This window comes from Numenius arquata, chromosome 12 (genome assembly GCF_964106895.1).
Source record: "Numenius arquata chromosome 12, bNumArq3.hap1.1, whole genome shotgun sequence".
Taxonomy (NCBI): Eukaryota; Metazoa; Chordata; class Aves; order Charadriiformes; family Scolopacidae; genus Numenius; species Numenius arquata.
The window spans coordinates 9,064,719-9,134,356 of NC_133587.1; the positions used below are offsets into that span (position 1 = coordinate 9,064,719).

General features: G+C 51.7%; 3 protein-coding genes across 3 annotated transcripts; 1 reads left to right on the forward strand and 2 right to left on the reverse strand.

Moving 5' to 3' along the window:
- Nucleotides 1–37,320: 37,320 nt before the first annotated feature.
- Nucleotides 37,321–41,015, reverse strand: SNAI1 (snail family transcriptional repressor 1). The gene is made up of 3 exons (XM_074157407.1): nt 40,913–41,015; nt 39,808–40,311; nt 37,321–38,587 (listed from the first exon to the last, which is right to left on the reverse strand). Exons 1-3 carry the CDS (start codon nt 40,989–40,991, stop codon nt 38,406–38,408), a joined length of 765 nt encoding a protein of 254 aa, XP_074013508.1. The 5' UTR covers nt 40,992–41,015; the 3' UTR covers nt 37,321–38,405.
- A 4,412-nt stretch (nt 41,016–45,427) lies between these two features.
- RNF114 (ring finger protein 114) lies at nt 45,428–52,088 on the reverse strand. Its single transcript, XM_074157251.1, has 6 exons — nt 51,938–52,088; nt 51,172–51,322; nt 49,952–50,058; nt 48,585–48,699; nt 47,614–47,721; nt 45,428–47,397 (listed from the first exon to the last, which is right to left on the reverse strand). Exons 1-6 carry the CDS (start codon nt 52,063–52,065, stop codon nt 47,332–47,334), a joined length of 675 nt encoding a protein of 224 aa, XP_074013352.1. The 5' UTR covers nt 52,066–52,088; the 3' UTR covers nt 45,428–47,331.
- Nucleotides 52,089–55,681: 3,593 nt separating this feature from the next.
- On the forward strand, nt 55,682–59,042 carry SPATA2 (spermatogenesis associated 2). The gene is made up of 2 exons (XM_074157619.1): nt 55,682–55,999; nt 57,789–59,042. The coding sequence occupies exons 1-2, from the start codon at nt 55,682–55,684 to the stop codon at nt 59,040–59,042; spliced, it is 1,572 nt and encodes a 523-aa protein (XP_074013720.1).
- Nucleotides 59,043–69,638: the final 10,596 nt, after the last annotated feature.

Genomic DNA, 69,638 nt, shown 5'->3' on the forward strand with positions numbered 1-69,638 from the left:
CTGGGCTGCAGCAAGCGCTGACGGTGGTTGGGCAGCCATGGCTGGGGTGATCCGATAGCGCTGCACCAACGCCGGTGCTGCCGAGCCATGCTCCTGCCGGCATTCCGCTCGCTCCTTGGGGCTTGGGTGCGAGAGGGACAGGGTGCGTGGGAGCCACGGCTGTGCCCTTGTGCAGAGGGAAAGCTGGGGTCTGGGCTCTTTGGCTTTTCAGCCCTGGGTGCTGAGCATCTGTCCTGGAGCGCTTCCATGTTCTGTGGCTGGAGGGAATGGAACTGGCCTGGATCTGAGCGGTCCTGGTGGACTGTGTTGGGAAAGCACCAGATCCAGCAGCCCCAGCTGGACCCTGGCCACCCAGGGAGCCCCCGGGGGTGCTGGGCTCCCTCTTGGCCCTGGAAATGTGGGTGCAGGCAGCATGCCACCGCCCTGCCTGTTTGGCACTAAATTTCCTTGGGAGTTAATGAAAAAGATAAAAAAACCACATCTCGCTGTGCTGTAAAACTCAGAAGAATAAAGAGGGGTGGGATGAAAGAGGCTGCTGGTGTGCAATTGATCTGCTGACTCAGCCGTCCCTCCAGAGGCTGGAGGAAAATCCTCTGGCTATGGAGCTGCGGAGCACTTGGGAGCCTGGTGGTGGCCCTGCTGGCAGCAAGCGGGAGGACCAGCCCGGCTGTGGCGCATGCCCGCCTCAGTGTGCTGAGGCAGATGCTTCTCTCACACGTGTAGTGAAGGTGTGGGGCCTCATCTCGCAGCCCAGCGGCTGCACCCGTCCCTGCTCCAGCAAAACTTAATTGTTTTCTGCAAAGAAAAAAAATAATCATTTGGGGAATAGATGGAAAAAGGAGATAGCGTCAGGCAGTCATGGCCTGTTCTCCACCTGTTGTTATTTTGGTCTGGCCCAATCAACCTGCTAGCCAGGCTGGAGCCAGAGACCATCTGGAAAAACTGCCGTGTTTATAAAACTGACATGGAGCAGCACCCCAGGGCCCTGACCTCCCACACAAATCTGGAAATGATTAAAATGGCCCTGGCTGCCTTCGCGGCGGAGAGCTGCCTGCGGAGAGCAGCCCACCGACCGCATTTGGAGTTCTCATCAGCGGGGCTGGGAACGTGCGCCCTCCTCCCGGCACCCTGCCCGCCCTGCTGCCGCCCAGCCTGGAGCCCCTCGCAGGCAGGTGGCTCCGGGGGATGCTCTGGAGACCAGGAGTGATGCCACAGCAAAACGTGCTGATCCAGCTCTTCCTACAGGGCCTGGAGCCCACATACCAGTCTGGGCGATGGGCACCCACCTGGTCCCTCCCTGGGGCAGCCCACCGGTCCTTCCCTGCCCTGGCTCCGGCAGCTGTAAGCATCAGTCCCTCTGTCTGCAGCAGTCCTCTATTTTTATAGCTAGCTGGAATTAAAAAGTGAAATAGTATCGGTGAGCCTGATTTCAGCGGGAATTAGAAAGTGAGCCTCAGCGCCAAAGGCAGCCAGTGCGAACCCCGACAAGCTGGCTGCGAGCTCCGGTGAGCTCCTTCTGTGGGTGTATAGTTAGATGAATGCACTGCACAGCTCCAAGTCGCTGCAGGACTGGAGTCATGTCCAGCCCTTCCCCGGGAGCAGAAAGGCTCTGGAGGGGCCCCACATTTGGAAAAACCCTCCCCAAAGAGCTGCCCTCCCCTCTCAAACCTCCCACCTCCAGGACATCGTTTATCAAAGCAGCTCTGTGTCCTCCTTGTAGCAAAGGGTAAGTGACACCATGGTCAAAATTCAAGCCATATTGGACCTTGCTGACCTGCACTGGCCAGGGGACATTTGGCTGGTCTCAGCCTTGCCTCGCCTGCTGGGCAGTGGTTTAATTAGAGAGGTGTGAATAATGAATTATCCGTGACTCCAAGCCATCCATGGAAAATTCAAATCAACCTGCTTTTAGTTTACAAGACGTCAGCGAACTATCTGCCAAGAGAAAGCAGGGGGAGAAAGAAAAGCTAGACTGCGTCTTGGTGGGGGCTGTTGAAGGTGGGGTGGAGGAGATGCTGCGTGCTGCAGCCCTGAGCCCGGCTGGGGTTGGCTTGCTGGTGTGGGGGGAAAAGGGGTGCTTGGCCCTGTGTCGTGTGAGCCGGGCTGGTGTGATGGGTGCTGCCACTGCCTCCTCACTCCTCGTCAGTGGGTGAGTGGCTGGGTGGGCAGGGGCGGTGAGTCCAGCCATGGCCAGCAGCTGGTGGGGACGGCGGGTCCTTCCACGCCAGGTCCCACTCCCCAGGTTGCCTACAGCTCCCATGGGAGCAAGTGAAGCACTGGCACAGGGGCAAAGCCGGCTCTCATCCCCACCATGGTCCTGCTGGTGCTGGTGGCATCCCCATACAGACAGAGAGCAAGGGCAGGGAGAGGCCCCATCTGCAGCCCCACAGCACACATAAGGTGGACCCAAACCTTTCTTGCAAATGGGGCTGCTGGGATTTATAGCAACAGCTTTGATAAGCGCTTGCTTCACCTCGGCATAAGGGGACTTAATCCCTGGAAGGGCCCTGGCCTTGGGCCTAGGAGGAGCCCTTTTTGCTGTGTTTGTCTGTCCCTCCTCTGGTTTACCTGCTTGGCCGCACTAAGCTCTGGCCCTGTTTGCTGCCGCCACTATTGTTCCCTGCCTTATCAGGAGAGGATGACGGGGACAGGGACGGGAGCAGGAGGGGCTGGCTGGGCTGCAGAGAGCCTGGCTGGGGACAGCCAGGAGCTTGAACTTGGCACCACCACCACTGGGCACAGCTGGGCAGGATGCTTCAGGCAGGACTTCCCAGCATGGCACTTCTCCTTCCCTCCTCCCCTAACCTGCCCCGCAGTGATGCTCGTCCTGCTCCCATACACCTGGGCAGGGATGCTGGGAAAAGCACAGCTCCTGTGTCCCACTCCCTCTGTGGGCAGGATTTTTGATGCGAAAATTTTCAGCCTGAATTTCAGATGCTTTAATTAGCTGCTGATAACAAAGGGGAGTCCCGCACTGCTGCTGGGGCCAAAGGCTTTGAAACTGGCAGAAAATGGACCTGTCATGTCTTTTGTCCTGGGCCACCTCTGCTCATTGATCTCTCTATCAGATGAGTAAACCGATACATATTAACCCGGAGCCAAAGCAAGTATATTCTGAGTGTTGAAGAAGTTCAGATAAGTTGCTTTCTCCCTCCGGGAAGCTGGAGCTGAAGCCCTGGGTGGAGGGGGCTGAGTGGGCCCAGACCCCTTTCTGGCGCTGCTCACCTGGGCATGTGGCTGTGTGTGCCTCAGTTTCTCCTGCCCTGGGGAGGGGATGGGACCCTCGGCTGTGGGTTCATCCCAGGGGGTCCAGCCCCAACCCTGGAGCCTCTCGGCTGCCATTGCTTCTCTGCACCAGGGGACGTGTGAACAGCAGCACGCCAGCCCTCCTGTCATCAGCCCCCCCGACTTGTCAAGATTATTAAATTAACCCCCCCAGTTTGTAAAAGGAAGGGCCGCTGGCTGATAAACCCATGTGAAAGGACGGATGATAACAGCAGGTAGTGCCGCAGATAAACCCTTCCCTGCCCCTCGGCAGCCCCGCACGCACTCCCCTGCCGCTGCCAGCTCCCTCTGCGCACTGCAGGTACCGCGAGGGATTATTAGCCCCCTGCTAGACTATAACCTCTTACGAAATTATGATTAAAACCTATTAAGCAAATAGATTATGGAAGTAAATTGTGCTTCAGGGAAGTTAAATACTTGAAAATGCAGAAAATACCTGTGGCTGATTCAATTACTGGCCATGGGTAATAAGCAGCGTGGCCACAGCAGTGGGACTGACCTGGGTTTATTCTCCCTTGGTCTAGGTGAGCATCACCCAGGTTTCAGGAGCATTTCCCAGCCCCAGGGGTGGTGGGACCCATCTACCTGGGCAGTGAGCAGCAAAACGCCTCACCAGGACATGAGCATTTCGGAGCTTTTTCCCTGGGAGAGGTGAAATGACTCATGCTGATGGGGGTTTTTGGTATGATGATGCCTATGCCTGATTTTTTAAATAAGTTTCAAAGTTTCATTTCCACATAATTGTCTTGGTTAATCTTGCTTCAATTTTTATATTAAGCACTGTGCTAGATACTTTTTCTTCAAATTTTCTATTAAATAGTGTGCTAAATACAGTGTGAATGCAATATAATACATGGACATGGTCATTTGGACGGTAGAAAATCCAATTTTATATAAACTGCAGTTCAGGAATGAGAATGCATCTGTGAAGTGCCATATGGAGACCTCATCCTCTCTGCCATCCCCTTCACCATCCCCTCCACTGTTCCCATTGCCTAAGCCCTGCTTCCCTCAACCTGCAGGCAAGAGCAGTGCTGCATCAAGGACATAGCCTGGAGGAGAAGGGAAGTGACTCGTCTCTGTCACCACTGGGCTGTGTGTCACCGGGAAAGCCGGGAAGCCATTCGCCTCTGGCCCAGCGAGTGGCCAGCACTGCCGCACTTGCCCTTTCCAGCCGCACCCGTCCCAGCACTGCATTTCTGCCAAGCAAAATAAAACCAAGACACCCACGAGCTAAATAAATAGATGCCACTTTGGTACGGGTGAGTGGGAAGCTCTCCGGTGAGGGGAGCCGGTGAGCGGGACCACTGTTGATGCCAAGTTTTGCTTTGCACCTTGCAAAGGCTGGGCAGGAACTGAAGGAAACCGTGGTGGCCGACAGCGTCCCTGGGAGCGGGGAGAGGAAGCTGGGGCAGCCCCAGTGCTGTGACCTTTCCTCCCTCCGGGAATGTGCTGCATCAGCAGGAAACGCTCTCCCAGCCGATGGGCTGCTGCTCCCTGCAATGGCTGGGGGGCTGCAGGAGCCCAGGGGGGTCCAGGGAAGAGGTCTGGAGATGCCCTGGCCAAGGACATCCTTTGCAGGGGCTTGGGAGGGGACGGATGACTTTGCTTCACAGTGGCTTGCTCACAGCGGCTGCAGCAACCACACACTGAGTCATTTGATTTCTCACGTGGGCAAAAGAAAAGGGATCTGGAGCAAGTCTCTGTGCAGAACAACCCACCATATGGGTCAGGCCAGCTCTCACAGCCCACAGCAGGGTTTTTTGGCTTCCGAGTCTTGGTAACTAACATTTAGCCTTTTTCAAGTGGTAAGGAAGCTATCTGGGAAATTGGGGCAAAGGATGGGAAAAGCTGACATCAAATCCTGGTTTCTGTTCTCCATCCACACTGTGATGCGTTTCTGGGGAAAAGCAGCATCCAACTCAGGGTGCGGAGATGCTGGCCCCGCTGCAGGCACCTGGGCAACTCTGCATCCCCCAGTCCCTGCCCACTCCTGAGTTAGCAGTAGGAATGAAATACAGGATTGCCAGAAGGACAGACAGCCCGGCTCGGCTGGCAGAACCCAGTGCAGGCAGGGGGACATCCTGGGCTTGAACGCTGCTGAGCGAAGCTCAGCCCCGGCTGTGGAGGGTGGGGTGCTGCAGGGATGGGAACCATGCTGTAAAACCCGTGTGCTCCCCTCCAACCACAAAATAAAATGCTTGCTCAAGGAGCAGCCTGCGCTCACTCGAAACTCAGCCCAGGTGAGTCCCTAATGGGATGCAGGTTTCCTCTGAGCCTGGCTGGAGGTTGCCAGGAGTTCGAGCTGGGCTGGGGTTCAGGTTTGTGACAAAACCTGTGGGTCTGGGGGCTGCTCACACAGACTGAGTGTAGGGACTCCACCGCTGCTGCCTCCACTTGCCTTCAGCTAAGGATAGACTTGGAAAGGGTTTTGGTTAGTGTGGCACTGCTGCCGTTGACGGCAAAGGGAAGGGGAGGAGGTTCGTTGGTAGCAGGATCAGCCCCTGTAGGTGAAACACCATGAGGAGCACCGGCGCACACACAGCAGAAGACACCCTGCATAGGAAACAGGAGCCCATTCCGGTGAGGAAATGGTGCGAATGCTATTTATTTGCAGAGTTTTGTTTTCATTAACTCCAGCGTGAGTCAAACCCTTCCTGCCAGCGTTTTGCCCGGTGCGGTGTCTCCGGCTGGCACAGCCGCTTTGCAAACGCTTCTCTTCTCGGCGGGTGGAAGCGGCGCAGTGGGGTGGGCTCAGGAAGGCAGAACAATGCGGCTGGTGGCCCCGGCTCAGGTGCTGGCCGGCCCGGCATGCCGCTGGCGACTGTGCCGCCCGCACAGATGTGTCCATGAGCTGCAGCTCCTCGGGGGCTTTCCAGGGAGGCCCTGACGAGCTGCATGCATGAATCACGGGCTGGCTGGGAACAAGAGAGAACTGCAGCGATGCCGGCCAGGGGGGGATCTGGGAGGTCAGGGGGGGTGCAGCAGCCCCCTGAAGGGAACCGGGGCCGTGCCTGCCCTGGGAATGGCTGCCTGTGGGATGGTTATGGCTAATTTTAGGGGTGGGATCAGGAAGACACCCCAGGGCCAAGCTCTTCACGCCTTTGCTGCCACGGGTAGCATGGTGTGCCGAGTGGGAGCCACCCAGGCCGTATCCTGTCTCCCGCAGCCAGCCAGGAGGGAGGTGAGGGGCAAGGGTAAGAATAGCACAGCCGTCCTTGCCCGTGGCCAGGGATTTCCTGAGCAGGGCGGTGTCCCCATGGCCGGCCGTGGATGCGGCGCCACAGCCGTGCCTGGCCACACACCAGCCGGCTCCTGACGCCTGTGCCATCCCCTGCAGCTCTGCTCCAGAGAATTGCTTCTCCTGCTGTCCCACCCAAAAGCAAGGGCTGGTGGTGACCAGCTGCAGGTGTTTCAGGTGACAACGCCAGCAATTCACGGGGTAACCAGGGAACACGATAGGGAAGAGAAGCCAGCCCAAGCTACCGTAGGACAATTCCAGCTCCAAGCTGTTTCAGTTCAGAGAAGGGTCCTTTAGAGGTGAAGAAATGGGGACATTTAAAACCAGGCTGGTGACAGCCATCAGAAATACCCTGGCAGGAACATGTGCTGGTTTCCAAACGGGTTTGCTTCCCTCCAGAGACCCTCCAGCATAGGTGAAAGGAAACTGAAGACAAATTTTAAATGGCTTTTACTTCTCCAGCTGAGAGATGCAATCCCCTGCACCCGCGCTCACATCCCGCCCTTCCCCTACAAACACTGGGACACCACACCAGGTATTACATCCATAGCCAGCTGCTCATGAAATCACATCAGGGAGAAACAAGGGCCGCTGCAAACCGCACGGCCCTGCAGACCAAAGGTCTCTGTGTGACAAGCAGCCGGTTCCCTGCCGCTTCCTTTGCCCTGCTGCCTGTGACCCACCGCGTCCTCCGGGCCCGGAGCTGGCCCAGGCAGGAAACAGGTGGGATAAATATTTGTGCAAACCGGAGTGAAATTTCCCTTGAAGGCTGTGCAATGTGTTTCCCTCGCGGTGGTTATGAATGGGAAGGTAACGGCCGGCGCAGCAGCAGGTGCTGCCAGGGTGGTGTGGGACCGGTGCTGCCGCCTTCCCGGGGAAAGTGAGCCTATTACTCTTACTTCACCAAGGATGCAGGCTCAGAAAGCTGCTGGGGGCTGCAGGAAAAACGATCCTAGAAAAAACTAGGCATTTAATTACTGTGGCTCGAACCCAAGGCCCATGGGAGCCCTGCAGGGGCCAGCATGCCCCACCCCAGGGCAGCAGGGGGCTGTGGGACCAGTACACTAGACTCCATGCTGCTGGGACAGAGTAAAAGCTGTTACAGTCCCAGCACGATGTTGCTTTGCAGGGCTGCTTAAGAAAAAGCACCGAGGGCCACATCCCCCTGCAGCGTGAACGGGTGGACACAGTGGCAGCACACTGCATGCACAGAAGCAGGTGCCGGTGATTTGGGGCCAGATGTTACCTATTTCCTGGTGTGGCTGTTCCCAAGGATGTACCCCTACTCACTGGGAGAGGACCAGGGTCTGGTGTCCTCCACAACCAAGGCATCACTGTAAAGGATGTGCTGGGGATTGGGGCAAATCCAGAAGCTCTTGCTGTCCCCTTGGACAACAGTGGTGAGTATTTGACCCTCTGAGCCTACCAGCGTCAATGAAAGGAGGGGGGGGGGGGGAATCAAAATCACACTGCAGTGATGCTGCTCCTTCTTCCTGAAAATAGGCTACAGTAGGAGCCTGCAGCTGTGGCACCCGTTTCTGGCAGTGCGTGGGTAAATTCAGAGGGCTATCTTCAACTAGAATTAAAATTGAACAAGTTTGAGATCTCAAACAGCTTCATCTAGCTCATTTCACAGCCAGGCAGTGAGAATTTTCTACCTAAATAAGTGGGCAAGGGGAGCCCGGGCAGCACAGGATACAGGCGCCTGAGCTAACACGCACTCATTACAACCCCAACATCTGCTCTCTGACCTCTTGAGCTCCGGTTGCCAACAAACCTGCCGCGGCTGCCTCCCCCCTCTTGGATTTCCTCCTCCTGCCTGGCCTGTGGCAACCACGATCTCGCCGGCCGAGGGGCAGGTGGGAGCCATGGGCGCCTGCTTCCCCCCTGCAGTGCTCCAGTAGCTGAGCCCTGTGATCTGGGGGCCCGAGGGTGGGGATGGACTCTGCAAACCAACACAGGTTTCACAATAGTTTGCTTAAGGGCTTGTGACTTACAGGCTCATGCTCAGGTGCTCCAGGCAGGGAGCAGCCCCATCCTGGCCACCCACAGGAGCCTGGCTCATGCTGCCTGGGGGAGTTTGGAGCCCTGCATCCCCCCCGGGGCACAGCTGCACCAGAGATGCTGCAGGAGGGCTCGGGAAGCCACCACTGTCCCCCTTGGCACCCGCTGCTTGTGCACACCAGACCTGCTAGATCCAACCACAGCAAAGTTCTGCTCAGCATCCATGGGGCAGCTCCTTACAGCTCTGGGGAGTTGCGATCCACCCAGCATAGCCGATGAGACCCTTTCCCCTCCTGTAGGTCTCCCTCTTTTTTCCTCCCTCTCCTTTCCCCCTTCCCCCAAAAGCTCTTTGTCTCCGGGCTCTGCGGAGGAAGCAGACCTTCTGAAAATAAACTCTTTCTGCTTTGATCTGGTTTATGGGCACGCACTGTTTATAGCTCCGTGCGTACGACTTGACACCTTCCCACCTGCGGCCCCAGCAACTGCTTCTTATCACAGCCACTTTGGATATTAACAGGCCAGCAGGGAAGGTGATCTGGAGGTCCCCAAGGCCCCCAGCACTCCTCATACCCCACCGTCCTCTCCAGCCGCCACCGCTCCCCATCCCCAGGCAGGAGGGAGACAGGCTGATGTTCCCCGGCATGTGCTAATTGCATCAGCCCATGTTTATTGGGATGTTTATCTAGACTAGCGATGATGGGAGGGTCCTCATAGGTCGAATCCATCCCTTCCCCACAGGAATTAGCTCATTTTGACCTGTGCTTTCAGCACAGCCCGGAACAGCATTGGGTTCTCATGCCTTCCTGCTGACCTGGCGGATATACGCATTTGGGAAGGGGAGGGCAGGAAAGGCCTGAAAAGCCCCAAATTTGCTTTATTTTGACTTGTTGAAATGTATATTGAAGCAGGTGTCACCCACCTGGTCTGCGAACTGCAGCCCATGCAGCCTGGCTGGGACCGGCACCAGAGCACCCAGCTTCCCAATGGGGCTGTGGAGGGGTGCTGGGGGGACAAGCTCCAGGGTAACAGGGGGCTTCGCTTCAGCTCACTGCAAATCTGAAGTGGTGGAAAGCGGCTTTGCCATGCAGTCTCGGTCCCACTCTTACCCTGTGGCATGTCAGTGACACCGGGAACAGCCATGTCAGCCCTGTCCCCGAGAGTTCCACAGCACATCTCACTGCAGAAGAGCTGCTGAGCAGCACTCCCTCGCCAGCGCTGGAGGGAGAGCAGGTACCGCTGCTCTCTCTGGAGCCTGTTTCATGGGGCTTTCTGCCGTACTACAGCAGCCTGGAAAGGGCCCGAGATGTTGCAATAAAATGAGTCTGTTAATAAACAACATCAAGTCTGAGCTGTGCTTACAATCATCTTTTATCCAGACTTGCCTTCAAAACATCCACCAATAGGGCATCTCTGCTGGTGACACATACTCAACAGTAGAGCCAGGCAAGTCCCCTGCCAGGCCTGGCCCAGGGCCGGCTCACCTGCAGGGACTGGGGCACTGGGGGTTTGCACTGCCTGAGCATCCCACCTGTCCCACAGCACCCCAACATCCCCCTGCCTCCCACCTACAACTCCTCCACAGACCCCAGGCAGCCACTGCCCCAACCACAGGGCTGCAGAGGTGGCCTCAAGTGCCACATCCCACCACCACCACATCCCATGGATCTCTGGCTGCATCTCCTCTGCACAACCCGGCACCTCCAGAGCAGAAGAGGTGACAGCAAACACCCACCACGGTGTCCAGGTCAGTTGACAACACAAAAGAGCAGTCAAAGTTTTAGAAATCTCCCCTCCAAGAAGTGAGGGGGGCGGGCAGGGGGGTGGCACGGAGAGGAGAAAAAAAAAAAAAAAAGAGAGAAATTTCAAGGCTCTTTCCCAACAGAAAGTCTTGAATTAGATCAGCTTCAGTCAGTTCTTCCATCCTCCTGCAGACACTTCTGAAATATGTTGCTTTCACTTTGAACATTTTTAAGTGCATTTAATTAGCTTATATTTCATGGGAAGGGAAAAAAATAAATCATTTGAGCTTGGAAAAAATGAGATTTTTTTTTTTTTTGACAGGCTGCAACAGTGGGGACGTATGTTCCAGTAAAGAAATTAATCAAAATCAACCCTTTTCCACTGTACTAATTGCAGCTCATTGATAGTTTTCAGTTAACAACATTTCTTTAATCCATTCTCAACTGGCTCTGGTAGCAGCACGCAGTTCATACCTCTCACCACACAAAAGGGGACACTCGGTAACACCTGACACTCCCATTTAAAGCCAGTGTAATGGGGGTGACTCCCTACCACTGGGTACTTCTGAGGCCGAGCATCGGCAAGCAGTGTGGGGAGCAAGCTCAGCCCCACCGCCTGGGACAGGGACCCCCTCAGGGCACGCTGTGCTCAGGGGAAGGGGCTCAAAGTCATAGCCCCAGGCTGGTGTGCCTGGGGGGAGCGGGGAGTCCTGCCCACCGGTACGGCCAGAGCACCTGCTCCAAGGTCTCGGGATGGGGTTACCTAATCTCTGGGCAGGCTCATGCAAGCGCCGTCTTGCACAAGTGGCTGTTATCGGCATATTTTGGGGCTTAGTGGTGGCGTGCAAGGGACTGGGATTGCTCTTGGCTGCCGAGCGCTCCAGGCTGCAGCCCGGCGCCGGGACTGGGGGAGCAGCCCACACCGTTGTGCCGCAAGCCAATGGCTCCAGTGTATGGAAATGCATGGAAAACAGCCCAGAAATCTCGAGGCTTGGCCCGGTGTGGGGAATGACTCGCCCTTGGCATTCTCCCCCCAGCACATCACCACCTTCCAAGCAGCCTGCGAGGGCAGGGGATCCCGCTGCTGTGCAAGCCATGGCCCCCACCAGCATGGCAGGAGCTGCACCTGGAGCTGCAGGATGGACACGGGAACCATTGGTTAAAACACCCAGGGGAAGGTCTGATCCTGCCACACATCAAGTCTCATGTGGTCTCTGTACCATTCATTTCTTGCCCTTTACTTTCCACCCTGCCTGGCTGAGATCCAAGACCCGGGTGAGGGTCTGTGGCCGGCTGGGTTGAGTGGGGGTCCCTGCCACCTCCCTGGGGAGGGGAATGTGTTAACCGCAACATTCCCGTCCAGCCCAGACCCTGCCCCTCACAGGGAAACCCGGCTGTCCTTTCAGGCAAACATTTGCCAAGGCAATATTGCTTAGGCAGGGACTAGTCATGCTTCACGTATTAAATCTTTGGGGGCAACCCTCAGGGAGCACCTGACCCAGTGCCATGGTGGACCCACAAAACCATGTGCACCCAGAGGACAAGTTCTGGCCTGACCGCAGGGCTGCGAAGTGGCTGGCTTGCTTCCCCTCACTCTGCCATTAATTTTATCAGGGTAAACAGCAATTGTTTGCTGCGGTTGCAGGATTACACTGTGGGAAGGCTCCCGCGCTCTGCCACAGCATGTGCACACACAGCTTCACAGCACCCATGGGAGAGCCGGGCACCCACAATGCAGTACAGCCCACCCACGCTCTCACCTGGCCCTCTTGGGAGGAATTCAGGAACAGTCCTATTCGCAGGAACCACAGACATCAAAATAAGAGAAAACCCGAGGTTGTTTTCAAGGCAGGAGGAGCTGCCCTGACTGTCAGAGCAGGGAGTTCCACGCCTGCCCCAGGCACAGACCCAGCCTAGCCCAGCCCCCCAAACACAGTCACCACATTGGGGTGAAATCAGGCAGAGGTTTAGTTTCTGAACATCACCTGTGAACCTCAAACAACTTCAACAGCAGAGGAGAGGGAGGCAGCTCTTGTTATGGAGCCTCCTGAGGACACACCATCACAGGCAATGGAGGAGTACCGATATCCAGGGGCAGCTCCTGGGCTCTGGAGCACACAGAGCATGACCAAGCACCATGCCCACCTCCCACGGGGGGTGCAGCGAGGAGAAACCAGACATGTGTCTCCAGAAGCCACAGTTCAGTGCAGAGTCAACTCTCCCTTCTCCTCCCCAGCCCCATGTTCAGGTGGTGAGGGCCAGAGGAGCATTTCAGTGGCCACATGCCCAGCCCGCAGCATGCGTGGGTGGAAGCAGCACTTGGCTGTGCCCCCCCAGAGCTTCCATCCCCACCGTGCTGGGGTGTTCACAGCCAGAAGCAGCAATGCCCAGCCGCGAGCTGGCCACACACTATCAATCACCATTGAGCCACACGGTGCCTCCCACCCCGAGAGCTTCTTGAAAGAAACTCCTAATTTTCAACACCTACTTAAGGCTCTTCAGGCTGTGTCGCTGCCGGCAGACGTGAGCTCATGCTGACGCTCACAGGCATGTGCCACCCCGCTCCAAGGCTTACACCCACAGCAAAACATCTCCCCGCCCCAACCCCCCGGCTCCCCACCACATGAGCAGGCACCAGGCTAGCATCATCTGAAAAACAAAAAAGTGGGGTCACAGGCAACCCCTCCCCACCACCTGTGTGGACCCCAAGGCCTCACAGCTCCTCCTTTGCACTCACTTGAGTGCATCTTCATAGTTCACATGAAGATGCAGGTATTAGTGGGTGTCCCCTAACCAAGGGGGGTACAGGAGAGACCCTGTGTCTGCATCCTCTGGTGACACGGGGACAGCTCTACACCTTGAAACATCACTGTATTTGAGACTCACCAGAACAGAGGTTGGAAGGAGGTTTCACACAGCATCTCCACAGTGAGGTCCTGTTGCCTTTGGGTGTCCATGTTGCAGAGATGGAATGTGATCCTTGAGATGGTGTGCCTGCCTGCCCACCCTTGGGGCAGCCAAGACCTTCCCTCCCCAGGTGATGCATGACAGGGGCAGAGCCAGGGGAAGGTCCTATTTCAGTGGGAAGCTAAAAGGCAGATGGCTTTCAGCTGCTTCTGTGCCAGGCTGTGAGCAATCAAGACCTGGAGCTCCTGCAAAAGGGTCACTGTGCTTAAATGCCACCACCCTGGAGACACTGTCAGCCACTGGCAGTGTGGCATCCTAGGGTGGGTGTGCCACCGAGGGGAGCTCCTCCAGGCATGCAGAAATTGGGTGGGTGGCACCCAAGGGGAGGCTTGGCCCTGGCACTCAGACCTGCATGTAGGCTGGACTTGGGCATAAGACAGTAGCAGCTCATCCCTGCTCCACTCCAAGTGGTCCCTTTTCCCGACACCCAAGGCTGGATGAGCACGGTAAGGAGAGGTGGACGACTCTTGGTTTCTCACCAGTCCTTGGCTGTCACAAATGTTTTCTTCTGGCTAACCACAGCCCCAGCACCATGTGAAGGTCCCAGGGCCTGAAGGAGGAAAGCCTTTGGTGATTTCCTCCTGCTTCATGCAAGCCCGGTTCCTGTGAACACCACATGAAAGAGCTGGGAGAGGCAGAGGGCACAGGAAAGGTCCCAAGAAGAAAAAAACTTTGCACCCTGGAAATGGGGCATGTTACTAAGCCAACAAATTGCTGCCCGGCCAGAGATGCCGCTTGTCCTAAACCATCCGGGGCCAGAGATGCCCTGTGTGCAGGGCCACTGAGCTGCCTTGGTGCATGGGTCTCCAAGCCGTTTATGGCGTGTGAAACAGAAGAGGTGTCTGATACCAAACACAGACTTGAGGTGAGATCCTGCATGGGGCTGCACCCTACAGAGTCACCTTGTGCCCCAGAGGAAAGGAAGGAGCTGAGGGGGAGGCCACTCAGTATTGCAGGACACAGGCTAGGTGGGGATAAAGGGGTTAAAAAACCAGGAAAAAGCTGTAAATGGATTTCACAGATGGCTCTTTAGTCAGGACTGTGAACCTTCACAGGTTGCACGCTCCAGTGGTGGGGGTCCCTGGACACCAGTGCTACCCTGCGGGTGCTGGGGCAAGGGGGGCTGGCTGGCTCTCGGGGACCCCTGTCCCCTCCGACACCCCCAGGAGACGGTGTGGGGCAGAGGCTGGGACGCAGCAGCGTGGCCTTGGTTTCAGCAGGAGGCATGGAAAAAAAGAAAGATGAGGTCACTGCAAAGCGGTCGTGTAGGATGTGATACAGGAGGAGTGGGGCGTATGGAGGAACAAGGAGCTATTGTAACCTTGCAAAGCAGGGGAAAAACCAGCTGTGGGGATGGCAGGTCACCTCCTGCTCATGCCAGACACTTGGGGGGTTAACTTGGCTGAGGTCACATAAAATGGGTCTAGAAGAGGAGTGGGTAGAAGGAGGTGGTGGAGACGTGGTGGGATGCTGCGGCAGAGGCACAGGCACAGCTTTTCTCTTCATCACACCAGCCCTGCTGGGGCGAGGTACAGTGTGCAGCCAGCTCAGGTACACTGAAACAGCTGGAAAACACCTGGCACAGTGCTGGGAATGCCCTGTGTGTGGATCTGCCCTGTTCAACCTCATCTTCCGTGCCCCCAGGGTGTTTGCTGGGCCATGGGACAGCGTTGCTTGGAGCCCATGGAGCATCTCTGAGGGTGGCAAAACCAAGAGCCTTTCCCTCCTCCTACCACCCTCTGAGCCTCCTGGTTTTATAGCTGTGGCACAATGTGCTGGTTGGGGATGGTAGCTCTTGCTGTGGGGTTGAGGATGCCTGCCCCATGGCATGGAGTACCCATTGGGGCCATTATCCTGGGATGTGTGGGAGATTCCACCCAGGGCCACACGCTGACCTGGGGCTCCAGCCCCGGAGCAACCCCCTTCCCTCCCTCTGCCCCAGCACTGCTGCAGCCCTCTCAGCCCTGCCATCACCATCGCCCCGTCCCCATCCCAGCCAGCCCCGTGGTGGCATGGGGCGGCCGCCGTGGCGGTGCTGCAGACTTTCTGTCTGCACGGGGACTTCCCGTCCCCGCACGGCGCTGCCGGCGCGAAACCAAAGACCAGCTTGTTCGGCTGCCTGAGCCGCCTCCGCGCTGACTGCCCTTCTCTGTTCCCGCTAGGAATAATATACCCAGAGCTCTGAGCATAAATTGAGTTTCCCAGAGCCAGGCTGGTGGGGAGACTTTAATGGGAAGGAAAATAAACTGTGTACTCGGCGTGCGGGGAGAGGTGTGGTGCTGGCGGAGGGGCGCCGGGAAAAAGCTCCTCTTGGTTCTTTTTTTTTTTTTTTTTTTTTTTCCGGACTTGTTTGCTGAGGGAGCACACGTATGCATGCCCTCCTGTGCAAGTTGTTTGCTTCCCAGGATACCAAGGAAAAGAGAGGCATTTTAAAGTAGCTGGTTGAGAGCTCTGGGGCCTCTGATCTGCCAAAGCATACCGGTGGCTCAGCGCCGAACCCGGCCCTCGGAGGAGGCATTTGCTTCAGGAGAAGCTGCTTCTTTTCTCCCCATATTGCTCCTCTCGAGCCTGAGCCATGCGTGGGCCTCCGAAGAAGCTATCGTGGTGCAGACACCAAGAAGGGATGTTGCCGTGCCGGGAGGGTGACGGCACGTTTCTGATTTCTCAGCACAATGCTGTGATTCAGGGACTTGGGAAAGCGCATGAGTCATACTGTGAACTTCCCCGGCCAGCCACCGCTGGGAAACGCACTCCTATCTGCTCAGTCACCCTCAAAATACCTCTTGCTCAGGAATAATCCCCACCATTTCTCCCTTGCCATCCACTCTCTGTGCCTGCTGGGGCTGCTCCCGGGAATATCAGCAGTCCAGGAATGAGGGTGCAGGGTGAGCAGTGAGAGCATCCAAGGCAGGGAAACAGCACAGGATTTGGATGTGGGAGAAGAAAAGCGCCTGTGTTTAGTCGCTTGGCTGTGCATGGCAGACATCAGCAACCCTGAGTGCTTTTGAGGTGGCTGGGACCCTCACCTGCTATGTCCCCCCAGCAGAAGAGGCTTTATTGACTTAACTCTGGGGCTGCACCTATTTATGTTTGCGAAGCCTTTGAAGTCCTTGGGGAGAAGAGCAGGGCCTTTGGATGTGCCTGTGACTCAGGAAAATCCACCCCCTCTATGACGAATAATTATCCTGAACGGGAGCTGGGAGGCCGGGAGGGCAGTGGGCATTTCCCCATCCGTGGGCAGCCCTGAGTGGCAGGAGGGACATGGACGGGCTTCCCCAGGGCCACGGCAGGGCTGGAAAAAGTCCACAGGTTTGGGAAAGAGTGTTTCTCTTTGAACATGTTCACTGTCAGCTTTCACCAAAGGTCAGAAACACAAATGGGAAGTGAAATCCCACTTTTATAAAAATATTTGCTTTGAGCTGTAAGGAGGTTTATTAAGGGAAAGGGCGGGTTTGAGTTTCTTTTCAGTGCAATGCTCTGCTTGTCCTGCCTCCCGCGAAGGCAGCGTTCCCACACCCTGTCATGTCTCCAGGGCCATGTGCTGGTGGCCATGTCCCACCTGTGTCCTCCCTCCTTCTATAAAATCTGGCTGAGCTGGGGTGGGGGTCCTGGGGAGCGATCCTGGTGAGCAGTGCTTTTCTGCCCTGCAAAGCCCAGCTGGTTGCTCAGAGGGTGCAGGGCTGCCCCCCATCCTGCATCCAGCTTCCTCCGAGAAGAGCCGTGCCCCGGCGCCGGTGCCTCTGTCTGTGCCGTATCCTGCTGAGTAACGCTGGTCCACATCCATACATGGGGAAGAGCTGGGTGAGAGGCTTTCTCCTCTGTCAGACCTCTCCCTCGCTCAGTAAATAACATTCCTGCTAACGCTGGTATGTAGAAAACTTTCCAGCTCTCGGGCTAACGTCAGCGTCGCAGCTCCACTGCCCACCCCCCACCAGCAGAGTCTGTGCTCCCCTCAGGCGAGGGCTGCACCCCAGCTGGACTGTGGGGTGCAGCGGGGGTCCCCACTCACCCAGCCCTCCTGGCTCCATCTTCTCAGGTGGTGTTTTATTTGAGGGGATAATGTGAATCTCTCAGATGACTTGTGGTTCCCTGAGCCCCATCAGGGGTTGACGAGGCGATGCCTGTGAAGCGATGAGTTCTCCAAGTGACTAATGCACCAGCAAAAAGCCTCGGCTTGGGTTATGTCCCCCAGGCTGCACAGCCCCCTCCCACTGAACCCCATCTCCTCTGCTCCTGCCACAGCAGATCCAGGGCTGTTCATGGTGTTAGAAAGAGCCAGAGAGGAAGGGCAGTGGGTGCAGGCAGGGACCCGAGCACCAGTGCAGGGTGACCCATGTGTCCCTGCCCCACTTTGGGGCAGGGTGACTCAGGAAAGATTCCCTCCCTCCTGCCCAGCCTGAGCTCAGGCTCATTCACAAATTGTCTCCCTTTGTGTTCAGGGAGGGTTGGGGAAGGGGTGGGAGCTTCCCTGCTCCCCCCAGTTCTCTGCCTGCCACCGGCTGTGACTGGCAGCTGTGCTACTGCCCTGTCCTGGCGTAAATCATTGGTGTGGGCACCCACAGGGCTCTGCTGGAGGGCCCCACTGTCACTGTCACTGCAGGTGGCACTTGCCTTTGCTGCTCTGTGCTTCAATGTCTGCAGTAGACAACGTCCGTCTAGCACGGAATAGATAGCAACACTGTCCTGGGTTACCCCACGATGCTCTTTGCATAGAGCTTTGGCACTGGGCTGGTGCTGAGGTGTGGTTTTGATTGCTAATTAAGGCAGAAACCTCTGCACCTTCACACAAGGAGGGTATAAAGTTGCCTGGGACAATGTAATGCTGTTAATTCAAGGAGTGACCCATTCTCCAAGGCTGTCTTGAGGACCTCGCAGGAGCTCAGGTTTTGTAGGGCTGCTTGGGATCACTCATGGCGTGCATCAACTAGCCAGTGTGCGGGAAGCTAAACATTGACCCCAGGTCCATGGTGGTGGTGAAGATGGTCTTGGCAGGTGGAGATGGGCTACAATCCGAGCAGGAGCCCATGAGCACCCTCGTGGGTTTTGGTTCCAGGTGTGGTTTCCATCCAGCCTGGGATGCAAACACGCACCAAAGCAAAGCTTTGGGCTGTCTCCAAACACCTGGCACTGAGCAGCCAGGCCAGGCTGATCCCTGGGAGCGGGTGCCCGGGCTTCCCTCCCCACTGCTGGCAAGCATGGCCCTGGCCTCCCCTGGCACCTTCTCAAGCCACTGCCGCATACTGGGGCCACCTCCCTGCAGCCACACCTCGGCAATTTGGGAAAGTCCCAGCTGTGGGCAGGGTGCCATGTGCGGCTCTGTCCCACTGCGGTGCTGCTTCCTGGTGCCGCTTCCCGCATTGCCCACCCGCCGGGAGCCAGCAGGGGAATTCTTGCTCCTGTTCCTCAGCAGCCATGCGTTCCCCTGCGAGGGCATGGCATGCTGGCTGCCTCTGGGGAACTCACACCCTCTTCCCAAAGTGATGCAATGAGGCTCCCGGCTCATTTTATGGCCCCAAAGGAAACTCCAGGCTGCAAAGGGCTGGGGGATGAGCCCACATGAGGTTTCATCCCAGTCCTGTGTCCTTGGAGAAGGGGGCCTGCCTGGTTATTCCTGCCGCAGATCCAGGCAGAGACAGTAAAAGGGGTGCTGGTGGCCTCAGGGAGCAGATGTGCTTCATGCTCCACCATGTGCCAAGGTGGGGTTTCCCTGCCGGAAAACAGGAATAGGAGCTGGAGCTCTGGGACTCAGCGCGGAGGTGGCTCCACCATCCACCCGAGACTTTCCTGGCTGCTCGGCAGAGGAAATGTGCGCTGAGGGCTGCTGGGGATGGGCCATTTCCTCCCCTGCGTTTTTCCTTCTCTTTCTTTGCCCTATTTAGGTAAGTGGAGGAAAGCTTGGCCCTCATGGGGTGGGGGCTGTGTGGAGCCATGGCTCCTGGCGTGGGGCTGTCCTCCTTGTGTGAGGCCAACCTGCCCATCTCCTTCTCTCTCCCTTCAGCCAGAGATGCTGTGATGCATCCTCACAGCAGGTCGGACCCCGCACCAGCCCCGGGGCCATGGAGCATCCCTGGCTCCACGCTTTGAGCTCGCTTTGCGCTTCCCACGGTGGGAAGAGGCCAGATCCTGGCGCAGCCGTCGGGCTGCACTCCCTCCTGATGCGCCTGTGCGAAGTCAGCAGTGCTTCAGCAGCAGGGATCTGGCCCTCTCCGTGCGCCTCCCTGCCAGCTTCTCCATGAGTAATGACACAAACGTGCTTCTCGCCCTGTCCCCGGCGCTGGGCTGCTCACTGGGGTGTTCGTAGGCTCCGCTCTCACTTCTCCGTCTCTGTTTTACATCAGAGCAGCTCCCGTCCGTCTGTCTGTCTCCTCTTCTCCCCCCGACACAGCTTCCAGACAGTGTTAAATGCCCAAAAGCAGAAGCGAGCCAGGCAGGCAGGCTACAGGCAGATCTGGGGTCAGGTAGCTCCCCCAGCACCGCATCCTGAGGGCCAGCCCATGGAGGTGACAATAAGGACATTTGCTAGGTGGCAAGTGCCAAAAGCTAATCCTGCCCCCAAGTGCCAGGAAACCACCTGGGGACTTGCCAAAAGGGTGAAAAAAACTGATGGGCTCCCCTGAATGTGCAGGGCATCAAGAGGGATCAGAGCAGCCCCTGACCCAGCAGCTCTCACTGTCACCTCCACCACCATCGAGCTATGAGCCGTGCTGGTGTTCTGCCCTGGCTGTGCCGGAGAAGGGCTGGCTCGGCTCACAGTGATCCCAACAGTGCAGCCCCAACCGGGCAGCTGGTGGGTAGCACTTGGCCTGAAATTGGATGGAAGTATATACTTGGATGAAAAAAAGGGGTTTCTCCAAGAATGGGACTGAATGTGAGCGCCCTGTGCTGCCTCACATGCTCCCCCCTTGCTGCCAGGTGTGAGAGGACAGATGTTACAGCTGTGGGCACAACAGATTGACACATGGACAGCGGGAGCTGGGCTGGCAGCATAATGGTTCATTTGCTATGGGTCTCCACAGTGAAATATTTGTCTTAAAAGCAGCTCCTGGAGCTGTAGGCTTGTTCTGAGACACACTTGGCTGTTCGCACTTGAAAGGTGGGGGAAGAACCGTGTTTCCATTGCTCCCAGCAATGGAATAACTCGGATGGGGCGATGCAGCTGGTGAGGGGTGGCCGTGGGTGCTGCTGGACCCCGCTGTGGCACTGCCTACACAGGGAGGGTTCATGGCTGGGAAGTGGGTTCGTGCCTAGCTGTAGTTAAGAGAAGGGGAAATGAAAATAAAAGCATGGTATTTCTAACCATCTCCTAACATGCCTGGGATTCTGATGGGATGGCCATCTCTGTCAGTATGCCTACAGAGCCTATCCTGCTCCACGAGCCCAGCCCAGAGAGGGAGAGGAGCTGAAATGGCAGGGAAACAGAGCATTATTAGGAGGGAGGCATTAGAAGAGCTCAGAGATGAGGGGAAACAGTGGAAAATGCCCCGCTTGTCTGGGATCCCAGATCTGGACAGCCTCGCATTAGTGGTCAGTGCAGCATGAGGAACCCATGGTGCCAAAAAACAGCTCAAAGAGTTCACAGGGAGGTGAGGTGGGGGAAAGAGGGACCCCAGAGCCTGGGCAGCCACATAACCCAGAGCCATCGCTCTTCCCCAGGCTGTCTGGCACTTTTGGGAACATTGGGGACAGTGGCCGTTGCAACTGGGAGGCTTCCCAGCCAGCTGCAGCATGAGGGATGTGTCTCTCTGCCACCACATTACCCAGGCAATGTGCTGATCCCTGCAAAGAACTGGTGCAGACGAATGACTGAGAAAAAGGGCTTTTACTGCTGAGAAAAAGGGCTACCATTAGCATTCAAGCTGGGATGCTCTGCTCTGGTCACCAGAGTGGGGGTTGCTGGTGGGAGCTACACGTTATTGGAAAGTGGGACAGATATTGAAGTTGAGCTGCCAGCGTTTGGCTTATTCAGGAGTGTCTGACTGCTGGTACACACATCTGTTGTGCAAGACGTTAATGAAGTGCCTTTTGTAGCTGGATGGTGATGGGAAGTTGTAGTGGCTCTGAAAGGTCCAGGGAGCCAGGCACATCAGATGACAACCTGGATGGAAATGCCATTAGGATGGAGAAGAGCGTGTGCTGTTTCTCCTGACAGTCTCTGGGGGTCCAGTGGTACTGGGAGACCCACCTGTGGAATTAAAAGGCAAGGAGAAGACAGGGAATTTCTGAGGAAAAGCCCGTGTGTACATCACTGTGGTGCCGGAATCAGCTCTTGCATGACTCTCCAGCCAAAATTTGCCCAGGTCACCAGTGCTGAACACCCTCCACCCTCATCCTGGGGGTACTGGGGGTCTGTGCAAGGTTTGCTCTGCCCAGAAGGGGCATATCATGGCTTATCCAAACTCCATGGGGACAATTCAGGCAATGGGGCCAGTTTGGTGACTGTTTCTGTAGTCCTGTGTCCTCTATTGAGCTGGGGGTGAGTGAGCCGTCACCCTGAGAAAACATTTGTGCATTTACATTTTCAAATGCCTGGGAAAGACTCCCCACACACACATCCCTGGGAGCCATACGGGTCTTGCAGAGGGCGATGCTCAGCATCCCTGGAGAGTGGCAGTGGGGATCGGCTGGCCAAGGGCCGTGCAGGCCGGCTGGGAGGTCGAGGAATGTGCTGTTAGCTGGACACGGCTCCTCTGCCGTGGTGGCAGCAGGGGGACAGTTTCCCCCCAGCATGGCAGTGCTGGTGGTCCCTGGCACAAGCAGCCCTTTAAGGGCTGGCAGGTTGCACGGCTCAATTCTCCCTTGTTCTGACCCACCGGTAGAGCGGGGCAGCAGGCACCCACATCGGACCCAGGGTTGTTTCCAAAGGTGGTATTTCTCTCCAGCCCTCGTCCTAGAAAAATCAAACCTTCCCAGCAGAAAAGGAGACACTGGGCAGAAGCCTGTGAGAGGCTACGACAGATGGCATCTGCTATGGCAGGGACATGGGATGTGGGACATGGGACACAGGACACAAGTGCCCTTCATTCCAACAGACCCTTTGGGATGCCGGAATGGCTGATGAAGCTTATTAGGCTTAGCAAGTATTAATTATTAATAACGACTGCCTAAGTATAAGATGCAGGGTTTTTTCAGCTTTAAACTTCAAATCTCTTTAGAAAAAATAGTCAGGTTCACTAAGGCTGCACTACAGATGGGGAAACTGAGGCAAAGAGGGGACTCAGGTTGGCACTGGGTCTGCCTGGCAAGCCGGTGGCACCAGGAGGGAGCTGGTCTGCAGGGACAGGGTGCTGGGGCTCTCCCAGTGACAGAAGCAGCCCTGGGGCTCTTGCCTCACAGTGGGACCAGTGCTGAGCTCAGCTCATAGACTCTTCTCCTAAGCCCTGGATCAGGCTGCATTTCAAAAATGCTCTTAAGTGCTGCTGCAGCCCAGCTAGCGGGACAGGACTGAGGGGAAGATGTGGCTGGGGCCTGGCTGCAATCCCTGCAGGAGCCCAGGGATGCCAGCGAGATAATGAGAGGGGATGTTAAACATTACTGCAGTCACAGTGTTATTTATCTGACACGAACAGAGGCAGCCAGGAATCCTCCAGGGTGCACAGCTCAACTTAGACCCCATTAAAGTTCCTTTTATTCCCTGCATTTTGGCTGACGTTAAAACAGTGCCTGAATTGCTCCTGCGGGAGCCGGCTTCCACGCCTGGCGTCAGGTCTGCTGCTCACTCCGGCCAGCGGCCGCCGGGCCAGGCTGCCTCTGCTTCGCCCATCTCCCCTGTGCCCCCAGGTCCCCTCAGCACCCAGCCCGGTGTGGGCACCATGGGGGCTGAGCAGGGCAGGGGTGGGCGGCTCTAGAGGGCAGGGGACTGCAGGTGTGGGCAGAGCATGCAGGAGAGCAACTGATGTTCCCCCTTTGACGCCAGCCATCCCAGGACTGGGAGGGCTCCCGGCTCTGGCTGGGCTCTGCGGGATGGGGAGAAGAGCCTGAGCCAGGAGGGAGAAGCTGAAGAAGCTGTTTTCACAGGAGTCAGGCTTGGGCTGCCTGCACACAGGCGTCTTCCCAGCACCAGCGCTGCCAGGAAAGGATCTTCCTGTGTTCTGAGATTTTCTGAGGGATTTTTTTTTTCTATCCTGAAATAGGAGAAAAGCTGAAAAATCTTGCTGAGATCACACTGTACCTGTGTAGCCCCGGGCGGGAGCACAGCAGGCTGAGCAGAGCCTCCCGCTGCCATCACTTCCAAACGTCAGTTCGCTTTTTAAAGAGCTTACCTTTCCAAGCGAAGCCTGTTGTGAACTAGAAACGTGTAGTTTGGGGGGGAACACACCAAAATGAAACAATTTGGAAAGTCTCCAAACATTTTTTGGACTCCTGAGTGCCAGCTCCCACCCCGTGCCTGCCCACCATCCGCTCCCAGATGTGGCTTTGGGGCTATGAAATGACAATGGCCAGGGCCAGCAGTGACGTGGAGATGTTTTGTACAACTGCACTTTGTATGGCCAAGCTGGGTGCCTGCAGCAATGCCGAGGGGATGTCCAGCAAGCGAAAGGTGCCACCACCATCAGCCACCTCTGCCCGCTGCTGGCACAGGTGAGCAGGAGCCAGGAGCCATTCCCCGAGGCAGAGCAAAGCAGGAGGGCAGTGGGCCAGGGAGAGGCCGGGGAATTCGGATTCAGAAGTGGAACAGACAATTTCCACGCCGTCGTGTCGGTGCGCAGTGATGAGCCGGGGCTGCTTCAAAAGGAACCAGCTTTAAATGGATCAAGCCCCGAGCCAAAAGCATAAACACTAGGAGGAAGTTTGGCTAAAGTTAAATCATGTTTTATTTAAAAATCTCCCTCTCCCTGTTGTAAGATGGAAACTCTCCATCTGAAAAGTGAAACTAAGATTGGAAACAGTCCGCAGTCATTAAGTTTATGCTGCTTTTTTTTTTTTCTCTCCAGCTTCTCAAGTAAAATATCAACTGGCTCCACTGTCAGGGACAGGAAACATTAGTAATAAGTTCATAGATTTACATTTTCCCCAGGGAAATACAGGAATATCAGAGATCAAAAGTTGGAGAAAGGAGTTATTTTTATACAGAGTGATTTGCAACCAGCATTCATTGAGGGGAGTAAATAAATTACAGGCCCTTCACTTTGGGGTTGTTTAAGTTCTTTTTCTTTAATGCTGTCCCTTTTAACTACTGTAGAGAGTCTGTCAGGACTTACATGGCGCAGGGAGACTTCCCTGCCTGTGGAAAGGGTTGTTTCCCAGCAAAAACAGTTACTGTAATTAGTTGTCACAGGCCCACATCATGGGCTGGCCTCTGGGCGGGTGGGCGTTGGGGTGGCTCGGGGCAGGACGGGGGACGGGCTAGCCTGGCATGGGGGGACAATGTGGGGGAATGGCTCTGCTGGCCAAAAAGGTACTTTTTGGGGCTGTTAGACCCGGCAAGGTGTACCTGCAGGAGTGGACACTGATGCCGGAGCTGGATGCAGTGGGATACGCAGCACCAGGGCTGTTTGGACCTCACCTCCACCTCCCCCAGCCCCTTACGGGAGATAAGATGCCCCCGGTCAGGGCTGATTCAATCAGGGCAAGCCAATGGCTGTGGGCTGTCCTGCTCTGCAGGCAGGCAGGGATGGCCCCATGGCCTTTGCTGCCACACAGGCTTGTCCTTGTCACAGCCTAGGGAGTGGCTTGTAGCATCCCCATCACCTCGGGGTGTCTGCTCTCTCCTCAGGGTTCCTGGTTCATCCGCACCAAGCAGGCGTCCCATCCCAGGTAGAACCACTGCTCCATGCAGACCTGCTCCCCCAGGAGCCACACCACGGGGGACCAGGGCTCCCGGTGGCCATGTCTCCCTTGGCCTGGAGGGGTGTCACCTGCTGGGGCTGAACTATGCTGGCATGGTCTGGGATGGCAGGGAGCCAGCCCCAGTTGTGGTGGAGACACTGGAAACTTTGACCAGGCGTTTCGTCTCGTGTCATCAATTAAAGGTGAGGCACTCGCTGGCTGGGCAGGATAATGAATGATGGTTTTAAGTACAACTGGAAAAACAATAAAATACTCTATTAGGGTGACACAGCTGTGAACAATGAACATTAAACAACTTCACGGCTCGCGGAGCTGCTGCAGCAACACTTAGCCCTGGCGTTTGATGGATTCCTGTTTGGAGTGCGCCTCGCAAAGTGAGTCTCCATCCACCCCAGGCACGGAGGGCTGGGAACCACTCTCTCCTTCTCCTGCTTAAAAATACATCCACATAAAATGTGCTTTAAGAATCCCTTAAGGTTCATTAATGTCACAAGCAGGGGAGGAGAAAAGAGTTGGAAGGCCTTGAAGTACATGTCGGAAACACTCCAGAGAAAACTGTAAATGCTGCTGGGATGAACTGCAGGCTCTGGAGGATCAGTCGCGCTGGAAGACTATTTATTTTTCAGTCTATTTTAAACACTGGACTGTTTCAGATAAGAGTTGCCTGTGGTGGCAGACAGGATCGTGGGACTGGTGTGCAGGAACTCATGCCAGATTCATTTCTGGGGAGTATTTCCTCCCTGCCTTGATAAATCTGCCTTGTCTGCTGTACCAGGTTACTTCCTTTGGAGTTCTCTCTCCTTATTATTACTTATTAAAATTGCCTGCAAATAGCACTTGGGCTTCATGCAACATCCTGTATGAACAATTCATCCTTCTCGTTATCTCGAAGCTGACAATTCCCACCAGGGCCAGAGAGGGTGGGTGGAAAAATGTCTTGAGAAGAAACAGAAATGGACATCCCTTATTGCGAGGCTGGAGAAACCACACTGGGGAGGCTGGGGAGGGCAGGAGATAAGTGGGGACTTCCCCCCTTCAGAGACAAAACCATGAAAGGGAAGAAAATGAGAAGAAATGAAGCCAGCAATGCTGAAGAGCATCCTCCCCAGCCTGCTGGTGCTGGTGTCCCAGACTTGTGTTTGGAGGGGTCAGTGAGCCCCCTGTGACCTGACCTTGCAAAATCCCCCCCCTCCTTTGCCCAGATCTTATCTAGAAAATCACTCTCAGGTTACACTGCTTGTTCGGTGCGGGGCTTTTAACTCCCCGGACAGCAGGAGAGGTGACTGCAGTCAGCAAAACCGTGTCTTCCCTCTGCACCTCCCAACATGGCCGAGCAGGAGAGGCCCGTCCGGGGTCACCAGCCCCTGGACTTTGAAACTCTGCTGCATCCCTTCATGCAGGGAAGAGATATGGCGTTTCGGTGACCAGGGTCACATGGAGGGGGAAGGTTTGGGGAGCTGGGCTGCTGGCTGGAGCCGGATGCTTGTTCCTCCAAGTAGTCTGCAAATTTCTGCTGGGGACACTTCTCCAGAGGATGGGCTCTCCTTGCCCTCTTGGCCTCCACTGCTTCATACCCAGCAGCACAAGTCATTGGGTTGCAGCTCCCCAGCCCTCATCTCACACAATCCTTCAGCGCGATGTAGTGAAAAGTCCGGTTTGGCTCCCACAAGCACAAGGCATTACCATCAGGGGAGCTGCACTTAGTCTAAGACCATTTCCACCCTGAACATCACTCAAGGACATGCAGGGGGGACAGAGGCAGACCCTGTGGCTCCATCCTGCCAGCCCTCCCCAGCCCTGGCCAGCAGCAGCCGGGCTGCATCCAGCCCCTCTGCCAGCTCCCAGCCTGAGCCATCCCTGCCCAAAGCAGCCTTTGCTCCATCCGGTGCCCTCTGTCCCCTGGCCTGGGCACCGCAGCCCCCTCGGAGGACAGTCTTGTCCTGTGCATGTGGGCTTAATCACAGAGCATCTGCTTCCCATTGCGGCCGCCCAGGGCAGGTTTCCCCTCGCAGCCTCCTGCGAGGGTGCTAATTTTATATAGGCAGGCTGCCTTCAGCGCAGCCGTCGGGATGGCTGCGGGGCTGAGGGGCAGCCCGGGGGGACAGAGGGCTCTGCAGGGTGAAGGGGGGCTAAGGCAGTGTAGAGGCAGAGAGGCTTCTCTTCTCACTGGGGCTATGGGGAAGCTGGAAGCAAGTCTCAGAGACACTTGGCCTGGCCTGGCAGCGTGGAGGGGTGCCAGGGACTATTTTCAGAAACCTCACTCGTGGTCACAACCCAAGCCTGGGGTGACGCTAGCCCGGTGTTGCTGGCACAGCCTGACCCGTCCAAAGCTGGAGGGTTTTGTGAGATGACTCCTCACTGCTTGGTGATGGGCAGCCCCAGCGCCAGGCAAGGCAGGCATCATAACTAGCAGGTCCCAGCCACAGCTCGCAGAAATGGCAAAAGCTGCTGGTGCCAAATGACAGATAACTCCTCCAGACATTTTGGAGAAGCCTCTGGAAAACAGCCTCTTCAAGGGAGCTCAATTTTGGCTTTCTAAATTGAGGCTCCCAAAATTACTTCTGGAAGCATTAGCCATTATTATTTTTCTTCTTTCTGTCTAATAACAGTATTTTCCCCAACACTCGGTGATAACAGGCGTCCAAGTGCTTCATGTCCCCCAGGAGGGGCTGTGCACTGTCACCCTCCCGAGCTCCCACACTTTGGCAGTCACCACTACCATGCCAAGTGCTGCTGTCCCCTCCATCCATGGGCAAGTGCAGGTGATGCTGAGCAAGAGGATACCCAGCAGCACCTTAGCAAGGGGCAGGGGAGCACCAGCCACTCAGGCACCACCATGGGCAGCCGGTGCAGGAGCTCGGTGCCGAGCGATGCTGAGGGTCCACAGACCTGGCCAAGAGCCTGCCCGCCAGAGGAGCGGCAATAAGTAGGTGGCTGTGATGGGGTGGGGGTAACCCCGTTCCTGCAGCTGGGGACTGCTGACAGCAGTGCATCACCCTCTGAGAGCACTTCAGGCTGTGCAAGGAAAACCTCAGAGTGCTTTGATCTGTGCTGGGGCTCCTTGATGTAAAGCAGGGACTGGGTGAAGGTGGCTGCGGGATCAGACCTTCGGCTGCTGCCTCTCCCAGTCGCAGAGGAATGGGACTGGCTGCCCCAGCAGTGCTGAACAGTCAGGCAGCACTGGGCTTGCCAACGGGGACTGAGGTGGGACCCAAAATGCATGTGCAAGGCCAGGCAGCGCTGGGCTGCACAGGGATCAAGGGTCTCAGCATCATCTGCTTTAGGCAATGCTTTGCATCCACCTCTGCTGTCCCTCACAGAGCCACCGAGGGCCATGGCAGACCTTCATGGTGCAGGGCTGGGGCCGGATCCTGCTTGACAGTGCACCCCAGGGCCAGCACCAGGAGCCTGGCTTGGGGGCTGACAGACCTCGCAGTGCCTGCACCCCATTTAATAGGTGAAGAAGGGTGATGGGAAGCAAAGCAGCCAAGCCTGCTGCAGCTGAGGAAACTCGAATCTCTACATGAGACCTTGTTAGCAAGACCCCATGCAGCCCAACAGCAAATGGGGCCCTTAGGAAGAGTCTTTCATGGCACACTGGAAATCCTCCCCATGGTGTGGCACCCAGAGGCTGGTTTAAATACCCACTGGTGGCAGTTCCCGGGGTTAGCAACCAGGTGTCTTCTCCATCCTCCACCAAAAGCCAGCTGAACCCTGGGTGAAAACACACCCAACAAGTGTGTGTGCAAAACTCAGTTTGCAAAGTCAGGCAGCTTCTAACACTGCAAACCACCCCCTGAGAACATTTTTGTCCCAGAGCAGAGCCCTGTGTGTGGGGCAGGCGAGCCATGCCGCTGGCTCGGGGTGGGACTGAGCTCTGCCAGTGAGAGCATCTTTGTGCGGCGCCTCTGACTGGTGTGGTGCATATGGTCCCTATTTATTTGACTTCTTTGCTGCTGGATCGCTTTCAGAATAGTTTTCTGCAATTACTTTAAGTTTCCCCAGTGCAGATTGGGAGTGAAACTTGTACTTTGGGAGATAAACTGCAGACCGTTTGGCATCAAGGGAAGCTGTTAATTTGCCAGCAGCAGAGACAGAGGGAAAATGAAAATGAAGAGAGATAATTCATTCCCATCGCAGCTTGATTTTGAAAGAAAATAGGGGCTGCGGGCTGGAGACTCACAACTAGAGCTGGTTATTAATGGCTCAGCACTGAGGCCAGGCCAGCAGAGAGAAACCCACAGCTGGCAGAGCCCCGAACCGCAGGTATGCAGGGCCAGCGGGTCCCCAGCGTCCCCGTGGGGCTGCTGGTGAGGGTCCCCTGGGAGGGTACTGGTCCTCGTGCCCCTTCTCGTGTCTTGGCATGACTGCTGGCATGTCTGCTCCCCACCATCGGGCTCGGAGACCTCCTTATGGCTGCAGCTGCGGTATGATATTCCCCACGGTGCGTGGAAAAGAGTGCACATGGAGATGACATGCCATGATCGAGGATGTTGGAGGATCGAGTCGGTGTTGGAGATGGAATGTGGTACCCGCACCTGCCCATCTGTTCCCTTCTCTGCTGACCTGTCCTCGCTTGGTGCCACAAGGTGGTTTTGCAGGACCCCCAACCTGAGGTTCCTGCTGCAGTGGGGAAACAGCTCCGGGTGTCCAGGAGTCCAGGTCTGGGGCTCGGTGTGAGGGGCTCACCCCAGGGACTGCTTTCAGCATGACCCTGCCACGCTGGGCCTGCCACCTGGGATGATGCTCCTGGGAAGGATGTTCAGAGGGTGACAAGGGGAGGACTGGGGATGCCCCAGGCATGGCCATGTGTGAGCAGCTCCTTGGCACGCATGTGCGCCACGGACCCTCTCTGCTCTTCTGCTTGCTGATGTTATCCTCCGGCGGTGAGCTGGAGCACGCCGGGAAAAGCTTTCTGCATCTGCTTCGCCTGCGCTCACAGCCTTCCTCACGCTCCCTCCCACCTCCCTTTATTTATGGGACAGCTATTTCCTTTCAGAGAGAAGTAGCCAGTATTATGAAATGGCAAAAGTGTTTGAATGAAAACAAGGTGTTTGCTTAAATCGTGGAAGATTTGGACTTCCCAATGGATGGTGGCGTGTGACACCCCAGCCTTCCCTTCCTCCCCTGCAGCCAGCAAGTACTGCAGTCTCTGCCCTCGGTTACGTGCCAGCTGCTGTTTTGGCTCCTGGGATGCTCTAAAGACCATTTGAGGGAAACCAGTTGCCATCTATCATGGTGTCTGCATTTGAAAACTGGCTTTCAGGTCCTGGGCTGAATCACAAGTACTAATAACTACTAATAATCACAAGTACTAATAACTACTAATTTTTCCAGCAAATAGGGGCCCCACGTTGCTGCCCTCCAACCCAGTGGAAGGGACGATGGAAGGCTATTGCTGTAAAGTGAGGTTTTGGGGGGGAAAATTTGGATGATATTGATCAGAGACAGCAGCTGCTTTAACTAGGGCAGTAAACTTTCCTACCCCAGTACTGCTTTTGACCTAAAATAACTTCTGTGTTAAGCTGCATCTTTCTGACGTCTGAGCAATGGTTATTTTTTATGGGGGAGGGAAAACCCTTAAGCCCAGCTCCTCCCATGGCATCATGGCATGAAGGGGGCATCTGGCTGATGGACACCCCGGGGAAGGAAGAGGTGGGGCAGGCAAGGTGCCTGTGGCCTGGTGGCTCACTGTGGCCCCAAGCACCAGCTGTGCAGCAGCTTTGCGTGGGGCTGCAGCTGAGGATGCTCTAGCCATTGTGGTGGGAGGACTTGGGGGACCAGGTCCCTGCAGGGCACAGGAGCCCACTGGCTTTGAAGCCAGCAGGGTGGGCAGGACATGGGGTACACTTGTCAGCCTCATGGTGCTACCCTGGCTGAGCACCTCTGTGCTGGCTGGGAGCTCCCCGCACCTCCGGGCTTGCTTTATCACCACCTCAGATGGAAGCAGATACCTTTATTTATAGAGGAAGGGCTCCGTTTCGCTTCCTGCCCCTCTCATCAGCGAGTCGCCGGCAGGGCGGGGGCAGCTCCTGCGCTGGCTGTTGGCCTCTCGGTCCCACCGCCGGCACTGACATCCTTTCCTGACACACATCGGTTTCCTGCGCACGGCTCTCGCGCCACTTCCTACCCCGCTTCAGTTTCCACCGAGCACTGCATGTCACAGAGCGGAGGAGGGGGCGGGAAAGAGGAAAAAAAAAAAAAAAAGAGAAAAAAACCCAACAAAAAATAAATAAAAAGAGAAGCTTTTCTTTCCACCCCCACTGTGGACTGAAGCAAGGTGCAGGCTGGGCAGGTGGTGCCTGTCCCCACAGCCAGTCCCCCAAGAGCATCCTTGGCACCGGCTCACCCATCGCATCCGGCCAGGCGAGGAGGGGTCACGTCCCCAGCTGTGGTCACCTATGGTTTGACACCAAAACTCTTTTGTTCTCTGGTTAACAGCCTGGTTTCTGAGATCGGTGAGAAGGGCAGGTGCTCTGCACCCCTATACATCCTCGAGCTGACAGGGCTGGGTGCTGCTGCCCCCATCTCGGTTTTTGGGACAGTGGCAGGATTGCTCCCCCCTGCCCGCCGCAGGGCCATTCTCCAAACCCGCTTTCTGCCTCTTCAGGAAAGCGGGAAAAGCGATCAATGGCTCCAGCCCTGTCTTTAGAAAGTGGATTAGGGCCAGTGAATAGGAACTGTCTCTCTAATGAAGTGCTATTACCAACAGGCTAATTGAGTAATGACATAATGCAGGCCCTTGAAGCTCTTTATAACGGGCTATGACTCTGTGCCGCGACACGCCGCCACTTCCTCGCCTTGCCCCGCTCTGCCTCCAGCGCATCGCCAGCAAAGGAGGCTTAATGTGCAGCACCGTCCTCCCCGGAGCGGCCACAGACAAAGTGTCGCCAGCATAACCCTGCGTGGAAAATGCGGAGGTGGAGGGGAACCCGGATTAATTAGCTCGGGAGACGCCAATCTCCTCGCATGTGAAATGTGAGCCTTTTTATTGAGAAAAGTAAAACAGGCCTCGCATTGCTTTCAGGGAGCCCAGTAAAACAGAAGGTGATCCATAAATATGTATGTTATGCTGGATTTAAAATACTTTCTGATGATTTTCTAGGCAGATCTCCAATAAGTTACAGCACAGCATTGCTATTGTAAAGCTGTCGGCGCAGGCTGGTAACTCCTGTGCTGCTTCTTGTGGGGAGGACATGGGTCACTGCTGTGCCTGCGCTTGTGTCCCTTGTGCCAAAGTGTTCACCCTCAGGTGAAGATATTTAATATAACAGCTTCATGGCTTTCATTTTTACCCCACTGCCATTAGCGGAGCGGGTTGTGAAGTGCTGGGGGCTCTGGCGAGGGTGTCTCTGCAGAGGGGCTCCATGGCCGCCCCAGGCTGTTTGCTCAGCGTTACCCATCTGCCTGCACCAGCCGGGGGACGGAGACCCGCTCCCATCCCACACGAGACCATGCCCACTGGTGTGACAGCACCAGCAGCCCCCAAAGCTTTCCCTGTTGTGGGGACTGGCTGAGAGCGAAAAGGGAGAAACAACAATTTAACCCACACCAGTATTGCGCCTGTCCATCCCTCCGCAGTCTCTCAAACCCCGGTGAGCGCAGCTGGGCACTGCCAGTCCTCCCGCCGGCCACGGCTGCTGCTGCGACATTTATGCAAGGGACATAAAGAGCTGGAGAGTGAGACAGCCCCAGGAAGGCATTTCTCAACCAGGTGGGGTGAGCAAAGCTGCCCCGGGCACTCAGGGTGAGGAGTTTGTGCTCATTTCACCCAGGAGAGAGCCGGCCTCTGCCGGGAGGATTTACAGCCTGGGATTTGAGCCGGCGAGGCGTGAGCTCGCCCTGTTTTGGCAGGTGGCTGATGCTTCGCTGGGGCTCGGTGCAGCCCTGGGGTGGGCATCGCCCTTCGTCCCGCCGGCATGGGGACAGGCAGGGAGGGACTCACAGGCAGCGTGGCTGGGGAGAGGCGATGCCCTCGGAAAGGTGAGCACAGCTGATGGTAAGACCACAGTGATGCTGCAACCTGCCTGCATCCGCAGGGAGAAATCATCTTGATTTAATCCTTTGGCCTTTCTCCCCTTCCCCAGGTCTCCCTGGCTCGCTCTCTCCACATTTGCAGTGCTCTTTGTCTCCATGGGAAGACTCGCACCTTCCCAGCCCCACGCTATCAGTTCATCATCCGATTAAAGATTAATTTGAGATTATTGCTTGTGTCAATAGCCCAGAGGCAGAAAAACAATAGCTACACCTGCAGCTTGTTTGTGAACTCCGGTCCTTATGGCGAGCTGTTAATGGACGGAGGCTTTCACCAGGACTGCCTGTTGACAGGGACTCGCTGAGCCCTGCACCGGCACCTGCTTCTAGTCCAGCCCAGGATAAATGCACACATCTTCCAAGGCCTCCCGCAGCCCCAGGTATCTCGAGTGGGAAACCTGTGTTGTCTCTGCTGATGACCCCATGAGCCATCCTGGCTTCTGCCGTGAAGCTGCAGTCATTCCCTTCCCCAAATCAGAAACAGCCGTCCAGCCACTGACTTTAATAATGGGCCTTTCCCTGGATCCTGCCCGGTTTCTGTTTGTTTATTCAGCTTTTTCTAGCTAAGGTAGGAGCCAAAAAAAGAATTAAGCTGCTACACTTTGTAGGGGCTGGGCTTTGGCCGCCTTCTCCCGGGGCTACACGCTCAGATGCTGGAAACTCTCCTCTGGAGGCTGCGGGGGATCCGGGAGATCACGAAGAGAACATTTTTATCAAACAGTTTTGCAGCGACAGGAGAAGAAAGTGGAAATTTTTTTCCTTCCTACTGCTCTGAAGGTGGGGGAAAGTGTTCCAGGGGCAGTGGCAGGGCTGTCCCCCACCCACTGCTGGCTTCCCACTGTGATGTGAGCTCTGCAGGGAGCCCTCAGCTCAGCTGAGCATGAGACGGGCTCAGCGTGTTCCTTGTCTTTAAATGCTTTTGAGCCTGTCTTCTTTTTCCCTCTTTCCTCTTCCCAATGCCCATGTGGCCCATTAGACTTTGGGTGCAGAGTGGCCCCAGAGCTGCTCTTCACCCTCACTGCACCAGGGTCAGGCGTGCCTCATGCCCATCCCCAAGAGATAGGGACAAAAAAGGGTGAAAAAGGCAGTTTTGGGATCTGTAGCCCACAAATCACTAAGTAGATGAAGCTTAGTCTCTGCAAAGGTGGCTGTAATCCACCCCCTTCCCTTCTCATCCCCTCTGAGACACTCCAGATGCCTGCAGAGAGAGGACAATTTCAAACAACATCATCGAAGCCTGAAAGCCCTTCTTAACATAGCATCTCCGCGCGGGTCTGCCCCAGCTCTCTGGCCTGGGGGTGGATTCTGTGGCAGGGTGGGTTTCCAAACACCCTTAATTCTGCATCAGGTCAGGGAGGGGGGAAAAAACTAGTCCTCTCTGGGAGGAAAAGGCACTTTGTGGTTTCCCCGGCGCCTTTGAAAGGGCTCCAGGAGCCGAGGGGACGTACGTGCTTGCTTAAAGGTCCTGTGGAGGTCCGTGGAAATTAAACAGCAGAGTTCAAACGCTTGACGCTGTGGCCGTGCCGCCGCCCGGGGAGCGCGGCAGCCCGGAGCCGGCACAGCCCGCACCCCGGCACCACGGCCCCTGCCAGCGGGGCCCCCCGCTACCTGCCGGGCGCTTGATTGAATCCCGGCTTTTACGAGCGCTGACACCGTAATCTGTTACAGATGGTCACACAAGGTGGTCACCAAATGGTTCCTCCCGTTAATCGCTGGCTGCCCCTTCCCCGCCACCCCCACCACCGAAACTGCAGCCTGCGCTACCTGGATGAAACAGCCAGGCTGCGGGCAGCGGCTTTATGGTGTGTTTAGTTCCTGTGGCATTAAAATGGGGAAAAAACAGGGAAAAAACTGCTGAGGTTTTGCCATGAACGCTCTGGCTTCATTGAGCAGCACTTGCTGCGCGGGCAAACGCAGGACACTCGGGGCATGGGACCGTGGTACTGCTGCCAGGGAGGCTGTTCTGGGGGGTTTCCTACCAAAAATGAAATGAAAAGGCAATTACAACTCATCCTCAGGCCCAGCTCCTGGATGCAATTCTCCATCACAGAGCCCCTAAGGTGTATGGGGGCAGACAAAGGACAGAGAGGATTGTCCATGTCTGCAGCAGGTTTGAGCTGGACACAAGGGTGTCCTTGTCACGGGCCCCAACCCTCTGCTCACCCCAACAGCCCTCAGTGAAGCAATAAGAAATATTTTTGCAGTAGGAAAATGAGCAGCCAGTCAGAAGAGGAGGGATCTGGGCCACGTCCATCACCCTGTGACAGAGCAGCAACTGGTCCAGACCTGGGCACAAGTTGGGGAGGTCAGAGGCACAACCCCAAGCTGTGGGACAGCATCTGAGCGGCCATGGGTCCCCGGGGTGCAGGATGCTTGGGCAGGCCAGGGAAGGGAGCAGATGCAGCAGCAGCCTGAGTGCCAATGGGCTGCGCTTTTGTGATTCAGAACAGGCAGCATTTCTTTTTTCCAGTGTTTTAAGGCTGCATTTGTGTTTGAATGCCAGCAGGATTTGTCAGTCGGAGCCCAGGCTGTCCTCCACCCATTTTATACCTTCTCTCTAAAAGCCTTGCGTCCCAGCCAGCCTCTGGACAAAGCCGGGAACACAACTGAGAGCAGGAAAGATTGCTAAGGAGGAGGTTTTCTCACAACTCTCATCGCCTGCCTAACCAATGTTAGTCGAAGCCCATTGAGAGGGAGCTGGCAGGGTTCCCTGGTGGGTGCTGGCGCAGGGGAGAAGCAACAGCCCCATCCATGTGGGAAAGGCTCCCCATCCGGATGGGTGACAGCCGTGGCATGTGTGGATGGGGGTAAGGCACAGCCTGTGTGGTGTGGCTGGATGCATGCTGAAGGGCCTTAAAGCTGAGCAGTAACCTAGGGCTCTTGCATGTCAGAGCCACAAAGCCAACCTTGACCTGCACAGGGCTCAGTGGGCTTCTCCTCTCCACTTACCCACTCCTTCACCCTCCTTTCCAGCTCCTGCAGGTGGTCTGTTCTCAAAACTGGTCTTTTTTTAACTGTTTAGCTGCTTTTGCGGCTCCAGGATTTTATGGATGGAAAGCTGAAAGTAATTAGTGCCCCTCCCCCACTTCCTGTTGGGAAAAGGAAGAAAAAAGCACACACAAGAGCAAACCCAAAACTTCCTGCCTTGCTTAATAATCAAGTAATGAGTCCAACTCGGCTGGGAAAGTCGGTTTATACGGGGCGAGCTCTTAATTAAAGAAGGGTCGAGCAGCAGCTCTGCTCCCTTTTACAGCCGCACACATCTTCCTGCTCCACAACAGCCCTGGGAGAGGCACTGGGAGCCGGACGCCAGCAGGCTGGAAGGGGGATGAGTGCTGGGGGGCATGCGCTTTTATGTTAAAAGCAATGTCCTGGACACAGCACCGAGGAAATGCAGGGGGAGCAGGACAAAATCCCAGTCCCTGGGGGAGGCAGGTGACAAGACCAGCTGCACTATCCCTGAAGCATCCCAAATTTGGAGGTGGCTGGGAAGGTGCAAGGCAGGTGGTTTGGGGCATTGGGAACATTGGTGCTTTGGACACAGCTTCATTAGGACAATCCTAGAGGCAGGTACCTGGGATATCCCAGAGCACCTGCCCCCCTGGTCCCCTCCTGGCTGTGGGCACACAGGGGACAGCCCCACCTGCACATGCTGAAGGCCTCTGCGGTGACAACAGGATGTGTCACCTCTGCTGCCACACCACCCACATCGGGTCGCCTGCCCTGAGGCTCAGCTCACTGAGGTGTCTGGTGCCTTTGCCCTCCCCAGGGAGGCTCCAGGGTCTGCCAAGAGCTGGAGGCAGCCCCCCATGCTGCGGTGGGGATCTGCTTCCCAGGCAGTGCTGAGGGATATGGCTAGGCCATGGGTGCTCCAGTAGCCCTGTGGGAAAGCCAGCACCCACCCGGGCAGGCTAGGATGGACAGGGAAAGCCCTTGTGCTTTCTGCTTTCCGACATGGAACGATGGAGATGCACTGCACCCCCAGCAGCCCTGTCCCCCCCCAAGCCTGCATCACTGCACAGCTGCCCCTTCCCCAGGAACTGACTCAGCCTGCCTTTTCCTCCCCCGAGAGGCGATTGCTCTGCAGATCCCTCCTGTGAATGCTGCCCACCGTTCACCTGCAGCCAGAGGCCAGGAGTGCAGGGTGGGAGCTGCAGAGCTGAGCCCAACACCCCTACCCAACACAGCATCCCCATCTCCGCACCACTCCCCATCCCCATCCGCTGCTGCATAGTCACCCTAAGCACCCACAAAACCCTACTATAAATTAACCGTTTTATTGAATATCAATAAACTGTATATAATTATATAAAAAGTTTCATCAGTACAAAATTGTGGCACAAAAATATAAATACCAGTGTACCTTTGAAATGTAAACATCCTCTTTGTAATGATTCCGTGAAAACAATGTCCAAAGAAAGATGCATTCAGGAGGCACCTGTCAATACCCATAAATAGGGCTTTTGGCACACACCTGTCGATGGGCAGCCCTGGGACAGGCCACCATTGTATCGGCTGACAAGTGCCTGCTATTAGTCACAGTTCTCTTGAAAAGCAGTTGTTAAGAGTCATATTAACAGGTGCTTGAGTGCATAGCTGCTCTGTAAACAGGGTTGGTGTTTGAAATGGCTACCCATGCCTTTTATGGACACTGTTAATCTCGCAGGCATTGCAAATTGTCATTGTGCTGGGGAGAAGCAGCTGCTTCACAACTACTGGGATACTGTATTATTGCATAGTTACACCTTCTACAGGCGGCGTATATACACTCGAGGCGGGGGGGGGGGAGGCTGTTAACATTTTGTCCTTCATTAAAAAAATATTGGTTCTTAAAAGTTACCAAGTGGTTACGGTTAAAAAAAAAAAAAAAAACACAAACAAAAAAAACAACAACAACAAAAAAAAAACCACCCAACACCCCTCCCAAGCTACACGGTCGCAATGTTTGATCCCGGTGGCGTGGCCGGGGTGCAGGTCCAGCCCTGCAAGGTGCCGAGTGCCTCCGGCAAAGGGGGGGGCACCTGCCGAGGGGCTGTGGCTGGAGTGGGTCAGGCCCAGGGCTGTGCCCTCTCCCCCCCTCCGCCCTCGCCCGAGTTCCACGCACTCGCTTTGCCGCCCACGCTTTGCGCCGGAGTCCGATCCTGCACCCTGGGACGCCGGGACAGGAGAGGGATCAGGCCTTCGCATTGCACGGGAGGCACCGAGCGAGGAGTGTGAGGGTCTCAAGGGCCGGAGTCACCGCGTCCGGCCCGGTGCACGCTGCGATGGCGACGGAGGAAACTAACTCCTACAGAAACTAGTTATAATATAGGTATTTGCGTGGCGAGAGGCCCGGGGGAGCAGAGTCCTCAGCGAGAGCCGGAGCAGCCCGTCTCCTCGTGCTTGTGGAGCAGCGACATACGGGAGAAAGTCCGGGAGCAGGTTTTGCATTGGTACTTCTTTACATCTGAATGGGTCTGCAGGTGGGCTCGGAGATTAGAGCGGTCAGCAAAGGCCCGGTTGCAGTGTGTACAGGAAAAGGGCTTTTCACCTATGGGACAAAGAGAAACGCTCCCAATTAACCAGTGCATCAACACATGGGGAATATCAAAGAAGGAGCCATTCATTAGCCAAAGTTTGTGAAGAGCATAGTGAAAAGTAAGTGCTGGCTGTTATTGTTCGGAGGGAAAGACGGGCGAGGTATGTTCGGGGAAAGACGGGGACTTGGGAATTTCCTACTCCCAGAAAAACCTCTCCTATGAACCACGGAAAAATTAATGCTGGAAACATCTGCAAGCAGCAAGGCAGTTGCACATACAAACGAAGACGCAATATTCGTCTCCTGCCTGGAGCCAAGCAAACCGTTTGCAGAGAGGCAGGAAAGCCAAGCACTATGTGTTAATTATATCATAGCAGGCAGCGGCTGAAAGGCGCCAGCGCCAGGGTGAGTATAGCTATTTCCTTTGCCGAACCCCGCGCTCCCCCTTCTCCTGCCCAGCTCGCATTGAAAAGCCTGGCCAGGGCGAATTCCTCCCAGAAAGACTCTTTTGGAGGAAACAAATGCGTATGCTTAATTTGGAAAGCACAATTAAGTCTTCCCGGCTTCCTTCAGCCATCATCTTTAGTACGTTAAGAGGGTGTGAAATCAGTGCCAAGTAACAATTACACTATCCCCGCAGTCCCACAAAGGATGCTCGGGAGATGCATTGTACGGGCAGCCGTGGCGGCGGGGTGGGCTGCAGCTGCGGTGCCCGGACCTGCACCGACAGGCCGGTGCCCCCAGCACCTGCCCCGGTACATCTCGGCAGGCAGCGGGTGTGCTTTGAGCCGAGCAGGACAACAGGCTGGAGGCCACGGTGGTGGGCAGCTGGGCCTGGGGTGCTGCCCTGGCCGGGAGCCCTTGGTGTGGGCAGGGAGGGATGCTTTGGGCACGGCAGTGCACAGGGACAGTGTGCTTCAGCAGTCTCGTAGCCCCAGTTTATGAAATTAGGCTGAAGTGTGTGCAGTGGCCCCGTGGCTGATGGGCTGGCCCGCGGGCAGGCACGGCACTAACAGCAGCAGCACAGATTTACAAGCTGAGCCTTGACCCTGCGCTCGGTTCCAGCCAAGAGGATATTTAAAGGACATTTTAGAGAGATGTGCCAAAGGGGTTTGGGAAGCCCTTATCTTCCCAGATAACACCCGGCCCACTGATTTGCTGGGGGCCACAGAGCTGGGAAGCGGGAAGCGATAAGGGAGGGAGGGGGGGAGAGGGGCGAGAGCCAGCATTACCGGTGTGCGTCCGGATGTGGCCCTGCAGCAGCCAGGGCCGGGAGAAGGCCTTGCCACACATCTTGCAGACGCAGGGCAGTGTATGGCTCCGGATGTGCATCTTGAGAGCCCCCAGGCTCACGTACTCCTTCTCGCAGTACTTGCAGCTGAAGGATTTCCTGGCCTGGGCGTCGCAGTGCAATTGCTTGTGCTTGGAGAGCCCGGCGAAGGTGGAGTAAGCCTTGGCACACTGGGCGCAGCGGAAGCGCTCGGCAGCAGCGGGGGCCGAGGCTGGGCTGGGGGGCCCGGAGCTCTTGCCTTCATCCTCCTCGCTGGAGAGTGCTGTCAGGTCCAGGGCGGGGGCCGCACCACCCGCTGCTTCACTGCTCGGGGCACCCGGGAAGAGGCTGGAGAGTAGCCCCGCATCCCATACCAGCGGCGGGTAGTAGGCACCGGGGCCAAGCACCTCGGGCGGGGGGATGACGGGCAGCGGGCACGTCTCGTACAGCAGCGGGGCGGCCAGCACTGCGGGAGGGGGCAGCACTCAGTAGGGGCCCGATGCTCCCCATAAGAACGGGGACGAGGGGCCCCCGACCCACCCCCCGCTGGGCTCTGCACCCAGGGGACCGGGCTGCCCAGCCCAGCCCCGGGCAATGGGATCTGACCCCAGGCCATCCCATGAGAGCCCCGCGCCCCACCCCGGAGAGGCAAAGGGACCCCAGCCCACCCCGGGGCAATGGAGACCCCACCACACGGGGGCTCGGCGCCCCTGCCCGCCCTGCTGCGAGGGATGGGGCTAAAGGGACCCCATGCCCCTGCCCACACCCGTCACGGGGAGCTCCCCGCACACCCGTACCCACCCCATGGGGGAGCCCCCAGCAACTCCGCCGACACCGGGGAACCAAGAGGCGGCTCCACATCCCGGGACACGGGCGATCCCGAGCCCCATCGCACCTGAGACGCACGAAACTGAAAATAAACCACCCTCACACCCCTGCGAAAAGTGAGTCACCCACCCGCTCCCGTGCGGTGACATAAGGGGATCCTGCACCGGAGCCCCCGCACCACCCCTCGGAACACCCCACGTGCGTGGCCCGTCCCGTCGCGCCGCGCCCCGTCCACGCACCGGCCTGGCTCTCCAGCTCGCTGTAGTTGGGCTTCTTGCTGGCCGAGAAGTGCTTCTTCACCAGGAAGGAGCGCGGCATCTTGCATCCCCCGGGGCCGCCGCCCGCTGCGGGGCCGTCGCGCCGCCGCGCCCGTTAATATGGGCCCGGGGCCGGGGGGGCGGCGCAGGGGCGAGGAGGGCGGTGCGGGGCCGCCCCCGGGTCCCGGAGCCAATGGGCCGGGCGGGGCGGGCGCCGGGGGCCGAGCCGAGCCGTGGGGATTGCCCACGGGGCTCCGCTCCCCGCGGGGACCAGGCGATGCTCCGGAGGGAACCAGAGCAAGGAGCCATGCGGCAGACCCGGGGCCTCTGTGCCCGAGGGGGACTGTGTCGCTGCCCCACAGCAGCGGGGCTGGAGGAAGGTGCTGTGCGGGGAGGGTGATCCCTGGGCCCCCCACCCGTGGCTCTCCTTGCCCCTGCCCCACCGCTGGGGACAGTGGTGCAGTTTAGGACAAGCCCCGCTGCTGGGATACAGCCCAGAGAGGGAAACACGCTTCGCCGCAGCGTATTAATCCTCTGAGGAGAGGCAATGACTGGCGGAGGAGCAGGATGGATCCGGCACAGCCCTTGCTGGCTCCCTCCCCGAGGCAGGGGTCAGCAGCACCTGCCCGGACATGCTTCTCCCTCCTGCTGGGCAGGTTTCAGGCAGAGCAGCCTCCCCTCGCGAGCTGCCCTCTGATTTTCTTCCCTCCTGCCTTCTCGTGGCTCCTTCCCCACGGGCATGGCAGTGTGGGTCAAACAACCCCAGAGAGGCACACGCTCCCTTTGGCTTTCCGCTCCCTGGGGGACACATGCCCATGGGAAGGTGCCCAGGCCTTGCCAGTGGATGCTTGGGGAGCAATGAGCAGAGACAGAGCGGTCCCCCCCTGCCTGGCAGTTAACAAGCTCAGCCCAGGCTTCCAGCTCGCCCCATCCCTCCGGCTCACGTGGGGATTTCCCTGCTGGAAGGGCTCAGGGCACGGGTCCAGCCACCTGCTGCGGGATCCACACTCAGCTCCAAGACAGCTGCCGACGGCGGGTTGGCTGCGGGAGGAGGAGGAATGGGACCTGCTGGGAATGCCTCCTCGCTCCCGGCCAGCGCCTGGCCCTGCCACTCGAAAAAGGAAAGGGCCACTCGTGACTCAGCCGCCACACACCGCTCCACCAGCCCCTGCTGACCACGTGTTTGCTGTTTAGCCACAAACCCGCATGAAATGCAGAAGTGGGAGCAAAGCTTTCCACTGGCAGGGCTGCAGCACAGGGGGCTGAGCTCACTGTCAGCCTTTCCTCAGGGCAGGAACAGCTTGGAAAGCTTGGAAGGCTTGTCCTGCCAGCCACACGCAATCCTGCAGGGAGGAGATGCGTTTGCAAACTCTTCCCCTGCAGCCACAAGCTCTGGAGCTGGATCCATCCCTCCTTTCCGAAGGCTTTGAGGGATGCAAATCACAGAGGCCGGGTCCACTCCATTTCTCGCAGGAGTCCTGAGCGGCAGCACCCTGCGGCGCAGGGGGCAGCAGCCCGGGTGCTGCTGCAGGTGCCTCCCCCGGAGCCCCCCCGCGCTCCTCCACCTGCCACGGATGTGGTTATGCTGGGGACACTTGTACGAGGAACCCAACTATGCGGTTTTCTTTCAAGAAGCAAAGCCTGCTCCTCTCTTCTTTCTGAAATGTTAATAATCAGATCTGTTCCGACCACCACGCGCGGAAAAAACTTGCATGTGCTAGAGGAAAAATCGAGATCAAGGGAGAAAGCAACCTGACCTGCCCATGCCCGTGAGCCAGCAAGCTACGGACAGAGAGCAGGAGACAGGAGGGGAGGGGAAGCTCTGCAATGATTCATGGGCTGGAAATGGCAGTGGTTTCTCAGCCGTCCCACCCTGTGCTGGAACACTGGGCTCTGGCAGCAGCTGAGCCCCAGGATGATCAGAGCAGCCCTGCCACCAGGCTATGGCACAGCTCTGGTCCCAGTGCCACACGGACTAGCCCGAGGCTGGCCCGAGGAGCTTGCAGGCACTCATTAGCTACCTCCAGAGCCGCAAGTCTGCTGCAAATTCTTGGTTTTGCCTTCTTTGGCCCCATGGCTACATGAAGCATCTCAAATATCCTGCTGCAGAGCAAAGCTCCTGCCACCAAGGAAGGCTGTGATGGGGCCAAGAGAAGTTCTGGTCCTGAGGTGTGGGGGGAGGTGTGCACCCTCCCTACAAGACCAGAGAAGCTCCCTGAAACCCACCACAGGTCTCAGAGCCAGGTGGAGGAGGACGGGGACGAGCACAGGGCCGGGAGGTGTGAGCCCGGTTCTCTCCAAAATGCAAGACCTCCCTCTGCTGTCGGCGCACGCCGCACTGGCCACCGCTCCTGCTGCTGTGGCCACCGGGGTGGGCTTATCCCCCCTGTGCCCAGGCCATGGAAGGGAACCGCATTGCATGGGGGTACTCAGACAGCTCCCAGAAGATCCACTGTATTATTTTTTTTAAAGCCCAGTGTCCGAGTATTAGGTAAAGACAATAAACATGAGATGAAATAGAAGAGAGACCCAAGCCTGTAGTGACAACACTTTCAATAAGTGCTAACTATTTTCCGGAGTTTTGGGGAAGAAGTGGGGAAGGAAAAGGAAGTTTTCATATTGGTTTCAACAGTCCTTGTTTGCATCACCTGGGGAATAATGTAGTTTACCCATAAGAAATGAGTTGCTTTTGAAGAATGAAGCATGGACAAATGCAACGGTGAGGTGAGCTCTGCATTAGAAAAACAAAACAAAAACCCACCCTGAAACAGGCAAATGCCCTCTTGACATTTTTAGTGTATTTAAACCAAAGAAAAGCTTTAGGACTGTGATCACACCCCTCATTTGCTTTTCCATGATTTAACATAGCCTTGGTATAGTGTGAGAGGTTAACCCTTCTTACACTGGTCTTACCAGTGACCATCCAGTACAGCTGGCCAAAGGCCTCCAAGCAAATTTGCTGTGCCTTTGTCAATCAGGTGACATGAGGACCCAGAACATGCCATTAATGCTTTTATGTAGATGGACTCCTTTATAAGATCTCATCCCCCCAGTGTAATGAGACCAGGAGATTTATTGCTCTAATTCCAGATGAAGCGATGCTTTTGTGTTAGGCACTTAATGCTGACAACAATTTATCAGCCCTATTAAGGCCAGTCTTTGACTGGAGACAGATTAATTTAAAGAAATAGCTCAACTGCAAGCTTGTCTCCTCCCATTCTGTCCCTCTCCCTCTGTGCTAATTGTCCTCCTAAGGCTGACTCCCTGTGCCAGACACTGGGAATTTCACAGGTCCGAGGTGGCCCAATTGCATTATCACCAACAATGGGCACTTGGGATTTGCTGAGGGGACAAGATCAGCTGCTGATGAGGTGAGAGCAGCCCTGGCAGAGCACTTCACTCTTCTGCAGTAACACACTGCTGCATCTGGAAGCTCAAACTATAGCTTGTTCTGTAATAAGGCTTTTTTTTTTTTTCCATCCTGAGTTTCTGCACACAAATGACATGAATCAATGCTACACACAGAACACAGGTGCTTCTGAACAGAATGCCTCTTAAAATCAAGCAGCAAGACAGACGTATGGCAATAAGACATACCGCAGCGTGTGTAAACATGTTTGTATTTGCTGATGAAGTCAGCAGCATAGGGACACAAAGCTCACCAGCAGCTGGAGTAAGTGGAAGTCTATGCCTAGGTTTATCTCTGAGAGAGGTTCCATGGATGCTCATCGCAGCGTAGAAAGCAGTGCTGTGAATTCTGCCCTTATCGAGCTGGCAGGTGCCAGGACATCGCTTCTGATTCATATGCAAACACAATCAAAGTTAAAGCAGAACTAGCGTTCTGCAGAACTAGCATTAAAGCAGAAACTAGCATTTCCCAGTCACTATTTTTGGTCTGTACCTTCTGTGAAATGATTCCCAAGTAACAAATTGATGAAATCAAACCCAAATTGTGTAGTCAAGGAACAGGTCTGCACAGTCATGGTAAAATCACTCAGCACAAGTGGTTTCTGACTAGTCATTGCCCCAAGCCAGCCTTCACCTCCTCATTCAGAGAGCACCACAAGGTCATAAACATCACAAACTTGACAGCCAGAGAGGTTAAAGCAGTAGGAGCTGTGAAATTTCAACAGAAAAGCCCTGCTGGACAGTCACGTTTCCCCCATTTAACAAGAAATTCTGTCGGGTTTGTTTCTAAGGCTCATAGGAATATTGACATACGAGACCGCACCTGCGGGGTTCTGGCCAGCTCCGGCAGAACTCGGTCCAAACTCAATCTGAACTATTTTCCGTAACCTGCATGGTCCACTGTTTGAAAGGTTATAAATAAAGTTGCAACTAATCAACACAAAATATCTAACAGAAGCCAAAGTTGAAGTCTGTGTATTTCTCAGTGTCCATGGTGCTCCTCGCAGCCGGCAAGAAGTGTTTCTAGGGAGGCACCGAAATGCAACATATAGGCCACGAGGAAGAAATGACAAGAGCTGACACAAAGATAGGATTTTATAAATTAAATGATCTTTATTTGTAACTTGTCTTCAAAAGTCAAAAACATGACAAAGTAATTGCTTGGAAGCTTCTAACTGCTCCTTAAACATTTTATCAGAATTGCATGGAAGTGCACTTAGAATAGTAGCAGAAATCTAGATTCTGGTCAATGGGTATCACCAAACTGCGTTCTAGCCAGAACCCAGAAATCCCCATCCAACCACTAACACGCTGTAATCTCTTTGCAGATCAAGCATTAAAAATAACCAACCCCAAACACAGAACTTTTCCCACAGTTCCCCCCTCCAAGACTTAAGGATGAGTCTGTAATAGCCCTAAACAAGTTGGGGAAATCATACTAAAATGAACTTAAATATGTTTGAGGTCTGGCTGGACAGAAAGGTTAATCAAGAAGTTTTGGGTGGGGTGCGTTTCATTGGTTTAAGGGTAAGGCTGTGCTGCAGTCTGCAGAATGCAATGATAATAAGTTTACTGGTCAAATAAATTAATTAGTACTCAACTCCATGGTGGTGCAGGTCCACTGCTCCAATTAAACACGCTTAAATTAGACTAGACATCTCAACACTACCGTGATTTACAAGTTTTGGTCAGGTGTCTTAGATCATTAGATCTCAGCATCTTCACTGTGCAGTTAATGGAAAATTCAAACTAAAAATGAATCTCTGTAGTAAAAGTGTAGACTTGAATACAGAGTATCCATTTACCAGGTACTGGAATTGTCATCCTGCTTTCTGGGTTATATTTTATTTTTCCTTTGAGAGCTATACCTGCATACTATACATATCATATTATATGGAAAACAATCTAAGTACAGCTTCACCTACTTTAGCAACATGGAAATGAAGAACAGGAATCCAAAATACCTGTTAAAATCTGTAATGCAGAAAGGTAGTGCTGTGCAAGTGCAATGAGTTACTGGTCAGTTTTGCTACCAGCTTGCCATGAGAGATGGAAAAAATAGGAATATATATGAAAATTTTAGCTTAAATAGAAAGCAAAGGTACTGAAACAAATTTTCTGAATTCCCCTATCAGCATAAGGATTAAAATTACTAGAAAATCAGTTTCCAAACCACCAATTTAATCATAAAGCCAGAAAATATGATTAATATTTGCTAAGACACTTAGAATGCATTATTTTTTAAATAAGACCAACGTTAAAGTTTACTTTCCAGGCTAGGAATTCTGGTCAAAGTATGGAAGAAAGTAATAATCATGCATAGAACTAAAATATTTTTAACTAGTTGCTTACACAGGTGCAAAGATTTGCTAAGAAAGTTTGTAGTTTGAAGACTTATACTGAAGACGTTTTCCATATAGTCGAGAGGCTGCATGTAAGAATTTAAACACTGGGAAACATTATGAAATCACAGGCATCATAGGTCACTTTAAATGAGAGCTGGTCTGACAATTACAGTTAGCACCTAGAGGATTCACTAAAGGAAAACAGCTACAAATACACCTCATACAATCACTTAAGATATGTAAATGGGACTGGGAAGAGATATTTATGCACTAGTTCAGGCCACTCCTTTTGGAATGGGTTTTTTTTGTTTGTTTGTTTTTCAGACAGTCCAATGAACACAACTGCAAAAGAAACCAAGAAATAGGCAGAGGTAAAGGAAAACAGATTTGCCTCCTCCATGATGACCTACAATTGTGAAGCAAGTAAGAAAATTAGGCTGACTGGGTTAAATGGCATAGACCACGTTAACAAAAGACTAAGTGGTACAGAGATATCAAAACAGGATTTGAAACAGAGATAGGGATTTAGAAGTCTTCCATATTTCTGGATGCCTGAGTTCATCTTGGGATGTACAGGGCCAAGTGCGAGGATGCTGGGCGTTTCCCCCTCATGGAAGCTTGGGGTTTACAGTTAATCTTCTAGTTGGTTTATTTATCCCGCAAAGAACGCATCAAAACCTGTGCCATCATATCATCTTCATCGGCATCATAATCCTATGAACAAAGGGTACAGAAATTCTTTTACTGCAACAGCCATGCTGGTTAATACCACACTAAAGAATAAAAAGCTGTCTCTTCCTTTGACTTGCCAATAATCCAATTTCTCTCATGATACCATCTGCATGGATGAGATATCACAGTAGTGGCTATGTAAAAAAGCTGGAATTTAAGAGTCATGAGGCTGTATTCCAAGGGTGAGGAAACACATACCACAAAAGTATCATATGAAAAGCGGTGTCGTCTTTGAAGGTGCTCCATGAAGTTAGCACTCCTGTAATTTGGATCTCCCCATGGCATTGAGGCACAAATTGGGCAAACCTTCAAGAAAAACCCAAAAAAAGCCAATTAAGCCCCAACAGTTCAAGTGCTTTAACATCTACAGTAGGAAGGGTAGGACAGAGACAGCATGGAAGATTGCAGTTCGAGGTTTGTGATGATCACTATTCTATATGCAAAATGATGTCAACTACTGTGCTGGGACATTTAATACAAAAGCCTCAGATAACTCCAAATAATTTTAATTCATGTCTTAGACCTCTGAAGTGGAATGGCTTACTCTTCATTGACTACAGCGGTTTGCTTTAGAAGATTTCAGCTTTTATTTCTAACAGAAAAGATCCCTCGATCTCCTTTGCAAAGATCACTTCCCTCCAAGGGAAAAAATGAAATTTTTTTTCTAAACAATTTGGAATTCAAAAAACTTTCAAATTCACTTCAATGTTTCACAATTACTTTTACAGGAGAGGGAGTAGCAGGCAAAGAGTATTAGAATGATACACTATTTTTTGCAAGCATTTTCCCCAATGGTTTATAGTATCTTCTTGCCGAAAACAGCAGTGGGGAAAATTAAATGCCTGACATTTTCTTAAAATTATATCTTACTAATTTAATGTTTGTTACTGTGCCTAATTAATTTTGAATGTGTGCCATTTTTCAAGTATGAAAGGAGGATGTAACCCAGCTGCAACAGGAACAGAGACAAGTCACCTCCAGAGAATGTATTGAAAACCAATGTAAAAATTATGTAAAAGCTAAATGCATGAACAGCATACCCACATTTGACTTCAACAGGAGTAATTATAAATATGTACTTAACTTCAAGAGTAAGTCTCTAATTCATTGTTTCAAAGGGATTTAAGACTAGACTTCATTGCAATTCTTGCACGAAGACTTTTTATTACCACTTGTTTTGCATCCATGCTGTGCAATGTTTTGCAGTGTTCGACTAGTCCTTCTTGATCAAAGTTTCTCTCGCTGCAATACGGGCAAGGAAAGGTAAAGCGATTTGGGAAGTTCCTGGTTGGGGGGAGAAAAAGAGGTGACATTATTGTAAGAAAGTTAAAAGTAAAAGCTTTAGGATTCAATACTCAAAAGCCGTTTTACCAGCTTTTAAGAATACAAGTAACTTAAAGCAGTCATCTTATCCCATGCAATTAAGGTAAGCTAATTTTAAGAATCAACTTTTTAATTTCCCAGCAACAGTTTAAGGAACTCTTAATATCACCCATATTTACACAAAATGAGAGCTCCTCTACAAATGTTATAAATGCCATTTATCATCTTATTTGGTTTTTTTTGTTATTTTTTTAAGCACAGAGTACCACCCAGTATGTTACAATGCAGATGAGTGCACTGCAATCAACTCTGACTTCCCTTCATTGTAAGTTACTACAATCAAGAGACAGAAAGACAAATATTGTATTTAAAAAATAGCTAGTTTTACCGAATGATCTGATCTTTAAGATGTCTAGTGCTTGGACTATGTAGAAAGTAGAATAGCTTTCCTGTGCACAGTCAGATTGTCATGGTTTAACCCCAGCCAGCAACTAGGACCACAGCCCCACTCATCGCGTCCCACCTCCCCAGCAGGATAGGGAGAAGAGGGAGAAAAAGGAAAAAAAAAAACAACCAAACTTGTGGGTTGAGATAAAGACAGTTTGACAGCATCAGAAGAGAAAATAATAATAATGATGGTAAAAGAATACACAAAATGAGTGATGCAATGCAGTTGCTCACGATGATGACTGACTGCTCAGCAACTGTAGATCCCCACCCCCTGGGCCAACCCCCATTTCTATACTAAGCATAAGAATTATGGTATGGAATATTCCTTTGGCCAGCTTGGGTCAGTTGTCCTATCTATTATGCTCCCTCTCAGCTTCTGTAGGAAGCTGAGAAAGTCCTTGACTGCTTAGCAACAACTCAAACCATTAGTGTGTTGTCAACATTCTCATCCTAAATGCAAAACACAGCACTATACCAGCTGCTAGTAAGAAAATTAACTCTATCCCAGCAGAAACCAGGACAAGACATAGGATTAAGGCTTAGATTTTAACAACGTGAAAGGATTAAAACAATTAATACTCAAACTGAGCAAAGAGGTAAAGTCTGCTTTTACTCCAAAATTCTACAGTGTGCTTGAAACCCCGTAATGCAGTTAAATTTTTTAAAGATAAAAAGACCTTCTCAGAAGAATGAAAATTGAGATTTTATAACGATTAATCAGTAACAGCCCTAGTTTTGTGACAAAAAGAGAAGAGTTTGTTACCTGGAGTTGTGAAGTGGTTCTTTAGTTACGGCTTTCACACCTTCCATGATGTAGTTCTGGTACTTTGAACAAGAGGCCACGTGGCTGCGCATCTTGGAGAGATACATCTGTGCAGGCAGCAATTGCACAGAGAGGTTAATTTAAACTATTTCCAGTTACTTGTACACTTTTAAACAGAAACAGTAATCATGCAAAACAAAGTAGCTTTCTGCAGACAGTGTTAAAGCAGGAAAACTCAAAACACCTCAGCCAGCAAGGCAGAAAGCTTTGAAATTAAAGATTAGTTAACGTGCAACTTTGCTGCCTGCAATATTTTACAGATTCCATACTGTTCAGCTCACTTTTCTTAACCTATGCTAGAGTATATAAAAAAAACCTGCTTCATATAAAGCCAGTTTACCTGGTCACTGAGGAGGAGAGACAGTGTATGGAAAATAATCTGGCTTTTAGTGCAGATCTTGGTATAGGTCAATTGTTAATTGTTCAATCCCACTAATCAAAATTCAAATTTACAATAAGGAAATTTGTAATTCAAGGCACTATAGTTTTTTATCACCTGGAAAGAAGACCAAATGAAGATACTACCCAGAAACCAGATGTGAAAATAACTGAAATATTACCCTCACCTTAGTGTGTCTAATTATCCTTTTCTTGTTGTATTGCCATTTGCTAAGATATTTTCTTATACATTCAATTAACACTAAGAAGCCCAACTTTACAAAGAGAAAGAATGACAGGGAGGATGCCACACAGGTATTCAACATGCAGGACACCAGCAAACAGTAAGTCTGTGGAATACACCACTCACATAAACCAACTTTGACCCATAGCTATTTCAAATTAAGCCAATATTTTTCTGCCTAAGAGCTAAAGAGACCACTATAATAAATATTAACTCCATGATTCTACCTATACTCCACATCCACTGTTTCGTTACAATGTTCCTCCTGCTGAGACACTTCCACAGAAGCAACTTCAGAAGCAGTATTTTACTGCAATTTTAAAATCAGTAACTTTTATTTGAAATTCACTTCCTGAAGAGGTAACAATGAAAATCTGTGGAAAAAAACCATCAACATCTGGGTGCTGCTTATCTAAAATATCTTTAGGACTTATCAGAACAAACATTTTGATGTGATTCCGCAGAAAGCTGAAGAGCAAGCACTTTATGTCCCTCTAAGCAGCACGGCCAGGCAGGCACACACCATGCACTTTCATACTTTTTTATTGCAGCCACTGCAAGCCGTTTCTGTCGTTTCAATTTGCTTTTCCAAGTCCAGAGCTCTGCTTCCAGGCGACAGGGTACTGCGGCAGACACCACAAACCGGCTTTTTGGGCTTAAGACACTCCTGCAGGCACGGCGTGCAAAAGCTGGGGTGGGAGAAAAAAAAAAAACAAAACAAAACAGTAGGTGGGGAGAACATCCCTCCTGGAAACGCAGAATAAGTGTCCAGAGCCCTTCCGTGTCTTCTGCCCTCGGTGATAACGGGGTCTCGAGGGCCGGTAGCTAACGAAGCAGCAGCCTGTTGACACTTGTGCGTGAAGGGAGAAGGATGCTAGCTCGTTACGCTTGGCATCATTAGCTTTTGGACACTGCTCAGTTTCTACATCTTTCAGGAGGGAAAGTAATCGAAAGCAAAAGCGTATTAGCTTTTTTCCCTGCTGTTTCGGTTTGTCTTTTCCCCCATTTGACGGAAGTCACCCCTAGGCCGCCGGAGAGGCGCGGAGCGGCCCGCAGAGCCCCCCCGCCCTCAGGCGGCACCACTCGTCCCCACCGCCCGCCACGGGAACCCGGCCCCCGGTGGCGGGTTTGCCCATCCCAGGGCCGCCCCGCTTCCCGAGGGAGCCAAAAGCCGAGCTGTGACTCCCTCCCAAGGGCCTCACAGCCGCCGGCGAGGGAAGGCGCCTGCGGGCCCGACCCAGCTCCAGCCCCGCTCCCGCCGCCACTACCACCCCAGCTCCCCCACGCCGCCGGCAGCCGCTCACACGTGTCCGCAGGGGACGCGCACCGGGCTCTCGTACACCTCCAGGCACACGGGGCAGGTGAAGCGCGACAGTGGGTCGTAGCGCCGCTCCGGGGAGCGGGAGGAGCCGCCAGCACCGGCCACCGCCATCTTGCCGCCGCCGCGCCCCGCCCCGCCCCGCCGGCCAACCGGGGCGCGCCCCGCGCGCAGGCGTGGCCCCGCCCCGCGCCGCCGAGGCTCCCCCCACCCGGGGGCGTGGCCACGTTAAGTGGGCGTGGCCATGATCAACGGGCGTGGCCAACGCGGGGGCGTGGCCCCAAGCGCGTCCCCGCCGTTCCCCAGCCGAGGCAGCGCAAAGGCCGTTTGCCACAGAACGGCGATTTAACGGTCGGGCCCTGCTCCGGTTACCGCGCGGCCGCATCCCGCAAAAATTAAACGGCCGCGCCGCTTCCCGGTGACGTGCCGGAGGAGGTCGCCCCGCCCCCTCGCGCCCCGCCCCGCTGACGTCACGACGGCAGGAGGCGGTGCTCCGCCCCCCCATCCACTTCCGGGGCGCCGCTGTCAGCTGCCCCCTCCCGCCGGTAGCCCCCAGGCCGGTGCTGGGAGGCCGAGCCGTGAGGGCGGGCGTGCCCCGCCGGTACTCCATTAGGCAGCCATTCCAGGTGGGGGCGGCCTCCGCGGGGGACGTCACCGGAGCCCGTGAGGGGCTGAGGGGTCGGCAGTCCGCATCCGGGTCACCGGGCGCTTCCGGCTGAGCGGCGGCGGGTCCTGGGCGGCGGGCGCGGCCCGGAGCGCAGCGGTGAGGGACGGGCCCGGCCCGCGGGGTGGGATGGGGGGGGGCTCTGCCGGCCCTCTCCGCAGCACTGCCGGTAGGGGGGCTGCCGGGAGCGGTGGGTGCTCCGCCCCGTTACCGGGAAGCACCGGTGGGGCTGGCCTGGGGCTCGGCGGACAGTATTGGGGGGGTGAAGGAGGCGTCTCGGGGCTCTGCCCGCGGCTCCGCTCTCCCGGCCGGGCCGGGTGTCTCTGTAACAGGTGTCTCGGTGAGAGCTGAGGGGCGGAGCGGCCTCCGGCGGGCGCGGGCCGGTGCGGCGTTCCCGCCTCCTCCCGCCTGCAGCTCCCCGGCCGTGCGGGGTGCTCTTCTGCTGTTAAACGGCCTTTGCCTTCGGGTTTCGTGGTCTTTCCTGGTCCCCTGAGCGCGGGTCGGCGGCTGATTGTACCTGTCCGGGTGTTTGTTCCATCCTGCTGTAGGAGCTGTGCTGTGCCCCGCCAGGCAGGCAGAGCCTTGGCTCCTTCAGCTGAGGCTCTGACCCAGGAGACGGATAGAAAAGTCTTGTTGTCTCACCAGCAGAAACCAGGCTCAGATCAGAACGTATTACGCAGGCACGTCCATGAAATCTCAAGGTTTTCAGTCAATAATTTGCAGCAAAACAGCTTTGTTACCTTATCTGTCCTGTCAGCCCGTGTGTTTCTTAAAATCGTATTTATCTGTGCCGGCTCATGTCTCGAGGTTGTTATCGAGCCTTGTAACCACGGCTGTGAGGTGTTGGGAGGCTGCTGGGTGCTGGGGGGGGCGGCTTGGAGGGGGCTGGTTTGCTTCTGGAAGGTGTGGGTGTGAGGGGCAGCGCCGCGAGGGCTTCCCGGCCTCTGTGGGTTGCAGTGTTTTGCCTTTCAGCTGTGGGAGCGCTGACGTGTGTACAAACTGCAAATCAAAATCAGAGCTGGCAGCGGCTTTGAGTGTCACGCACTGTAGGGCCTCAGTGGAGGACTTTTCATTTGGGGACTTCCCTAGTCCTGATGCCTCATACATGTAACCAGGCGCTTTTGTTTAGTGGTTATTAACTGCGGATGTGGAAGAACTGTAACACTTAATCCAGCTCCTTGGCAGCACAGGATCATTCCTTGTCCTGGGGGTGTTTTACTGATGTGCCAGACAAAGATCTTTCTCTGAAATTCTCTCATGGAGCCCTTTTTTGCTAAAGAACAGACGTTCTGTTGTTGTTGTCCACAGACTTCATCTTGCACAACTTAAGGAGGAACGATCTTGAGAGAGAGAAGGGTTTACTTCTGTCCCTTATGCTCAAATGTTAATTTAGAACTCCACATTTCCTGTGATTCACAGCTTGTCTCTTGACATCGGTGTGATTTCTGGTTGTGGAAAGACCGAGAGCAGTGTGCCTTTGAGCAGAAATTGAACTGCTAGTTAACTTTTCCCACATGGTGTTGTCATTAAGTGCAGCCTTTCATCAAGTAGTATTAGCTGCTAGGCTGTTGATTTTTTTGTTTGTTTGTTTTCCTGGCCTCTTGGTTGTTGGTTTGTGGTTTGTTCCCCCCCCATGTATTTTATATTATGGCTCCTTTCATTCAGTTAATTTTGCTCTGAACAGTGATTTTCATTTTAACAGGCATGTGTGGGGGCATTGATCAGTATTCTAGCAGCTGCAATTAATATTGGGTGGAAAATCTTTTCTAAAGTGCTGTTTCAGACTGACTGTAACCGAAACAGTGCATTGATTTCTCCCACTTCCCTTCCCTTTGGTTCACAGCTAGTCCAAAAGGGCTAGATTGCATTTTCACTTAAAAAACAAGGTGTGTGGTCTGCTTTTAGATCACAAGTTCTTCAGGCAGTCGAGATGGAGTCTGTTGGCCTGTTAATTACCTAGGTTTTGGTAAAGTAGCATTAGGTAGCTTCCTTTGTCACCAGCTTTTCTGTGTAGTGTGTGTTCAGTGAAGTGGAAATATAGATTGGTATATACCTAAAACTATCCCTGCAAACAAAAATGTATGTGTTGTAAAAACAACGATTTTGCTCTGTTCTGTTAAAGTGGCTAAAAATGGCAGGTGTAGCTTTTTACTGAAATGATTGTAATCTTCTTTGCAGCTGCCAGAATTCAGCTGAAACTTTGGCTGTAGTTTGCAGCAACCAGGGGAGAGTGCTCCCTGTAGCAGGGCTGCAGAGCTCTCCCAGACCCAGTGATGGCCTTGGTGTGCCCTCAGGTGGAATATGAGTAGCAGTCAAAAGCCTAGAAAATGTTAGAAATAGAAAAGCAAAGGTAATTAATCTGCTCAGTCTAGGGGCAATCCTGTGCCACCAGAGGAACAAAAAAGTAGACGCTTTCCCAAGTTGAGCAAAATGAAACTTATTTGTGGGATTTTTTTAATCTTTATGTCACTGTGCGGGGCCAAAAAAACCAAACCAGAAAGCAGTGATTGATTAAAATAATGCTTCTGTAAGTAGTTTGAACTGAAAGGGCAAAGTAAAATGCAGAGAAGAGACCCTAAAAACTCATGCTTCTCCTTCCATATTTTTTTTTTTTTGCTGTGGATTACTTTTGCCTTGGTTCCTTAAGCCAAGGAGCCCTCAGCCTGGGCTTGAGCCTCCACCAGCTTTACTCTATCAAGCTCTCAGTGCCTCGCTAGATGTAGGTTTGTTGTGCTGTTTTAGGCAGATAACTGGAAGAGGAGTAGAGAATGACAGCGAAAAGCAGGACAACAGCATTTCTGTAGACTCTTGTGCTTTTTCAGAAACCTAAAGAGGCTGTTCTGGGAGCTGCTGCTCTGTGAACCATTTTATAGAATCCTGTGAAGCAGATAGATGCTGTGGACATCTGGGATTTATGCAACTGTCATGACTTGTCTTTGTTTTCAATTTTTATTCCAGAAGAGTTGCCATTGCTGAAGATTCTTAATGCCAGATAATCAACCTACTGCTGAATAACCATGAAAGAGACGAGGTAGCTGCCCAAGTGTGAGATAAAAACTGATTTCAATGGATACAAAATATAAAGACGATTTATTTAGAAAGTATGTACAGTTCCATGAATGCAAACTGAATGCCTCTGACAACAAGCAGCGTCCTATTAATGATGAGTATTTGCGAGTGGCAGCGGCAGCCTTACTTTGCCTTCCCAAAATTGATCCCTTTTATAGATTCCGGTTGATAAAATTTTACGAGATGGCTGAAAACTCACTGAGATCTGTGAAGTCCTCAAGTTTACATTCTCTCTGTAATGCATTCAGCATGCTTGAGACAGTTGGAATTAATCTCTTTCTTTACCCCTGGAAAAAGGAGTTCAAAAATATTAAGGTAAGACATTTTATGTGTGGCCATAGTGAGAACATGATTTGTTTTTCTTTCTTCTAACACATTTCATGCATTTCCTTTAAAGACTGTTTTGGGATTTTTTTTCCCACCTATTAGCATGATGTGTATATTTGTCTGTATGCAGTTGGTAAACAGAAGCTGTAGGAAAGTTTCTATGTAAAATTAACAAAGTTTGTGCTGGTGAGAGTATCCCAAGAGCAGAAATACAAGTACTAGATCTACATTTATAATGTAACTATAAAATAGAGGAAAAGCTTATTTAAAGTTTTTGTTCAGCCTACCCTGCTACAGTGTCTTAATTTCTACTTGGAGATCTTTTCACTAGGGTGAGCAGTCAAGTTGTCCTTAAGCTTACTCCAAGTTTGATTTGTTGTCTTGCAACAGCTATTAATGGAGCACAAATGCTAACATCCAATGCTTGCTTTCAAGTGGATGCTTTGCTGAGGTTCCCACAAGTTATATGATAATGGTAAAGGAACTTCTATGAAAGAATTGTTTCCAGAATGTCTTTTATCTGCTTGTCAGTTCTCGATTCATGAAGTTTTGATTTTACTGTACTTTCAAATTATTTACCTATGCCAGGATCTCAGAGGAGAAAGTAGAACTTGTATATTGCTCGGCTTGGCTGCTGGAAGTCAGATAGTGAGTTGTCTGCTGTTGATGTTTCTATTTTATCTTTTACCTGTTCTTATATACTTATTCAAAACTGCTGCAGCGTTTCAGTGATGAATGCTCTAGGTGACTTACAAGAACAGTTTTGAGACTTGAAAGTTGGATAAACACACTGCTGTTTTAGGTGTCTAAAGTCATTTGCAGGTTCTGTGTACTAGTGATGGGTACTTTTGTTTGTTTTTCTTAAAAAGACACTTTTTCACTATTTAGCAGAGAATTTGAGTGCTACTAGGACATTTGGGAGTTCTCTCTTTCCCTAAGAGGAAACTACCTTTCTTCAAGATCTTTCCATAAATCATCTTCATTGTTATCCTTAAGTTCTGGCCTTTGAAATGTTGGCCAATCCATCGAGGGTATCTCTTGTTGCACTGGTGGTACTGACTTCGGTTGTGCACTGTGGATCCAGTACCTGTTGTGTACAAAGATGTGGTGGGCAGGCTGCTCATGCCTTCAATCCCAAACAGTTTGAACTGGCTTAAGAACATACCTCGGGTATGCCAGGTGCTGAAGACATTTCACCTCCCACAAACTCTTATCTTTGTTTTGGGGGCTTTTTTATTGGAAGTTTTTGCCCTGATATAAAATTAAATAAAACAGATATTTTAAATTGCATAGTAGTAGTACACAGAGAAGTGCACACCTCAACTATATTTAAAGCTGAGTTGAAGAGGACTTTGGTACTCCTGCAGTAATTCCTGTTATCTTTAGCTAACTCCTGTCCAGGGGCAATACATGAATTCTCTGCCTTTTCACCTTTCATGGTAGACTTGCTTGTAAGTGCAAACATGTCTGGTACGCATAAAAGTTAATGTCAGTGTATAGCATATAAATTTAAATCAACAGGGAGGACATTATGCTAATCAGGATTTTAATTTGAATGAAAGCTCTCCTACTTTGAATTTGCCTCATGCGGAATTTCCATCTGCTGAACAGGAGGGATGCAGAAATGGAGTTCATCTTGCCACGGGAGTTGCATGTGTTCACTGTCGTATTTATTCTATTTAATTATATAGTAACTGTCACTGAATTATCTGAACATCTAGTCCACTGCTGAATTTGTAACCTAGTTTTCCTTTTATTTCCCCCCCATCCTCCTTAGACCTACACTGGACCCTTTGTTTACTATGTAAAGTCTGCTCTAACTGAAGATGATGTAAGACAGATTTTGAACTACATGGGCTATGTCCAAGAACTGGGAACAATGTATAAGCTTAAAGAGCAGGTTGATGCCATTCAAGTGAAAATGGTTTCATTTGAACTCTTTTTGGCCAAAGTGGAGTGTGAGCAGCTTCTTGAAATTCACTTGCAAGTGAAAGATAAAGGTTATTCAGAGATTGATGTCATAAACGAACGAAAAAATAGCACTGAAGATGTTAGAGGCTGCTCAGAAGCCATGAAACGGCGTGCAGAGTGCAAAGAAAACTTAAACACTTCCATGGCACGAATGGTACTCCAGAAATCAGCGAGCGAACGGGCCTCTAAAGATTATTTCAAGCCAAAGGTGAGCAAGCCTTCTAAGTCAGTGGACACATATGATAATTACTGGGAAAGTAAGAAACCACCTTTGATGAGCTCTCTGAGTCTCAGGAAAGAACCAATTTTAGTTGATGCGGAAGATGACATTAAAGATGAAATTATCCGTCCGTCACCCTCTCTTCTGACAATGTCAAGCTCCCCGCATGGGTGTTCAGATGAATTCTTGCCAACTTCATCTCATCACAATGGCATGCTGAGAACAAATGTCCCTTACAGCTCCTATTTTTCTGCTCAAGAGGACTTAGATTTATATACTGATCCTGATTCTAGAAGTATGTTAAATTTTAAAAGACAAGACGCTATTAAACCTGATGTGTGGCTGTTAAAAAATGATGCCAACCCTGTTTACCACAAACGCACCCACCTAGCCAAAGAGACAGCTTCCCTCAAGTGCCAAAACTGTGGTGTACCTTGTGGCACTTCTGTTTGCCAAAAGTGTGACAATCTATTCAACTCTAGGCAGGAATATCCAGCCGTGAAACAGAGCACCTATTCAATCAAACCACTTCCAAACGATGGCTTGTCTCCTGCATCTGGTTTAAGGGAGAAATCTCAGTACACGTCACAGACTCAGAGTCAAGAGAGAGCTGCTCAATTCAGTTCAAAATCCAAACCTTCAGGCACCTCGCGCTGCGGCTTTTGTAACCGATCTGGAGCTGCAAACACTTGCACATTTTGCTCAAAAGTCTCGTGTGACACTTGCCTCAGTGCTTACTATTACGATCCCTGCTGTAGGAAAAGTGAGCTTCACAGATTCATGCCTAACAATCAGCTAAACTATAAGTCGTCCCAGCTGTCCCATGTGGTTTATAGATAGACTTGATTAGTCTGTCTTGGAGGGGAAGGAAAAGGGGAGGGGAAAGGGCTATCCTAACTAATGTTCTGACTCCACTGATAAGAAAATACACTGACCTCTTACCAAAACGACATGTCCAAATATTTGGAACCATGGTTCAGTGATCAGGTGCCAGTTCTTGATTTTTATTTTTTTTTGTGGCTTCACAGATGCTGCAGATACATTAGATTTCATGCTGCTATAATTTAGGTAACTCCTAAATGATCATTACTTTCCAATTTAAATGGGGGAGAAGAGCACATTTTTCTTTAAAACTTGGCAGCTGTTGTATTTTAGAAAAGTGACATCGCACCTTTCTGTTACGTTGCAGTCATCTCCTTGCCCAAATAAAACCATGCAAGGCTTGAAAATGAAGTCTAAAGATTAAGATTCACATTTTCTATGAGTGATGAAACTACTGCCGGTTTTTGATAAAGTATGACTTCAAAATGTGCAAGAAATATGTGAATGGCTTGTTTTGCCAACAAGGACTATATTTTGAAGTGTGTCTGCATTTCCTGATCTCCAAAATGCAAACACCACAGCATCTCTTCCTTTTGTCTTTATGTTTCTTCCTTCCCCCCTTGTTTCCCGGTTGTTTATCTCAAGCTTATATAATCTGAATCTGGACAATACGTGCTTTATTTTCTGGTGTTGCCAACATCATCCTACTGGTTTTTACTGTATGGTATTTTTAAAAGGTGAACCCGTATTCACGTCACTTAAATTATGCCTAGAGTGTTGTCCTTCCAGATGAGTACTGGTTTTCTCTACTTTCTGTTGCACATGTATTAAGTACTGTCCTTTGTACTGTAAATAGGTAATTTGGAAACAGTTTATTTTTAATAAATATTTAATATGTTGAGTTCTTAAAAGTGGTAGAATCATTATAACTATGAGGTCTCTCTGGGTTATTTGTTCAGGTGACTTTGTTTTTCCTTGTACTGTATTTCATAGCTTACTATAGTTGCTGTGGCAGACTGATGTTCTTGGCTCTGATCAATTTTTGGTTTTTTAATCTGACTTTTTTTTTTCCCCTCTGATAAGGCTACCACTAGTCTAAGTGGAGTCTTGTCTAGGAATTGCAGGATTTTGGTTCTCAGTGCCCACTTTTCCTTTGTGGTTATGGAAATTGTAAGTATAAATGTTCTGCTTGCTTCTAAATTCACTGTGAAGTCTGTAGTGTAGTCCAGCAAGTAAAGCACTGGCCTGGTTAAAAATCAGAGCTCATTTGTGACTCCTGTTAAAGTAAACCCATCAGTTATGGATGTGAATCAGATAATAATATTTATCTGTATTACTGTAGCACATAGGAACCCTAGCTGAGAACCAGGACTCCGTTGTGCTAGGTTCTGTACAGTTTGACCTCCAAACAACACCTGATTATGAATAGGCTTTAGTTTTTTATTAAAAGGAAACCCACAAGAATCCTTCTAACTTCCTTATTCCAACTAGCTAGTTAGAACAAAGTATCAGGCAACCTAATTTGATGTGCAGAATTAAATGTGTTTAAAATCTCTGTAAAGAACTCTAGCTGAGATGTAAACTATGTAGTCCACTTTGCACTAAAATTATTCACTTAGGGTTTTTTTTTAAACACTGTTAGAGTCTAGGCTTCTAAACTTAAATGTCCATTGATCCCTGTGTGACAGAAACATGCATGAATGATTGTTTGTCTTACTTTTTTTTCTTCTGGGTGGGGGGAGGGCTTGCGGTAGGTAGAGGGGGAAACTATATAGGCTAATGTTGTAAAATAGCTAAAATAATTTTAGCCATAAATGGATGTCAGAAGTATTATGGAAATAAGATGAAACCCGAGTCTTACAGAGGGCTGAGAACAATAAGTTACTGTACAGTTTGCACTAAGAAACAAAGTGGATGGTGTGTGTTTAGCAATCAGGGAAATTTCTGAATCAAGAGACTGCAGCTGAACGTAATGTTTTGGCAAGTATTGCCTTGCTGACCCTGAAGGTTGGTGTGAATATTGTTTAGGTGAATGATTTTAAGGTTTTCAAAATCTTGTATGTTTTTTTATAAATATATATATATATAAATACAACACAAATGTAGATACGTTATGTATATAGTGAAGAATTTAAAAACAATTTTACTATTAAAATACAGTCTAAGGGTGGTTTTCATTTCGGTGGTTATTTTGTTTTTGTTCCATCTTCTGAAGTGTCATGCCTGTTTGGCTGCTATACAGTGTATCTTCTAGTTCACTAGTTCAATTTCCATATGGCTACTCACACTACAGTGAATAACTAAAACTGTGATGCCACGTAATTTTTACGGTGAACATAGCAGGGACTACACTTGCTTTGAAAAAGAAAAGTCCTGTGTATATATGTCATGGAATACTGTAGTACAAAACTGTGTTGAATTGAAGTGATACCATGCTCTATTTTTGTGTATCTTACTGTATGAGGTTGCTGTGATTGATACAGTAAAATATATGCTAATTTAAAATGCAGCTGTTTTGCATCTGATTTGTTTAAATTAATTTATGTTTTGAAGGAGTTTAAAAATAAAGAGGCCTTTAAGAAAAGGCTTAACTCTTTTCTTAAAGTTGAGTGCATGTAGCTGTCTGTTCCATAACTGCGTTTTGCATGCGGAAATGAGTTGGTACACAAAGGGAATCTTGGGGGCAAAATGGGCAAAAGCGTGTGTATTGTTGAGCCTCAGCTTTATGGAATTGGATGTACTGCCTGCAGAATGCAGAGCTTTTTAAAAAAACGTTTATTTTCAAGTCTTAGCAGCATGACTCAGTTTGTTCCATAAGAGCATGTAAGCCAATATGTCAGCAGTCTGCAGCAGACAGACAGACTAACGTGGGGCAGAGTGCGGGCTTCACACGCCATGTGAAGCTAAAGTACATTGATTTCCAGCCTTGACTCTCCGTATCGTATGCACCTCTTCTGACTAGCTTCCTGATGCTAGCTGCATCTCACAGAAGATGTGTGACACCACTGATGTACTTCTTGGCACTTGAGTTAGGCCTTCTGGCTCCTTTTTCATCCTGCTAGCTCTGGAGCAGGATAATTCCTCAAGTTCCAAACTAGATTATTTTTGTTTGTTTGTTTGTTCTTTGTGTTAAAGCATGTCAGGTGAACGCTTCAACCATCGAAGGGCCATTTCTACAAATCCTCCAATCTTACCATCTGTTGAGGTTGCTGGAAGTATCAGGGATGATTACAAAAATCAGGGTCAAGGTAACTAAAATATTCTTGCAGGAAATCTTATCTTACACCGCTGTGCTTCTTGTGCTGATGTATTTCTGGTGCATATAAACCAAGACTTTACGCTGTCTTACTGTCTGGCATTTCTGATTACAGACTTAGATGTGTGTCTGCTGTGTCTTTTGCTCTCCACAGAATTTTAAAGGATCAATACACTGTCAAGTAGTTAAGATTTGATGGTTTGAACTGACAGCTCCTTAAATTTATTTTTTTCTGGAAGACAACTGTGGATTACAAGTGTTTAGTACATGTTGCTAATTATCCTTCAGAATTTTTTTAGGGGAAAAGATTCACCTTTCCAGTATTTGTTTAGGAACAGGAGCTAATCTGAGCATGGTGATAAGTTGCCAGAGTGACCTAGAGAAAAGCAAGAGGTGACTGCACGTTAAGGTAACATGTTGATGTACCTGTTTTGGCTCTAATTTAGTTACTTCTCTGAAATCAGTGGGAGTTAATTAGACCTTTTAGCATAGCTGTTACTGTGATATCTAAGCAGAAACAGAGTTGGGCTACAAATGTTCCTGCCTGTTATCTGTGAAGGATGTTCCATGCTTCCTTCTGAAAATCACAGGATGTGGCTGTGTTTGTCTAAAGATTTTAAGTATGTAAATGTCTCAGAGCTCTTGTATAAAATTAAGTAAAATTGGACATTGTCATTACTTTTAATTACTTTTTTCTGCAGTTGATTGTATTCCCTTAGAAAATATTTTCTTTAACTTGTCTTGCCAGCCTGAAAATGTAGGGGCAGGGAATCAGTAATCAAGTAGCTTTCTGGTTTTATACTCCTACACCCCTGCTGTGGAAAACAAGCTCTGAGGGCAACCTTTTGCATGGAGCCACGGTAGGAAAATGAACAGAAGTGCATCAGATCTTCTTACCCAGTGCCTAGAGGAAGGCAAAAGGTTAAAATCCTGCAGACATGCACATAATTGAAGCTCTTCCATCTGAGGAGCGGTGTAGGAGAGCCAGAGAGCAGCTGCTTTGTTTGACAGGCTTGCTGTACAGATTTCAATGTGCTAATGTGTGGAAAGCAAGGCTGTTCCTTACAGCATTGAAAGCTCTCTGCAATGAAAATATCTTAGCATATTTTATGGTGTGTAGCGGGTCCTCGGTTCAGACAGGAATCTAGAACCCTGCGACAAGGTAGCCCGGGTAGCACTGGAGGTAGATGGTATGCTGGTGGGCAGCTGCCTGCAGCCAGGCTCTGCCGAAGCCAGAAAAGGTCATTGCAATACCAGGCTGTCCATGTAGAACTGTGGGGATGACTGACCTGTACCCAGGAATTTACAGCACGAAGCAGTGCTTAAAGTGGAGTAATCCTTGTAACTCCTTTTCCCACCTCCTGCGCTGCTTTTGCTGCTTTCGCAGTGTGAGACAGGCTATGGGGGCTCTGGCATTGCTTTGAGTCGTTGCTTTTTTGGGAACAGCTGCTTTGCTGCCCTGACCTCTGCAAAAGGAAGGTTCTCATCTCCTTAGGAGACCCTTCAAGCAGGGGAGATGCTGCCTTGCTTGGGGATAGTGGGATGCCGTTGATTGCTGCCATTTTGTAAGGCAGAGTTGCTCCAAGCTTTTTCAAATGCAAGCAAAATGCTTCCCCCATCTGGGCCGTGCTGCCACAGATGCCTTCCCGAAGAGCTGGGTTCCCTGTTTCCTCACCCTGAGAAGCAGCAGGGTCAGAGGCTGTGACTGCTGCTCTACCACTACAGTGACCTGCCCTTGATCCTTTCTCAGGTGGAGCAGCAGGTCTGGCTTTCCACTGCAGCTACGGAAATCTTCCTGACACCCAGCAGCTTCCTCTGTTGCCTGTGCTTAAAGCCAGGCATGGACTGCCGCTGAACTTGGAAAGGCTTTGTGCAGAAAGGAGGTGGGCAGGTGGAAATGTTCCAGATAAAAATGAAACAACCTGCTCTGATTTTATTTTTTTTCTTCAGCATCAAGATGAAATTTCTCTTCCAGCATTCAGAATCTGGGAGGCACCGAAGTCATATTGCAGGGAACTTCAGATGAGGTTAGAGATTGTTTTAATTACTGATATTTCTTATTTGTGGGATGCTTTCATAGCGCTGCAGATCCTGAGTGTAAGCTGTGGTGGTCCTGGTACTTCTGTTCAGGCTGGGCTCTATCAGAGCAGTTCCTGCTTTGAGATGAGGATGTGAAATACCTTCTGACGTGGGTAATACCACCCATTTGTTTTTCCTCTCTTATACCAGACTTTTAGCTAATTCTGCATTGTGCAGTTCACTGTGTTGAAGACAATGTCAAAGCTCCAAGTAGCTTTAGGTAGTGCAGGATCAGACCTGCAGCATGTGGCTGACAACTTGCATGTGGCAGCTGCTTCTGCTGTTGTGGGTGTGGGGCTGTCATGCTTCCTGCTTTAGAAATCATTCTCATGATAGTCATACTGTTCTGAGATTTTTTTCATCGTCAACCTGCTTTAAAAAAAGAAAAAGAAAAACCAACCCACAACTGCTCATCAGCTCCTTAGCAAAAAATACTCTGTCCCCCAGAGTAAGTAAAACCTGTTTTGTAGCTTTGTGTGCAACATGCTTTAATTTAACTGCCTCACCTGAAATTTTCACAGAGCAGCTTTCTAAAGCGTGGCCAGTACTGGTCGACTGTCTCCACCGAAGCAGCGGTCTTTGCTTGTCTCTCCATCATTGCACAAGTGTAAACTCTGCTGTGGACTTTACCTTCCAGTTAGGTGGGACTGAGCTGCTGTAGTGATGCGGTTGTGGATCCTTGCCAGTGGCATATGTAAACCCCAAACCCTAATAAATGAACTGTTAATCAAAATAGATGCTACCAACCAGCAAGTCTAAAAAGGAGCAGCCTGTTTTCATATCTTAGTGCACTTGTGCTAACTAGCATATTCATGGTGGACCTTCCCACAAGGTGGCTCTGTGACGGAGAGGAGAGGCCTCTTCCTCTCTTGTGTGGTCTCCTGTGTGGGTCCCTTGCACCACCGGCAGCGGTGGGTGTGTGTGTGGTCCCACAGCAGGGCCACAGAAGCTGGTAGAAGCTCACCAACTAATAACAAGAATCTGTGTGGTCCTTTAAAGGGTACAGAGGAACCCTTAGATACCCATGTTAGCACGAGGTTGGAGGATCTCCTGCAGAGCTGCGTCCTGGCAGGAAGATTCCCTGTGTTCCTAGGTGGAGCATGGCTGGGTGGGAATGCTGAATGCAACCCCTGGAAATAGCAGTGTAGCTGTTCCTTGGCAGTTTCTGACACTAGAAGCCAGCAGACACCTGACGGCACTTTGGTTTGGATGTGTAGGTGGGGTTGTCTGACTCTGAAATGATGGGGTTTCTGTTTGGCTAGGTTTTTTGGTTGTATTCTCCATTACAGCCCAGCATGCAGCAGAGCCTGCAATCAGTCACGTGGAGAGGGGTGCTGTGAACCCAAAGGGATGATGGAGGAATTAGCAGTGCCACTGACAGCTCGCTCCGTGCCTGGCAGCGCTAGTGCTCGGGTGTGCCCAAGGAGCAGGGTGGCTGTGTGGATTTACTGGCCACAGCTCTCACGGGTTGGCACAGTGGCAGAAGCAGAAGGGGACAAGGATGCCATCTGCCACGTCACCTGTTCAAAACCTGTTTCCTCAGGCTGCATTGCTGGGGTTAGCCGTAAACCTTTCTGTCCGGAGGGGTCAGCTCAGCACTGCTGTGAAACACCTCCCCAGGACCTCGGTTTCCCTTGGAAAGAGCTGGTGGAGGTGGCTCGGTTATCGGTCCTGGGTTGTGCACTGAGGGGAGAATGCCACTTCCATCTTTTTGCTTTATGCAAAAAGTGCAAACCTGTTCTAGCATCTTTTCACACAATATTAAATGAGAAGATGTATTCTTATAGCTGTAACAAGCCTGTTTTATAAGCTGGCTTTGGGCCACCTCAGCAGAAATCAGTGGGCTGTATGCATATGCTCTGCCTCTCCTTTTTAGGGGAGAGTGGGGAGAGGGGTGTTATTCCCCACGCTCCGCCTCTCACTCCGGGAGAAGTAAAGCCCCTCTTAGGGCAGCTACTGTTACATCTCTTGCTATGATTAAGGTCTGGAGAATAAGAGAATTTAATGACAGAAGTTTCTCTGAGAGGCATTCCTAACGCCAGGAAGGGGAATGAGCATGCGTGTGCGTTTTCTACTCCGCTTTGCTGCGAAGTCATGTGAAATAGCTATAGATGGCACTCTGGTATTGGTTACTGCGTGTGCTGAGGGGACAGAGCACGACGAGACTCTGTCTTGGGAGAGTAAGATCAATTTGGGCAGCTTCTGAGAGAAGATTCATGTATAGCTTCTGCAGCGAACACATGGTGTGAGCAAGGCTATAGTTGAGGGTAGGAAGGGTAGAAATTAAGTTTAAGGAGAAAAGATGAAGCCTAGTGGCAGAAGAGCATCATATTCTAGGAATACTGTTTCCTGCTGTACAGATTTTTATAGATGGTGTCCATGTAGATGATCTGAAGTTTTGCGTCTTGTGTTGATAAGGATTTAAGGAAACTTTGTACCTTGTTAAGGGGATGTTTTATTCAGTGTCTGCCCTGAGAACTGGTACTGGAGACCATGGTCCCCTCCAGTACTAAAGGGATGGGCTGCAGCGCCAGTGCTGCTCAGGGCTTTGTCTGTCCTGGGGAGGTATGAGCCGAGCAGAGGATGCCATTAGGCTCTGTCTCCCACTCTTGGTCTCCAGTGGAGAATTTCAGCCTGAGAGCACAAAACCTCTACATGTAAATCAGTAACAGAAATAAGATTTAGAATGGGTGAGTACTTGAGGGTAGAAGGGGGTGTTTGCTCTGTGTGTGTCCCTTGTCTTACCAGGGTGGGGGGGTCTTGCATCTTGGGCGTTTGTTCAAACTTGAAAGGTGCTTTACATGCACAGTCAGTCCTAGGGATCCCTTTCGTTCCTTTTCTTACTCCTGCATTTCAATATTCAGGTAGAGAAGCACTGGTTCATTTGGAATTCATTCTCTACTCCACAGATCACTGCCAGGCTCTGTGAAAAGTCTGCCATGTCTGGGTTTTCAAAACTGCCATTTGCTTGGACTCTTTTAGTGACTTCTGCCTGTCTCAGAAATCAAAGTCTGATTCGCTTTCCATTGTGACTTGTAAAGTCTTGGACTATTTAGAGGCACATCAAAAATTAAAAGAATCTCTTTTGGCAGCATCGAAGCCTGTGGTGTTTGAATCTTTGATATGAAGATTTCTCCTGCTTGGAGGATAGTTCATTTTAATGCTGTGAAGTAGAGCATGATAACTGTGCTGCTGTTATATACTACAGTGAGCATTATGTGCTGCTTAATAAAATGATGCTCCTGTCCAAGCACTTCCTTGCATAATGAAAGAGGGAATGTGCAGCATTCAGATGCTAGTAATTCACACCTTAAACTTTTGGCACAAATTTGTCTTTAATACAGTTCTTCTGCTGCAGCTGGAGTTAAATTCTTTCTTTCTGGTTCAGTGCTCACTGCTTAAAATACAGCCTGTTAAATGTTGCAATGGTCTAGATGACTTTGGAACCTAGTGTCGGTCTGGTCTTGCTCTGCAGGGAATTTGGTAAGCAGAAACAGGGTTGAGTCACAAAGAGGTGGTGTGTAGCCATCGTTCTACTTGGGTTTAGCCGCAATACAATGGAAAGCTGAGGAAGAAAACAACCTGTTTTCTGTAAAGTAATTTTTGAGCTGTGTTAAAACACTGTGAGGTCTATAAACATTGTCTGGGGGAAAGAAAGATGAGACATCCTAGCAAGCAACATATAGCAGAAGTGCAAAACCTACAGGACTTTGCCAGCAAGAACTCTACCTGATAGGAATGGTCAAAACCAAATGTTCCTTGTCACAGTACAAGCCTAGGGTATAATCACTGTATTTTCCTTCTTGGCTGTTCCTGAGTTTGTAGTTTCAGGGCAGGTTGTAGGCATCTTCTGGTACTTCTCAGTGCTTGATTTAAAAATCCTCTTTTTCCTTTCATTGTACTTCCTACTTCTTTTCAACAGGCTCAAAGCCTGTTGGCAAAATTACTTTTACAGAGCTCAAGTAGGATGCTCGCATATCTTGGGAGTGAATGTAGGTTTGACACTGATTTGATTCTGCTTTTTCTGCCTGCAGCTTATCACTCAAGCTCTCCAATGAAGGACTTTATTTCCACAGTCAAACATTTTCCATATGACTAGATAACAGCTAGAGGCAGTGATTTTTCTGTCAGTGCTCGGCACTGTGAATTTTCTGTTCAGAAATTGTATGGCTATCTGAAAAGTAGTCTTAAAAACAGGCACTGCATTTGTTCAGAGTGACAGGATAAAATGAAGTGATGGGGTATTTTTATTGCCATGGCACTTAAAATTTGTCTTTTTTTTCCCCAACAAAGCTTGAAGTCATGGGGTGGTTCATTCATTCTCAGCAGACACCTTCCCTGTCAAACTGAAAGTCATGTCCCAGTTTCTCCATTTGTACTCCCTGGGACATGGTGCTTGTGAAAGGCACCAGCTCAGCTGCAGGGGGTGTCCAGATTTCACCCACGTCCCCGATGGGCTGTGGCTGAAAAGTTTGTTCCCTGCTGCACTAACGTCATGACACCCAGCAGCTCTGCCCCAGAAGCAGCTTTGTGAAGAGGAGCCCGATTTCCAGTTCTGTTCAGTCAACAGCTCTCCCACCGCCAGCAAACAATGAGTTTTTTTTTAAGTGGGTTTGTGATTAGAGAAAATTGTCTGCTAGAAACCTGATTGAGACACCGATCTAGCTTATGCACTAGCCGCAAAGGCACTGTCTTTTAATCATGACTGACACAGTTTTATGTTGAAAACAGAGTCTGGCACCATAATCTTTGTGCTGGTTTTATGCTAGCGGAGGACCACTGATTACAGTGTGGTTAAACCTGATCTGTTCAACATGGAGAGGAACTGAGGGTACGGAACTAATACTAGATAAAACCGCAGGTGTGAAAGGCTCATTAAAAACTATCAAGCCATGGAGTAAAGAAATGTGGGAAAGAAATTACGCCAGTGTACAAGAGCAGTATGAATAGGAAGATAAGGGGAGAAAGTTATGGCCTGGCAGACCTTCAGAGAGAAGGAGAAAAAAATTGTCTTAAAAACGGACCCTGATAGCAAAGTGGTATCTAATGACTCTACATACAAAAGTGATGTTTTCTTGAAATACGAGTTTTATATTCTGGTGCAGAAAAGCTAGGTTAGTAGCAAAGGAAGTTGATAGATTTCAAAGGGAATATTAATTAGGAACAATTTGAAAGTCCAGCCAAAGATCTGTTTAAATTGATGCTTTTCTAATGGAAATTAATCTGCCATGTGTTTTCCTAAAATAAAATAACTTGATAAGATACTAAGTCTGCATGTG

Bases quoted from the DNA above. Each gene is read 5' to 3' on its own strand.
- SNAI1 (XM_074157407.1), bottom strand. From the start codon at position 40,991: ATGCCGCGCTCCTTCCTGGTGAAGAAGCACTTCTCGGCCAGCAAGAAG. The intron at 40,312-40,912 runs GTGCGTGGACGG...CCCCTCCCGCAG, and splicing joins CGAGCTGGAGAGCCAGGCCG to TGCTGGCCGCCCCGCTGCTG. The intron at 38,588-39,807 runs GTAATGCTGGCT...TTTGTCCCATAG, and splicing joins CCACATCCGGACGCACACCG to GTGAAAAGCCCTTTTCCTGT.
- RNF114 (XM_074157251.1), bottom strand. From the start codon at position 52,065: ATGGCGGTGGCCGGTGCTGGCGGCTCCTCCCGCTCCCCGGAGCGGCGC. The intron at 50,059-51,171 runs GTATGAAAGTGC...CTGCCTGCACAG, and splicing joins GCAGTGGCTGCAATAAAAAA to ATGTATCTCTCCAAGATGCG. The intron at 47,722-48,584 runs GTAATAAAAAGT...TTTTTCTTGAAG, and splicing joins GCATGGATGCAAAACAAGTG to GTTTGCCCAATTTGTGCCTC.
- SPATA2 (XM_074157619.1), top strand. From the start codon at position 55,682: ATGGATACAAAATATAAAGACGATTTATTTAGAAAGTATGTACAGTTC. The intron at 56,000-57,788 runs GTAAGACATTTT...CATCCTCCTTAG, and splicing joins AGGAGTTCAAAAATATTAAG to ACCTACACTGGACCCTTTGT.